Below are 55,353 nucleotides of genomic sequence, written 5' to 3' on the forward strand. Positions count from 1 at the left end.
TACTACAAACCTGCACGACTTTTGGATGTTGCTGGAAACCGGAACTCCCGGAGAAAACCCACGCGGTCACAGGGAGAACGTGCAAACTCCACACAGACAACACCCGCGGTTGTTTTGGTGGCGGTGGACAGGAACAAAGGAGATGCAGGATTGAACCAGCATCTAAATGAATCTGAGAGGTGGGGGAAGGAATGACAGAGGGATTTTAACTCCAACAAATGTGAGGTGTGGCACTTTGATCAGTTAAAGCAGGGCAGGACTGCCACCCTGAGTGGCAGGGCCCTAGGGAGTGTTGTAGAGCAGAGAGCCCACAGGTACACAGTTCCCTGAGAGTGCGTGGAAGCAAATAGGGTGGAGTAGGGTTGGTCAAAGCATGGATTGGAGGAGTTGAGGGCGCTATGTTGCAGCAGTACAAGGCGTCGGTGAGGCTGCCCCTGTACAACATTGGGCAGTTCTAATCACCCAGCTACAGGAGAGATGTCGATAAGGGTGAAGAAAAGCAGCAAGATGAGAGTGTGGCCACGGTGTGTGGGTCGGTGATGATGCCGGCTGCATATCTGAGTCAGCGCCTCCTGTAGATCTCTTTGATGGTGGGGGGGTCAGTACCTGTGATGGACCGGGCAGTGTCAGACTCTCAGACCGAAGGAACTGCAGGAGTTAGCAGCAGTATCTCCCCACCCGCTCCCCGCCCCTTCCCTATGAGACTCTGTGACTCCATCACTCTGTCACTCCGTGACTCTGTGCCTTGTAAGTGTTGCTGGGTGGTTGGGATCCACATCTGCACACAGCTGTCTCCCCCACTCCCCTTCACTGAGCCGATGGGGGGAACTGGAGCTCCACCTCCCCTGTGTGCACAGCTGTACAGTGGTGAGCTCCAGCTGCCCAGAGCTGTCCCACAGCTGGGTCACCTCCGCCTGTCCCATGATCGCTCCTCCATCTCTGCCAATCTGCCGTGACCGGCTGTACACCCCAGACATCATCGAACTGACAGGCCGGCAGTATCCGTGGCTCAGAGACCGAGTCACAGTGTCTGTGCCCCAGTCCAAGCCCCCAGAGTGAGCCCCAGAGTGCAGTGTCTAGAGTCTGAGCCTCAGTGTCCAGTGGCCAGTGAGGACCTGGTCCCCCGGTTCCTGCTCCTGGACGGCCCAGTTTCTCTCCAAGGTCACGTCCTGCCGGATGAGAGAGATCAAACCCTTCCTCTGCTGCCCAATGCTGTCCATCACCTGCTGTTGAGCTGGCCACTGGACAATATCCACCACATTATCGGTCTGAGGGGCAGGAGCCCTGCAGGTCACATCTCCCGCTCCACACTGATGGTCACCAGCAGCCGTGGTGGGTTATGCTCACGTTCACCTCTCCAGCATGGGTCCAACATAGGTCTTATTTCAGTCACATTATGGGTCGGTTCCAGTGTAGATGGGGCATGTTGGTCGGTGTGGGCAGGTTGGGCCGAAGGGCCTGTTTCCATGCTGTACGACTCTATGACTTTGAATTGGATTTTATTGTGAAGTGTACAGATACAGGGAGGTACAGCTATAATGAAGGTCCTGCTCACAGCAGCATCAAAGCACATAGACAGGCAATATGCAGAAACGTCAATTATACATAAATTACCTATATTCTGCGAGGCAGAACGTGTGTGACTTTAATGGCTGGATAATCTTCAGTCCAAGATTCCTAGTCCTGGGAATGTTCTCCCAATGATGCAGGTTTACTCCCAGGCTCTGACCGACTACTAGGATTCGTGTTCAGAGATGTGTTGCATCTGAGTAGGAAGGAACTGCAGATGCTGGTTTACACCAAAGTTAGACACAAAATACTGGAGTAACTCAGCGGGCCAGGCAGCATCTCTGGAGAGAAGCAATGGGTGATGTTTTGGGTCGAGACCCTTGTGCAGACTGGCAGTTTGATCGGTGAGCTGGGTTTGTGGCTTTGATTTTGTGGTGGGTGTGTTGGCTAAAGTACATGTGTAGTTCTGACTGCCGGTCGTGCCAGGGATGTTGTCACTGGCCAGTAGTCACTGCAATCTGTTAACTTACACAAGGAGCATGGTGTTCATGGACTCCAACTACAGTGTCTGTGTCTGTGTCCATGTGCCAGGCATTTATTTAATACACTGAACAGCTCTCCATACTTTGAAAACTAGAATTATTCACATATTCATATCATTGTACAGATTCAACCCATTTTCTGATTTGCGGAGTCTCTTTGATTTTCTCGAATCCACTCATGTCGTTGGCTTTGTGTTCACCTCTGGAGAAAAGTTATCAGCTCTTCACTCAGTTCAATAGAACCTAGTGCTGTTTCAGAGAGTGACGGTCACACAGCACGGAAACAGGCCCTTTAGCCCAACTCGTCCACGCTGACCAACATGCCCAGTCTGCACTAGTCCCATTAGCCTGCGTTTGGCCCATATCCCTCGAAACCTTCCCTATCCATGTACTTGGCCAACTGTCTTTAAAATATTGTTGCAGTCCCTGCCTCAACTACTTCCTCTGGCTGCTTGTTCCATATACCTACCACAATTTGTTGTGGTGGGAGATTGCAACCTTCACGTGGTCCACCCTGTTTCCATGAATGCAATCAACCTGGCGTGCACAAACAGAAGATCAAACAGAACAAGTTGTCCTACAACTTTAGGCTGTGCAGGCCATATGCTAGAAGAAGAACACCACAATTTGTGTGAAAACATTGTCCCCCCCCCCCCAGCTTCCTATTAAATCTTTACCCTCTCACCTTAAACCTATGTTGGGAAGTGTCAGAAGAAGGGTCCTCATCTGAAACGTCGCCTGTCCATTCACTGCTCAGATGCTGCCTGACCGGCTGGTTCAGGCAACATTTCACCTCCAGCCTTTGTCACTCACTCACTCCACCCATCTGCAATCACCCCCTCACCTGTATCCACCTATCACTCACCTGGCTTTGTCCCACCCCCACCTTTTCCAGCTATCTCCCCCCCTACTCCATCAGTATGAAGAAGGGACACGACCCAAAACATCACCTACCCATGTTCTCCAGTGATGCTGCCTGATCTGCTGAGTTACTTCAGCACCCTGTGGTTTAACAAATTGTTTAACACACTTTACCAGCGATGTTGAGATCTTGCTGTTGGCCTCCCTCGTTGGTGAGGAAGGGGGGCCTGGCATGAAGGTTGGGGGGGGGGGAGGGGAAGGTGGGGGTGGGGGGGGGGGGGTGAGGGGGGGGGGGGGGAGGCAGGAGGGCCAGTCGGTGAAGCAGGAGACAAGCCCAATCCAGACTGCTAACTGCTTCATGTGACCCCCCCACTCACAACGAATGTGCCCCGGCCATGCCATGGATATTAATATTGATGCCAGTTATGGGGTCGTCAGATGCAGAGAGTGGCCCAGACAGACAGGCAGGTCCAGCAGGGCTGGTGACCTTCACTGGGAGACACACATTCTCCTGCCTGCACCCGGCCACACGGCACCGACTGGCTCCTCCTGACCACAGCCCGCTCAAGGTCACTGCTCCATCAACACTCACAGCACAGGACAGCTCAGCACCAGGCCCTTCAGCCCACAATCTCCGTGCCAAGCAGCGAGCCAAGACCAACCAGCACGGTGGTGCAGCACCACAGTGCCAGAGATCTGGGTTTGATCCTGACTACGGGTGCTGTCTGTACAGAGTTTGCATGTTCACCCCGTTACCTGTGTGGGTTTTCACCCGACATCTCTGGTTTCCTCCCACATTCCAAAGATGTGCAGGTTTGTAGGTTAATTGGCTTCTGTAAATTGTACCTAGTGTGTGGGATAGCACTAGTGTACGGATGATCAATGGTCATTGCAGACAGGGTGGACCAAAGGGCCTCTTTTCGTGCTGTATCTCTGAAGTAAACTAAATAAAATGTTTACCTGCCTGCATGTGATCCAGATCCCTCCATTCCTTGCATATCCACTTGGCTATCGATAATGTCTATCACACTGCTATCATATCTGCCTCCACCACCACCCTTGGCAGCATGCTCCAGGCCTCTGCCTGTGAAAGGATTTGCCCCACACATCTCCTTTAACTCTGCCCATCCAGCATTTATCTCCCATCCCTGACTGCCCCTTGGGTGGGGGGCCGCCTGCTTGACCCATTGCAAACCCCCTGGGGTGGGGGCCCCCACAATGCTGTCAGGAGGGAGGAGGATATATGGGCGGGAGGGGTGGGGATGGAGGGAGGGAGGGGGGGAGGGGGTGTGGGGAGTGGATGGATGGGGAGGGAGTATATTGGAGGGATTGAGGCAGGGATATGTAGAGGGGTGGAGGGAGGGCAATAGGGAGAGGTGGATTGGACATATTATAGGAGAGGCATGGACAAGGGTCGTGCGTCCCCAGAAATGATGAATGACGGTGGGCTGGTCCCCCCCTGGCAATGGAGGGTGATGTGGCTTCATCAAGCATGGGGCAGGTTAGTTACGGACAATCAGTGTTGCTTTGTTAAAGAGTGTTTATGTCTGACCACATTGAATGCAAGAGGCAGTGAGGTGGATTGGTGAGGGTGGGGATCCTCTTGTGAATGGTGGTGAGTGTGGCGTGTGCCTCTCGTGACCCACGGTATGTTGAGCACACCTGTCATGAACCTGTCGTGTCAACTCATCTTGTGAGTCTTGGTGAGTGTAAGCACATGTGAGCCGTGGTGAGTGTGAGCACACGTGAGCAGTGGTGATTGTGAGCAACATATGAGCCAGGGCAAGTGTGAGCACATGTGAGAGGCAGTGGGTGTGAGCACATGTGGGCCGCGGTGACTGTGAGCACCAGCAGACCACGGTGAGTGTGAGCATGTGTGCTGTGGGTGAGTGTGAGCACACATAGATCATGGTAAGTGTGGACAGATGTAAGGTGTGGTGAGTGTGAGCACACATGAGCTGTGGTGTACGAACACGTACGATCTGCTTTGAGTGTGTGTACGTGTGTGCTGTGGTGAGTGTGAGCAGGTGTGAGCCGTGGTGAGTGTGAGCACATTTGGGCCATGATGAGTGTGAACACACGCAGGCTGTGGTGAATTGGCCCAGTCTCAACAGGTCTCTGCCAGAGCTGGACTGTGTGTCCACTGTGACCTATTGATGTGGGAGAGGAGTGTGACTGAGTGGAATGCAGATGCTGTGTTAATGTCATGAGCGGTGATGGACAGTGGCCCTGGGACAGGCAGCAGCCTCATTGAGATTTCACACCTGACTCTGACTCGCATTACTCTGTATCCCAGCCACAGCCACGACCTGCCAGTGAGTATTTCATCCAAAAACTCCACTCCAATTGTCAGCTTTCCTCTACAATCTGACTTCACAGGCAGTGCGGTGTTAGAGGGCGCTGAGACCCCAGCTCCATCCCAACCTCTGCCACTGTATTTGTGGAGTTTGCACGTTCTCCCCGTGACCCCGTCACCAGTGTGTGGCTGAGGGAAAAATGTGCGGGGAATGTGGGGAGAATATAATGTCTTCTGCCTGATGGGATGACCAGGATGTGAGTGGTCCTTGATGATGTTGGCCGCTTTCCCGAGGCAGCGTGAAGTGTAGATGTAGTCGATGTCTGGTCTGTGTGACGGACTGGGCTCCATCCACAACTCTCTGCAATTTCTTGTGGTCTTGGGCAGAGATGTTCCCAAACCGAGCTGTGATGCATCCCGATACGATGCACCTGTAGACGTTGGGAAGGGTCGTTGGAATTGGCCGAACCTCCTTGGTCTCCTGAGGAAGTAGAGGCGTTGATGTGCTTTCATGGCCGTAGCCTCAACGTGGTTGGCCCTGGACAGATTGTTGGTGATGTTTACACCTGGGAACTTGAAGCTCTCGACCATCTCCACCTTCACCACCATTGATGCTGATGGGGACAAGTTCCCCACCACCCTCCCTGGTCAATAACTAGCTCCTTCCTCTCGCTGACATCGAGGGAGAGATTGTTGTCCTGACACCATGTCACTAAGTTCCTGACTAGATACTACAACATGTATCAGCGGGTCAGGCAGCATTTCTGGAGAACCTCCTGGATGACATTTTGTGTTGGGACCTTTCTTCAAACTAAGAAAACGCCACACGTCCATGTTCTTCAGAGATGCTGCCTGACATGCTGAGTTACTCCAGCACTTTGTAAATTAGCATCTCCAGTACCTTGTTTCTATGTTCATCTGGCCAACATGCATCATATCTGGACACTTGCCCCCCTCCCTTGCCCTCACCCCCCCCCCCCCCTGCTCATTCCCCTGCCCTGCCCCCCCCCCCCCCCCCCCCCCCCCCCCCCCCCCCCCCCCCCCCCCCCGGTATTGTATGCTGGTGAGATATGTGTCCAATCTCGACCAGCTGACGCGATTGCCTGCAGCCCGCGTGTCTGAACTGTAAGGTGATAAACACTGATGAAAACCAGTCCCCAAACACCAGAGCAACTATCCTCAACGACGTGTCCTTCTCGGCAGCACTTCACGATCCGGGAGTGGGGCCAGGGCGGTGGGGACTGGGGGCAGGGGGGGGGGGGGGGGGGGGGGGGAGAGAACGGGGGAGTCTCCGGTAGCATATTGAAACTAAGACACACCCCAAGTCACCACCAGATGGAGGCATCGAGCTGCAAATCTGAGTGTTCCTAATAATGTACAGCGGTCAGGGTCAGTGTGTGTGTGACCTGTCCCCCAGTGGGGGTCAGTGTGTGTGTGACCTGTCCCCCAGTGGGGGTCAGTGTGTGTGTGACCCGTCCCCCAGTGGGGGTCAGTGTGTGTGTGACCCGTCCCCCAGTGGGGGTCAGTGTGTGTGTGACCTGTCCCCCAGTGGGGGTCAGTGTGTGTGTGACCTGTCCCCCAGTGGTGGTCAGTGTGTTTATTGTTAGGGACACACATACTGACCTGTACTTGTTGTACACCATTGGAAACTCTGACATGTTTGCAGCCCGCTGGCGGTGACTCAGGATGCGTCTTAGATTCAATTTGTAATTTCATTCCGAGCAAACTTTTCTCTTGAAGGATTTCACACGTGCAACTGTACAGTGAAATTCATTTTGAATATATTACACATGCGGGCGCCATTATTCAGTCCAAAATCCGGTCGTCCCATACGCTCGATGTACTGGAGCAGTTCACCAGGACTGCGTTGGCTGGAGAGGCTGGGACTGTATTCCCAGGGGGATGAGGGGGTGATCTGACAGAGATGTCTAAAATCATGAGGGGAATAGATAGGCTGAATGCACAGAGTCTTTCGCCGTCCTGGATTATGGGAATCAAGAACCAGAGGACATAGGTTTAAGGTGAAGGGGGACATTTAATAGACAATAGACAATAGGTGCAGGAGTAGGCCATTCGGCCCTTCGAGCCAGCACCGCCATTCAAGGTGATCATGGCTGATCATCCCCAATCAGTAGCCCGTTCCTGCATTCTCCCCGTATCCCCTGACTCGCTATTTTTAAGAGCCCTATCTAACTCTCTCTTGAAAGCATCCTGAGATCCAGCCTCCACCGCCCTCTGAGGCAGAGGATTCCACAGACTCACCAGTCTCTGTGACAAAAAAGTGTTTCCTCGTCTCCGTTCTCATTGGCTTACTCCTTATTCTTAAACTGTGGCCCCTGGTTCAGGGCTCCCTCAACATCGGGAACATGTTTCCTGCCTCTAGCGTGTCCAAACCCTTAACAATCTTATATGTTTCAATGAGATCCCCTCTCATCCTTCTAAACTCCAGAGTGTACAAGCCCAGCTGCTCCATTCTCTCAGCATATGACAGTCCCGCCATCCCGGGAATTAACCTTGTAAACCTACGTTGCACTCCCTCAATAGCAAGAATATCCTTTCTCAAATTAGGGGACCAAAACTGCACACAATCCTCCAGATGTGGTCTCACTAGGGCTCTGTACAACTGCAGAAGGACCTCTTTGTTCCTATGTTCGACTCCTCTTGTTATAAAGGCCAACGTGCCATTCGCTTTCTTCACTGCCTGCTGTACCCGCATGCTTATTTTCATAGACTGATGAACAAGGACCACCCCCCGATCCCGTTGTACTTCCCCTTTCCCCAACTTGACGCCATTTAGATAGTAATCTGCCTTCCTGTTTTTGCTACCAAAGTGGATAACCTCACATTTATCCGCATTAAACTTCATCTGCCATGCATCTGCCCACTTCCCCAACATGTCCAAGTCACTCTGCATTCTCATAGCATCCTCCTCACAGTTCACACTGCCACCCAGCTTTGTGTCATCTGCAAATTTGCTAATGTTACTTTGCATCCCTTCATCCAAATCATTGATGTAAATTGTAACTTGAGCGCCCTGGAGAGGAAGAGACTACAAAAAGTAGTAAACACTGCCCAGTCCATCATCGGCTCTGACCTTCCTTCCATCGAGGGGATTTATCGAAGTCGCTGCCTCAAGAAGGCTGGCAGTATCATCAAAGACCCACACCATCCTGGCCACACACTCATCTCCCTGCTACCTTCAGGTAGAAGGTACAGGAGCCTGAAGACTGCAACAACCAGGTTCAGGAATAGCTACTTCCCCACAGCCATCAGGCTATTAAACCTGGCTCGGACAAAACTCTGAACATTATTAGCCCATTATTTGTTATTTGCACTTTATCAGTTTATTTATTCATGTGTTTTGTAGTCAATGCCTATTATGTTCTGTGTGCTGAAGCAAAGCAAGAATTTCATTGTCCTATCAGGTACACATCAATAAACTTGAACTTGAACTCGAACTAGCTGCGGTCCCAGCACCGAGCCTTGCGGTACCCCACTCGTCACTGCTTGCCATTCTGAAAGGGACCCATTCATCCCTACCCTTTGTTTGCTGTCTACCAACTAATGTTCTATCCATGTCAACACTCTACCCCCAATACCATGTGCCGTAATTTTGCCCACTAATCTCCTATGTGGGAATTTATCGAATGCTTTCTGAAAGTCCAGGTACACTACATCCACTGGCTCTCCCTTGTCCATTTTCCTAGTTATATCTTCAAAAAATTCCAGAAGATTATTCAAGTATGATTTCCCCTTCGTAAATCTATGCTGACCCGGACCGATCCTGTTACTGCTATCCAAATGTGCGGATATTCTTCTTTTATAATTGACTCCAGCATCTTCCCCACCACCGATGTCAGGCTAACTGGTCTATAATTCCCTGTTTTAGCTCTCCCGCCTTTCTTAAAAAGTGGGATAACATTAGCTACCCTCCAATTCACAGGAGCTGATCCTATAGAACATTGGAAAATGATCACCAATGCATCCACGATTTCTAGAGTCACTTCCTTAAGTACCCTGGGATGCAGACCATCAGGCCCTGAGGATTTATCAGCCTTCAGTCCCATCAGTCTACCCAACATTTCCTGCCCAATGTGGATTTCCTTCAGTTCCTCCGTCACCCCAGATCCTCTGGCCACTACTAGATCAGGAAGATTGTTTGTGTCTTCCTTAGTGAAGACAGATCCAAAGTATCTGTTCAACTCATCTGTCAAATGGTATGTTAGCATTAATAGCAAAAGGATTTGAGTATAAGAGCAGGGAGGTTCTACTGCAGTTGTACAGGGTCTTGGTGAGACCACACCTGGAGTATTGCGTACAGTTTTGGTCTCCTAATCTGAGGAAAGACATTCTTGCCATAGAGGGAGCACAGAGAAGGTTCACCAGACTGATTCCTGGGATGGCAGGACTTTCATATGAAGAAAGACTGGATAGACTTGGCTTGTACACGCTAGAATTTAGAAGATTGAGGGGGGATCTTATAGAAACTTACAAAATTCTTAAGGGGTTGGACAGGCTAGATGCAGGAAGATTATTCCCGATGTTGGGGAAGTCCAGAACTAGGGGTCACAGTTTAAGGATTAGAGGGAAGTCTTTTAGGACCGAGATGAGAAAATCATATTTTACACAGAGAGTGGTGACTCTGTGTAACATACGGTGGATGAGGTGCAAGTGAAAGTCTGCCTCACCTGAAAAAACTGTTGGGGTCCTTGGATGGAGTCGAGGGGGGAGGTAAAGGGACAGGTGTTCTGTGGTTGCAGGGGAAAGTACCTGGGGAGGGGGTGGTTTGGACGGGAAGGGACGAGTTGACCAGGGAGTTGCGGAGTGTACGGTTTCTGCGAAAAGCAGAAAGAAGTGGAGATAGTAAGATGTGGCCAGCAGTGGGATCCCGTTGGAGGTGGCAACAGTGTTGGAGGATTATATGTTGTATGCGACGACTGATGGGGTGGAAGGTGAGGACAAGGGGAACTCTGTCCTTGTTATGAATGGGGAGAGGGGGAGCAAGAGCGGAGCTGCGGGATATTGAGGAGACCCTAGTGAGAGCCTCATCTATATTGGAAGAGGGGACAGAAAGGTCAGACTGGGAATGGGAGGGGGAGTTAGTGTTCTTCCCAGTAGGAACAGTACAGCACAGGAATAGGCCCTTCGGCCCAACCGTGTTTCTGTGCCGAACATGATGCCAACCATCGTATCTCTCTGTCCGTGATCCATATCCCTGCACATCCACGTCCTTCCAACGCCAACATCTTATCTGAGCCCAATGGTGGGCGCAGATTTAAAATGAGAAGGAGAGAGTTAAAGGAAAGCAGAGGGTGGGGTTTTAACACAGGACTGTCCCGGTAAGACAATAAAGAAACAAATACACGTCATGTTCAAAACTTTATTGCATCGTGTAAGCTAGAGCGAGTTTGTTCTGTTCCATTAATGACCGCGGACAGTGAAATGGGAGCGAACGCCCTCCGGCCCCGCGGTCCGTCACTGCCTCACGCCGCTTCCCTCCCCACCCCGACCCCGCCAGTCACCGCGGGACGGTCCTCCCTTCCCTTCACTTCTCCACTCCCCCTCCCCAGGATCTTTGGCACGTTGAACGATTCCAAGCACCGTGTCCGCGCCTTACGCAGACGCACCGCCAAACACTGTAGGTTCTCCGACCGGGGGGGGGGGGGGGGGGGGGGGGGGGGGGGCGAGGACTGGAAGGAGGGAGGCGAGTGCAGTGAGTAAAGAGAAGAAGAACGGAGGTGAAGGAGAGGGAGATGAGGAGCGGAAGGGGGGGTGGAGTGGGTAAAAGGGGAGGGGGGGGGGGGGAGAGGGGAGGGGTAAAGGTGAGGGGAGGGACGGAACGGGAGGGGGAAGGTGAGGGTGGGGTAGGAGAGGTAAGGGGGGGCAGAGGGGAACTCCCCCAGGGTCGGTCAGCAGTGACGACCCCCCCCCCCCCCCCCCCCCCGGAGGCCAACGGCGGCCGGCTCTACACCGACCCCTGTGCTGGGGGGTGAGGGGTCGCGACCCGACTAGAGGAGGTCGGCGGCCAGACTAACGCAGGACAGGAGGTGCTGTCCGCCCTCGGCGGGACTGGGAAGACCCGGTGGCACATTGCAAGCGAGCGACGATCTCCCAGTCCCGCGAATACTTATTCCCCACGACAATATGGTCATAAAAATCTAGCACTAAGTCCGTCCCTCACGGCTCCTGCACCCTTCATCCACCCCCCCCCCCCCCCCCATCACACAGTGATCTGTAACCCTGTAATACCCTCGACAGTTGACCCATCAGACACCCCCCACCCTCCCTGCACATAACGCCCCCCCCCCCCCCCCCCCCCCCCCCCCTGACCGGGGCCTCGGGGACCAGACGCCGCTTCTTTCCCCACAGACGCTGCCCGACCCGCCGAGTGTTTCCAAAATTGGGTCGTGTTCGCTTTGCTGATTGTGGCCTCAGAGCTGTGGCGGGGGAGGGGGGGTCACAAGGTAATAAATGATAGGAGCAGAATTAGGCCATTCGGCCCATCACGTCTACTCCACTATTCAATCATGGCTGATCTATATCTCCCTCCTAACCCCATTCCCCTGCCTTCTCCCTATAACCTCTGACCCCCGGCCCACGGGGTGGGGAAGTGGGGATGGCCCCAGCTGGCGATGCGGATATAAAACCTCCTGGGTTGAGTGGATGGGAGTCGGTCAGACGGCCAGGGTCCGGGCTGGCCCGGGTCAGACCCAGAGGAACTGCAGGGACGAGCAGCGGCCGAGGGGGCGACAATCTGGGCACCCAGAGATGGTCGGGATAAGCGACCGGTCAGTGGTGATGGTCGCACCGAGTCCTCGCCCCCCCCCCCCCCCCGGGTCTGTCCCATCCCCCCACCAACACATTGCCCCGTTCCCGCCCACTCCCCCTAAACCTGCTGCCCCTGCGGCCGCTCCTCATGGGCCCGTCTGGCCCTGGTGACAACCCGCGGGCATCGAGTCAGTGGCGCTAACGCTGGCAGGAGGGGCTGGTGGTGGCAGCGGCTCCAGCGGGGACGGGGGGACGGTAGCAATGGGCCGGCACTGGGCAGAGCAACCACTGCCGGGGGCACCTGGTCAGCGCTGATTCACAAAGCAAACATGACTACAACCAGTCTGTACAGAACACCGTGAGCGGCGCAGGGCAGTGCGATGGTGGCGGCGGCTGAAGTGGGGAGGGGCGGGTAGGGAGGGGAGGGGAGTGGGTGTCCGGGCTCCCACCTCCCTCGGTCAGATGGTCGTCTCCTTCTGCTTGCCCTGGGCCGCGCCGTCGGCAGCCAGGTACTTGAGGGAGGTCTCCATGGTCAGGTACTGTAGATGGTGGGCGCCCCACACCGGCGTTGTCAGATGCTGCCAGCGCTGTGGGCACAGGGGGGGGGGGGGGCCCTCAGACACCCACATCACTGACCCCCAACCCCCCCCACACCCCGGCACTGACCCCCCCCCCCCCCACTGACCCCAACCCCCACTGGAACCAACCCCCCTGACCGCACCCCCCCACCCACTGACCCCCAACCCCCCTCCACTGACCCCCAACCCCCCCCCCCCATGACCCCAACCCCCACTGACCCTGACCCCCAACCCCCCACTGACCCCCACTGACCCCCAACCCCCCCCACCACTGACCCCCAATCCTTCACTGACCTCCAACTGACCCCCAACCCCCCTGACCCCAACCCCCACTGACCCCCAACCCCCCCCCACCCCCCACCCCCATTGACCCCCACTGACCCCCAACCCCCCACACCACTGACCCCCCACTGATCCCAACCCCCCACTGACCCCCCCCAACCCCCCACTGACCCCAACCCCCAGACCCCCACCCCCCCCCCTGATCCCCCACTGACCGCCCCATTGACCTTTCAGAGACCCCCCCATTGCTCCTCATTGACCCCCAACCCCCACACTGACCCCCGTCACCCCCCGACCGCCCCGAGACTCTCCATTGGCAATGGGTCACTGGCTGTGGGGGGCGATTAGGGGTGGGGACGGGCTGGGCTGAGTCTCCCCCGGTGAACTCACCTCTCGTAGGGAGCCGTGGCAGCACAGCATCTTGACGACGACGGTGGCGGGGATACAGACCATGGAGGACAGGGCCAGGGCCCAGCCGAGTGCCTCAGCCCACCACGGGTACACATAGGTCTTGTTGTAGTTCAGCGGCTTGTAGTTCACTATGTGGAACAGGAAGATGCCCTGTGGGGGTAGGAGCGGAGTCACACACCGCGCCACATGCCGCACACGCTCCCGCTCCCCACTGTGTACGTTCACCGCGCCCCTAACACACCCTGCACTCACACTCCCTCAACAAGCCCACGCCCACGCCCACCAACATGTCCCAATTACACTAGTCCCACCTGCCTTCGTTTGGCCCATGTCCCTCTAAACCTTTCCTATCCATGTACCTGTCCACGCGTCTTTAAAATATTGTCACTGCCTCTACTACCTCCTCTGGCAGCTCGTTCCAGAAATCCACCACCCTCTGTGAAAAAAGTTGCCACTCAAGTCCCCATTAAACCATTCCTCTCCCTCCTTTAACCCATGTCCTCTAGTTCTTGATTCCCCTACCCTGGGTAAAAACACTCTGTGCATCCCCCTGGTGCTGTTACCCCTCTGACCCTCCCTCTGTGCGTGTGTCGGGGGAAGGCAGACACTCACCACACAGACACTGGGAGTGATGAACAGCCAGCACCACTTGATCCAGGGCAGCGGGCGGTAGCCAATCATCCAGGCGATGTCACTGACGAACCGGTCAGCTCCTGCACAGGGAGAGGCCCGTCAGTCGCTCCGATACAACCCGTTACAACACACTACACCCGGCCACACCATGTTATACCGTTCCACCATGTTACCGTTACACTCTGCTGCACCACGTTATTCCCCGTTACACCCCACCATACCATATCATACCCTGTTTTGTCCCACTTAGGAAACCTGAACGGAAACCTCTGGAGACTTTGTGCCCCACCCAACGCAACCACCTGCAACCTCCGGGAATCGCACGGAAACCTTGGGTGGGGCGCAAAGTCTCCAGAGGTTTCCGTTCAGGTTTCCTAAGTGGGACAGGGGCATTATATTTACATCCTGTGAAGTCTCCATAGGAATGCCGTGACCACACAGGCATGCGATCAAAGGCGTTATTGGAAGGTCTGTGACCAGCAGGGTTCCGCAGGGATCTATGCTGGGAACATCGCTGGCTGCGATACATATATTTATATATAAATCACAGGATATAAATATAGGTGGTATGAATACTAAGGTTACAGATGGCTCCAAGTTGTGGACTGTGAGGAAGGCTGTCATAGTGGGAAGTGTTGCACTTTGGGAGGTCAAAATGAAATGGGAAAATATACAATTAATGGCAAGACTCTTAACAGCTTTACAGAGTCCATAACTCCCTGAAAGCAGCAACAAAAGTAGATGGTGGTAAAGAAGGCGTATGGTTTGCTTGCCTTCATTGGTCGGGGGCAATGATAGGATTGATTATAGGAGCCAGGAAGTCACGGTTCAGCAATGGAGGACTTTGGGAAGACCACATTTGGAATATTGTGTGCAGTTCTGCTCTTCCCCCATGTGTGGAGACTTTGGAGAGAGCGCAGAGGCGGTTCACCAGAATGATGGGCACCAGAATGACGTGTGGATTTGAGGTATTAGCCCCAGGGAGAGGTTGGACAGATTTGGATTGTTGTGTCTGGAGTGATGGTGGCTGAGGAGGGACATGATATAAATATATAAAATCATGAGATGCATAGATAGGGTAGACAGTCAGAACCTTTTCCCAGGGTGGAAATGTCAAAAACTAGAGGGCATAGGATAAAGGTGAGAGGGACAAAATGTAAATGAGATGAGGGGCAAGTTGTTTTTTTACACAGAGTGGTGGGGGCCTGGATGGAGCTGCCAGGGTTGGTGGTGGAGGCAGATACGATAGTGGTGTTCAAGAGGCTTTTGGATAGGCACATGGATATGCAGGGGGTGGAGGGATGTGGATCACGTGCAGGTAGAGGAGATAGTTTGGTGCGGCGATGGTTGGTGAGGGTGGGCTAAAGGGTGTGATGCTGGGCTATTTCCCATTCCAGGTAGCGCGGGGCTGGGCTGCAGACTCACCGTAAACCCAGGCGACGACGACACACTCCCAGAAGGCCTGCCACAGCAGCGTGATGCCGCTGGCAGAGTAGTAGTCAAACAGCTGGAAGATGTACATGCCTCCCTGCCACACAGACAACACACGTCAGCAGGCCTGCCCACAGGCCACTCCCGCCTCCCCCTCCCACTGCCCTATGCCCCTCCCTTTTCCCCTAGCTTCCTCCCTCCTATTCTACCCCCTCCCCCCTCCCTTCTCTCTGTACACCTCCCACATTTTCCCTCTTCCCTCTCTCCTCCTATCCCCTCCCATTCCTCCCTCCCCTCCTCTGCCCCTCTCTTCTGTCCATCACTCCTCCCCCTCCCCTCTATTCCCCCTCCCTCTCCCTCACTCACGTTGGTCACCATGGACAGATCGATGATGAAGCAGACCAGACAGCAGATGGCCACCACCACCTCCCTCCGCACACCTCCCACCATCGAGTTCGGGATCAGGTCCACGCTCCCCGTGATCAACCCCTCCACGCCCCCAAACTGCCAGATGTGAGACAGATTACTGCATCTACCCTCCCACAGACCACCCTCCCACAGTACCCCCCTCCCACACTGTCCCTCCCCACAATACCCCCTCCCACAGTACCCACTCCCACAGTGCCCCCTCCCCACAGTACCCACTCCCACAGTGCCCCCTCCCACAGACCACCCTCCCCGCAATACCCCCCTCCCACAGTACCCCCTCCCCGCAATACCCCCTCCCACAGTGCCTCCTCCCACAGTTCCCCCTCCCACAGTGCCCCCTCCCACAGTACCCCCTCCCAGAGCCCCCTCCCCCACTGCCCCCTCCCACAGACCACCCTCCCCGCAATACCCCTCCCACAGTGCCCCCTCCCACACTGTCCCTCCCACAGTGCCCCCTCCCACACTGTCCCACCCACAGTACCCCCCCCCAGTGCCCCTCCTACTGTACCCCACTCCCACAGACCACCCCTCCCTCAATACCCCTTCCCACAGACCACCCCTACCACAGGACTGCCTTTTCACAGTGTGAGGGGGGGGGGGATTGGGGGGGGGAGAGAGAGAGTAGTGTTGAGGGTTGGAGTTAAGGAGGGGGGGGAAAAAGGGAAGTGAGGGGTGAGCGGGGGTGGATGGGGGTGACCCACCTGACTATCCAGTCCGAGCACGAGCAGCATGAAGAAGAAGAGTGCGGCCCAGAGGGGGGCGATAGGCATCAGGGTGACGGCCTTGGGGTACGCGATGAAGGCCAAGCCCGGCCCTGCAGCGGCAGAGAAATCACCTCAGTCTGGGGGCCACATCCCCTCATGCCCATTCCCCCCCCCCCCCCTGCCCCACTCCCCCTCCTCCTGCCCCATCCTTCCCACTCCTCCCCCCCATCCTGCCCCACTCCTCCCCCCATCCTGCCCACTCCTCCCCCCCTCCTGAATATTTTATATAAAAGTCACACAGCACAGAAACAGGTCTGTCAGCCAGTTTGCCCATGCGGACCAACATGCCCCATCTACACTAGACCCACCTGCCCGCATTTGGCCGTATCCCTCTAAACCTAACCTATCCATGTACCTGTCCAAATGTCTTCTAAACGAGCTGCCTCAACTACCTCCTCTGGCAGGTCGTTCCAGACACCCAACACCCTCTGTGTGGAAAGGTGCCCCTCAGGTTCCTTCCCCTCCTCACCTTAAACCTGTCCTCCAGTTCTTGATTCCCCTGCCCTGGTGGAAAAAGACCACTTTCCTTCTTCCTCCTCTTTGCTCGTTAGTCAGTCACAAACGGGGGAAACAGGCCATTCGGCCCATCAGGTCCATGCTGACCATTTACATTCTATCCACTTCATTCTCCGCTGGTTCCCATCAACTCCTCCTGATTCTACCTGTCACCCACAGGAGAGTTTCACTGGGGTGTTACTTGGGATGGAGGACTGTGGCTATAAGGAGATTCAATAGACTGGGATTATTCTGATTGGAACTTCAGAGGCTGAGGGGAGAACATAGAGTTTTATAAAACCATGAGGGTCATTCATAGGATAGTTAGTCAGAGTAAGACACAAAATGCTGGAGTAACTCAGTGGGACAGGCAGCAACTCTGGGGAGAAGGAATGGCTGACGTTTCGGGCAAAGACCCTTCTTCAGACTGCCTGCAGTCTGAAGAAGGGTCTCAATCCTAATCGTAACCCATTCCTTCTCTCCAGAGATGCTGCCTGTCCCACTGAGTTACTCCAGCTTTTTATGTCTATCTTTGGTTTAAACCAGCATCTGCAGTTCCTTCCTACATAGTTAGTCAGAGTCTTTTTTCCCCATGGCAAGTTTGTCCAGATCTAGAGATTTAAATTAAAACTAGAACGTTTCGGATCAGGTCCCAGCTTCAGAGTCTGAGGAAAGGTCCAAATCCGATACGTCACTCATCCATGTTCTCCAGAGATTCTGCTTGTGTCCGCTGAGTTACTCCAGCACTCAATGTGTTTCCTTGGTAAAGCAGCACCTGCAGTTGCTTGTGTCTACACTGAGGTCTCACCGGACTCTGCCACCTTTGAGATGTCCACTCCTTGCTCGGACGCCATGAAGCCCAGGACGGAGAACACAACGAACCCCGAGAAGAAGCTGGTGGTGCTGTTAATCAGAGCCAAGAGGTAGGCATCTCTGCAAAGGAAGCAGGCAGGCACAGGCCAGTCAGGGTGGGCTCCCACTGCTCAGCTCACCACACTTGTAATCAGTCTCCAATCTCAACAATACTTAGCCCAGGAGCTCCTCCTGAAACACAACCATCCGCTCTTCCAGAGTGGGCCACAAGTCAAGAGCCAGAGGTGAGGCATTACGGTCTTATGGGAGGCAGACTCCGAGCACAGCGGAGCTTGGCACACAGAGATGCTCGACAGTCAACGACACAGGAAGCGTAGGGTACACACAAGAGCAAGTTAATAGCAGGCAAATCTCCAGACCTATCGACCGGTAATGCTAGAGCAGTGAAGAGAGAGAGAGAGAGAGAGAGAGAGAGAGAGAGAGAGAGAGAGAGAGAGAGAGCGAGAGAGAGAGAGAGAGAGAGAGAGGGTGGTGCAGGGAGCGGCAGAGGGAGGCTTTGACCGACAGAGCTGGACGCAGCGGCTGCTGGGCTGACCGGTGGCAGCAAGGACCGAGGCAGAGGTTCCCCACCCAGACTCACCTTCTGCACCCACCCAAACCTCCTGATGTGACTCTCTACAGCACACAAACCTCACTGGCACATACCTGTAACTACCTGCTGACACAAGTCCGTCTAATGTAACTTCCTACTGGTGCAAAACCATGTTACACGCAACTCCTTACCTGTGCCAGCCCTCGTTGCGCACAATTCCATACCTGTGTAAACCCATGTTACATGTAGCAGCCTCCTGTTGTAATCCCATGTAACTATCTACAGGTGCAGCCCCTGTTGCACGCAAATCCCCAACATGTTACATATAACCCCCTCCATGTGCAAACACATATTACATTTAACTCTCACCAGTTGCAAACCCATGTTACATGTAACTCCCTACTGCTGCAAACCCATGTTATATGAAACTCCCTACTGGTACACTCCCGGTTACATGTAACTCCCTACTGCTACACTCCCGGTTACGTGTAACTCCCTACTGCTACACTCCCGGTTACGTGTAACTCCCTGCGAACACGGTCCGATTGCCTGGTGCCAGGTTATTACAACTCACTTCATTCCAGACTGTGACTGGACCCCAGGTCCACTGGAAGCAGAGGTGGGGGGAGGGGAACAGAAGACAGTTCATATTAGAGATAACCGTGGTCCAAGCCGCTCAATTCTCTGTAAGAACTGGGTCTGTACACTCAGACCCTGGCAATAAATCTTGGCTCCAGTTCTGAAAAAATGTGAGCAGTTAACAGAAAAAGTGTAAATGAACTGTGTGGTCAGTGTGTTGGCGTCAGGTCTGTTGGCCCGAGTGAAACATCATCAATGTAGGACAGAGAATGAGGTCTGATTCCCTGCCCAAAACGGGTGGTCAGAGCTCCGAGCGGGCCCACTCCAGAGAGGGTGGGGTGAGGTGACACGGAATGGGATCCGTGTCCCATCGAGGGGTGATGTCCTTCCGGTAGTGGGGGGTGGAAGAGCAGGGTGATACCCCAGTTTGGGAAGGGTGCAGGGGTCTGGCCAATGGGCAGCACAACTCCTGGGCTGGGGGTGGCACAGAGCAGCACTGGGACATCTTTGGCCCCGCTTTTGTGGTGAGGGTGAAGTTAAGACCTTGGAATGCAGACTCCAGGTGTGGTGGCACAGCGATGTGCCCAGTGGCTCGATTGGACAGTCATCTCAGTGACCCCATTGGACAGTTGGCTCGGTATATGTTTGGACAGTTATTAGTCCAGAGATTCATTCCAGAGGTGCCAGAAGACACATCTGGAGCAGCTGAGAAGGGACGTCAGGCATCTATCTGCACATCGTTGGGGACCGCAAAAAAGGCAAAATTGATCTCAGCGGCAATGTCCACCCATGTCCAGTGGCCGGCCGCCCAGTGTCCCAGTGCCTCTGGCCTGGTCCCAGAGGAAGGCGGAGCAGGAAGTAATACCAGGAGCCGGGTCATGGCTCGGACTGGCTTATGGGGAGCTCAGTAACGAAGGATGGGGTGTGGCATTCCAGTGGCCATCAGCTCCAGGTTTCTAAAGGAAGATAGTAACGATCTGGTTAGACGTTGAGCATGTTGTAGGGTGGAGATATCAGGATGTACGTCCAGTCTCAGTGACCTGGAGAGGCCTCTGAGGAACCAGAACATGCCTTTGGCCAACCACAGGTGGAGAAACAAACCGGTAAGGATTCAGCATTCCCATCATCATCCAATCCCTGAACTGGAGAGCTCCTTGGCGAGAGGATGGCTCTGGGCTCCATCGCTGGGATGAAGAAGAGTCTCGGGAAACACCTCGGTGAAGTAGCGCCAACAACCCTCTTCCATCGACAGAGTCAAGAGCCAAGGAAGGTTGAAGCTGGTGGCTCGTGTGGGGAGAGGAGTACTGCTGGACCTCCGGGGACACTGATGGGAGGGGAGGAATGGGGTTAGGAACGCAGCTGGGAAGATATGTGGGAGGGAGTGATGTGGAGTGGTGGTGAGGATGGGGAGGGGTGGAGAACGGTTGAAAGAATGGTATAGTGGCTGAGGGTGAGGAGATGATTAGGGAAGTGGATGAGAGGAGGACAGGTCACAGCTGGGGGAGGTGGTAGTGGTGGTCTATATAGGTTTAGTTTTAGAGACACAGCATGGAAGTAGGCCCTTTGGTCACCCGTCCACACTAGTTCTATGGCATCCCACTTACCCTACACAATCGGGACAATTTTTCAAAGGCCAATTATCCTACACACCCGCATGTCTTTGGGAAGTGGGAGGAAACCGGAGCACCCGGAGAAAATCCATGCAGTCGCAGGGTGAACGTGCAAACTCCACACAGATAACACCCGAGGAGAGGACCGAACCAGGGTGTTTAGTGCTGTGAGGCAGTTGCGTCACTGAGCCTGCATGGAAACAGGCCGTTCGGCCCACCAAGTCCATGTTGCCCATCGATCACCGTGTTGAGTGGGGTGACAGTTACTGGTGGGGGTGTGGGCAGGGTTAGGGTGGGTGCAAGGGGTTTTGGACATTGGGGTGGTTGTGTGGGGGTTTCTGGGGCTGTATGGTGAGGTTAGTGGTGTGGGGGTGGGGTCATGGGGGGAGTGGGCGGGGCCATCAATGGGGAATTCCAGCTGTGATATTCCAGCTGTTACCCATTCCAATAGTTGACATTTCCAGCTGTGCCCACCCAGTGCCAGGAGCTCCAGCTGTGGCCCACACTGCGCCAGTGGTACACTGGCAGCTCCAGTTGTGACTCTGCCTCCCAGTGATGGGCAGTTCCAGATGTACCCAACCCGTGCCAGTGGTAGCCTGGCAGCTCCAGCTGTGGCACACTCTGATCCAGTGGTTGGCAGTTCCAGATGTGACCCACCCTGTGCCCTTGCCTGGCAAGTCCAGATGTTTCCATCTGCCAGCGCTTGGCAACTCTAGATGTGCCCACCCATTGCCAGAGGTTGGCATCTACAGATGTGCCCTCCCAGTGGCAGTCATAGCCTGGCTTGTCCAGTTGTGCTCTGGGTAGGGTCCCAACCCACACCACCCAGTGAATGGCCGGGGACGGTACTCTGGCCAGATGTTCTCCCTGCCCCTCACCCGTGGAGCGGGGAGAGGGGCAGGACAGTGATGACCCAGGGGTGGGGAGGGTGAGAGTGTACACCAGGGTAGGGGCCCCCGGACCCTTCCTCCAACACGACCCCTTCCTCTGTCACAGCCCCAGTCTGGTGGATTGGAGAAAAATATCAGGCAAAGTTTTGAACAAAGTGGCGGCCCTTTGTGGCTAGGTTACCTGTAGCAGTTGTTGTGAAAACGATTGTAGCTGCCTAGTGCTGTAAGTGCTCCTAATCCAATCGCATATGAGAAAAAGATCTGGGTTCCTGCATCAATCCAAACCTTCAAGAGAAACCAAGTAAAATAAAACATTCTATAAAGGCAACAGCGGAATGCTCAGATGTGGCTCCTATCCTTGGGCACAAAGTCCGACAACTACACTAAATGCCCCAGTCACCCGGTTACGTTAAGCCCTGCTCCCCTCGCCCCCCTCGAGCTCCGGACCCTGGAATCCATCATGAGGAAGCTGGACAACAGCTCGAAGAGACAAACACCGTTTTACAGCAAAACCCCAGGGTGAGCAGAGGGTGCGAGAGAGCAACTACACAGAGCGGGAGGGAGGAGGGAGGAGGGAGGAGGAGGGGGGGGGGGGGGGTGGGGGGGGGGCCGCCACAGGCTTACCTGCGCTTCACCCAGTTTGGACCAGTCTGGTTTCAGATAGTAAATGATGCCGTCCAGAGCTCCGGGCAGCGACGACACACCGTGGGCAAGGAGGATGACCAGCACCAAGTAGGGGAACAATGCAGTGAAGTAGACCACCTGGGAACACAGGGGAGACACAGAGAGAGGGAGAGTGAGGAGGGAGCTGGTCACATTCTCATCCACCTACAAAGAAGGGGGGGGAGAGGAGGGAATGAGGGTGGGAGGGAAGGAAGGAAGGGGGGGAGGGAGAGAGGGAGTATTGGAAGGGAGTGAGAGAGGGAAGTGGGGGAGTGGAATGAGGGAATAAAGGAGAGAGTGAGGGCCTTCTACAAGCCTACTCCCCCCACCCCCAGGTAAGCATGTCCCCCGGCATGCCCACCCCTCTCTGTCCATGCCCCAACCATTTGTTCCTGGACTGGAGGCATTCCTATTGACCTCGTGCTCCTGACAATGGGGTAACCGTGATCTTTTCAATAATTAAACCAAGGTGTCCGAGAAGATTCGCGAGGCATATCCGCGAGGATTCTCTCTCACGTCTCCAGAGGCGCTACAGGAAGTATTCTGACGGGATGTATCTCAGGCCGGTGTGGTCACTGCTCTGTTCTTGTCCACCTGAACCCGCAGGGAGTGGTGGACACAGCCCAACCCATCGCAGGTTCGACACTTCCTTCCATCCGGTTCATCTTCACTGTGCGTGGCACCAGGAAGGCTGGAAGTTCCGTCAAGGACGCCAGGCATCCTGGACATTCCCTTTTCCTTCTTCTACCGTCTGGGAGAAGACACAGGAGCTTGAAAGCCCAAACGTCCAGCTCAGAAACAGGCCCTTCAGCCCAACTTGGCCATGCCGACCAAAATGTCCCATCTGCACCAGTCCCACCTGCCTGCTTTTGGTCCATATCCCTCCTATCCATGTACCCGTCCAAATGTATTTTAAATGTTGTGTTAGTACCTGCCTCAACTACATCCTCTGGCAGCTCGTTCCATGCACCCACCACCCTCTGTGTGAAAAAAAAAATTGCCCCTCAGGTTCCTATTAAATCTTTCCCCTCTGACCTTAAACCCATGTCCTCTGATTCGTGATACCTCTACTTTGGGTAAATGACTCACCCTATCTATTCCCTTCATGATTTTATCCACCTCAATAAGATCAGCCCCCAGCCTCCTGCGCTCCAAGGAATAAAGTCCCAGGCCTTTTTTCAGAGATTACACAGACACTGATTAGTCTACACAACAAGCATGTGCACGAGACCACATAATTCATTCAATGTTAGCACTGCCACTCATTCAGGTAATAGTTCACAATGACAGTGGTACGTGGGAGAGTACACTGAGTGATTCTGCCACCTATGCTTGTGTGTGTGTGGGATATTGAATAACACAGAGTGTAACCCTGGCAGGAAGCTGTGTACTGTGGACACGCAGGCATGCGCTGTCTCATACCTTCCCCGTTGACTTCACGCCCTTCCAGATGCAGAAGTAGACGATGACCCAGGTGGCAAGGACACAAAGCAGCATCTGCCAGTGGATGGTGCCCAGCTGGTCGATCCCATCCGAGATCCTCAGCACCCTCCTCCTACACACAGGAACGTCGGCGTTAGACCACCCCCTCCGCACCCCGTGCGCGGCCAGGACACGGTGTGTGGCATCAGACCCACCGGGGGATTCGACGGTGCGGGGAGAGAGCGAAGGGGCGGTGTAGAGGGAGCTTCACTCTGTGTCTGACCCTGGGGTGTGTGATGGGATAGTGTGGGGAGGAGCAGACATAGTCTCTGTGGGATGGGGGCTACGGGTGTGGGGGGAATGGGCCAGGGGTCTGTGGAATGGGGGGGGTACAGGTGGGGAGGGGGGGAGGGGGTGGGGGAGGGGCCATGGGGTGGGGGTTGGGGAGGCGTGGGGGGAGGGGGGGTTTGGGTGTGGGGGAGGGGGTACGGGTGTGGGGGGGGGGGGGGTTGGGGTGTGGGGGTAGAGGGGGGGCTACGGGGTGTGGGGGGGGGGTTTGGGGTGTGGGGGATGGGGCTCTACGGGGGGGGGAGGGGGGGTTTGGGTGTGGGGGGTACGGGTGTGGGGGGGAGGGGGAGGGTCTGGGGGGCTACTGGGTGTGGGGGTGTGGGGGTACGGGTGTGTGGGGGAGGGGGGTACTGGGGTGTGGGGGTGGGGGGGGGGGGTACGGGGTGTGGGGGGAGGGGGTACGGGTGTGGGGGAGGGGGTACGGGTGTGGGGGTACGGGGGTGGGGGGGGCTACGGGTGTGGGGGGGGGGGGTACGGGTGTGGGGGAGGGGGTACGGGTGTGGGGGAGTGGGGGGGGGGGTGGGGGGGGGGTGTGGGGGGGGGGGGTACGGGTGTAGGGGGGGGTGTGTGTGGGGGAGGGGGCGGGTGTGGGGGAGGGGGGGGGGTGGGGGGGGGGAACGAGCCACGGGTGTCTGTGGGACGCGGGGGCGAGTAGAGGTGTGGGGGAGGGGGGATATGGGTGTGGGGGGGGGGGGGGGTGGGGGGAGGGGGAATGGGTGGGGGGACTCACTCCCAGAACTCGGAGGGGGGGGGGGGATGGGCGGCGACCGTTTGTTTGCCAGCTCGTGGCAGCCGGCGCTGAAGTTGCCGGCGGTCCTGTTGTAGCATTGACTGTGCCGGAAGTCCTCGGTACATTCCGGAGTGTTCCAGGAGTTGCCGCAGGTGGCCCAGGGCAGGTTGTTGGTGAAGGAGTGGACGAGATAGTAGAGGCCCCAGGCAAGCACCATGATGTAGTAAGTGTTGCAGAAGAAGACAATCACCATGGAGGCAAAGCCAAGACCTGGGGAGGCAGAGAGTTGTGGACGCAGCCCAGACCATCACACAAACCAACATTCCCTTCCATCCACTCCATCTACACTTTATGCTGCCTCGGCAAGACCACCAGCTTAATCTAGTGCCTGTTTCACCCGGACACCTCCTCCTCCCCTCTTCCATCAAGCAAGAGGTACAGAAGTGTGAAAACACACACCTCCAGATTCAGGGGAAGTTTCTTCCCAGCTATTATCAGGCAACTGAACCATCCTATCACCAACGGGAGAGTCCCGACCTCCCATCTACCTCATTGGAGACCCTCGGGCTATCTTTAATCGGACCATGTTATCTTTATCTTGCACCAAACATTATTCCCTTTATCCTGTATCTGTACACGGTGGACGGATGGATTGTAATTGTATCATCTTTTCACTGACTGGATAGCCTGCAATAAAAAAAGCTTTTCACTGTCCCCCAATATACCTGACAATAATAACAATAAAAAAATAAAATAAGATGAGAGTCACACAGCACGGAAACAGCCAACATGCGCCATATAATTCAGTCTCACCTGCCCACATTTGGCCCGTATCCTTCTAACCTTTCCTATCCCTGTACCTGTCCAAGTGTCTTTTAAATGTTCTTATTGTCCCAGCCTCAACTAACTCCTCTGGCTGCTCGTTGCCCCTCAGGTTCCTAATAAATCATTCACCTCTCACCTTAAACCTGTGTCTTCTGGTTCTTGATTCCCCAACCCTGGGTAAAAGACTGGATTCACCCTATCTAATCCCCTCATACACCTCTATAAGAACACCTCTCAGCCTCCTATTATGCGTTATTTCTTTAAACGCTACCCAGGTGATAAGGGAGATATCCTTCTGCCCACCAGTCCCTTTAGACACCTGTTTAAGGTGAAAATGGAGTGGGCACAAGGTGCATGTCACAATATGACACATGACAGCCCACACATTAACACACGGTGCCATTCACACGCCACCACGCAGTGTAGAGTGTAACGCCACTCATCCATACTCCCACCGATACACCCTCCCCCACCCCCAGGGGCTCCTGTGTGTCAGGCAAGTGAGCTACTCACCTTTGAAGAGAGGTGCAATGTTCCAGGCACCGACTCCGCCTTGCTTCATGAACTGTCCCAGTGCGATCTCCAGGAAAAAGACTGGTATCCCTCCCACCAACACAATCAGCAGGTATGGGATGAGGAAGACTCCTGGCAGAGAGGGAGGGCAAGCAGAGACAGGCGTGAGTGCAGGATCAGTGAGCATGTGGGTCAGAGAGCACAGGGTCAGTGAGCACAGGGTCAGTGAGCACGGGGTCAGTGAGCACGGGGTCAGAGAGCACAGGGTCAGAGGGCACAGGGTTTAGACACATCCCATCCCCCGCACCCTATAATACATGGTATTTAAGAGGCTTTTGGGCACATGGATATAGAGGGATTGGAGGGATGTGGATCACGATCAGACAGAGGACATTAGTGTAACTGGGCATCATGTTTGACATGGACATTGTGGGCTGAAGGGCCTGTTCCTGTGCTGCTCTATGGTCTTATCATTAAGGGGCATTTAGACTCCCTCTTCCCCCCCTCTCGGGCAAAAGGTACTGAAATGTGAAAACACACACCTCCAGATCCAGGGACAATGTATTCGCAGCTGTAACCAGGCAACTGAACCATTCTACCACAACTGGAGAATGGTCCTGACCTCCCGTCTACATCGCTGGAGACCCTCGGATTATCTTTGATCGGATTTTCCTGGACTTTACCTTGTACAAAATGTTATTTCTTTATCATGTATCTACCTATACACTGTGAATGGTTTGATTGTAATCATGTAATCTTTCCGTTGACTGGTTAGCACGCACGCAACAAAGGCGTTTCACTGTACCTCGGTATATGTGACAATAAACTGAAACTGTGGAATTTGTTTAATTTGACATCATGGTCAACATGGAGGAGAGGAGGGGGAGGCGCTTGGACAGGTGCTGGCAGGGTGGGGGGGGGGGTGGCTGGCTGCGACCGGGCTGGGGACCGGGGAGGGGGAGGGGTGGAGCCGTTCACAGACGGGCTGGGGCCGGGGTCTGACACACCCGCCCATTGCGAGGCGCTCCCGTGGGAACGCTGCTGCCGCCGCCCCACTCCATTCAAAGCCGCCTCTAATCCAATTATAGCTGGCGGGGAGAGGGGGGCAGCGACCCGCACCAGGACTGGTCCCAGAGCAGCCGAGACGGGGCCTGGGCGTGATCGCTGCCTGGGGTGGAGGTCAACTTGAGGTGGTGGATGGGGGGAACAGAGAGCTCCGCACCGGGGAATCCCCCGTCACATGGGGGGCATTTACAAAGGGGAGAGTGGGAGAAACAGCAAGCGAGAGGGGGTGTGGGCTTAGTTCCCGCCGATGAGGCCACACACCAGTATCCAGGCAACAACGCAACAGGAATCTCATTCCCGGCCGGCTAGACTTGAACCCTCACCTCAAGCACGTTTAATATTCCTGCTCATTGTCTGCATGTAAAACTAAACCCACAGCCCCACTCCCTCCCCACACCCCTGTATGTCCCCACACTATTCCCACACCCCTGTATGTCCCCACAGCCCCACTCTCTCCCCACACCCCTGTATGTCGCCCCCACTCTCTCCCCACACCCCTGTATGTCCCCACACTAATCCCACAGCCCCACTCTCTCCCCACCCCACCCCTGTGTGTCCCCACACCACCCCACAGCCCCACCCTCCATATATGTAGATAGATTATGGATTTATGCAAAAGCTCCAGGGTTTTTACTTCCTCGTTATTAACTGGGACTTGTTTAATGCCAAGAGGCTTAGACCAGGCACAATTTGTTAGGTGTACCCAAAGGGTTTCCCGAAATGACGTGGACAGTCCGATTTAAGGAGGGACCAGTAGGTCCTTGTCTAGGGAAGCAAGCCTGGCTTACAGGGAGTTTTCAGATAGTTATGAATAAGGATAGGTCTGTGTTTCTGTAGTTTATTTGGGGAAAGGCAGATTACAACATTAGTCAGAGCTCGGGAGAGTAAATTGGGAGCTGATGTCAGTGACATGTGGGGAAAAGACACAAAGTGCTGGAGTAACTCAGCGGGTGAGGCATCTCTGGAGAACATGGACAGGTGACGTTTCGGACCAGGCCCGCAAGGATGCTGTAATACTCCCGACGGTCCGGTCAAATTCAGCTCCAACTCCATCTACGAGTTTGCAGTGGACTGGATCACAAACAATGACGAGATGGAGTACAGGAGACAGAATTAAATATAGAAGTTGCAAATATAGGTCATGTTGCAGTTGTATAAGAGGTGTTGAGGACACATTTAGAGTATTGTGTTCAGTTCTGGTCACCATGTTATAGGAAAGATATTGTCAAGCTTGAAAGGGTTCAGAGAAGATTTTCGAGGATGTTGCCGGGACTCGAGGGACTGAGTTTAGGGAGACGTTGAGCAGGCTACGATTTTATACCTTGCCGTGCAGGAGGATTAGGGGTAATCTTACAGAGGTGTACCAAATCATGAGAGGAATAGATTGGGTACACACAGTCTTTTGCCCAGAGTAGGGGGATCAAGAACAAGATAACATAGGTTTAAGGTGAGGTGAGGAGAACGATTTAATGGGAACCTGAGAGGTTGCTTATTTACACAAAGGTTGGTGTGTGTGTGGAACGTGCTGCCAGAGGAGGTAGTTATGGCAGTTACTATTGCAACATTTAAGAAACATTTAGACAGCTACATGGATAGGACAGGTTTAGAGGGATTTGGGTCAAATGCAGGCAGGTGGGACTAGTGTAGATGGGGCATGTTGGTTGGTGTGGGCAGTTTGGTCCGAAGGACATGTTTCCATGCTGTGTGACTCTATGTAAGAACTTAGTGACATGGTGTCAGGACAACAATCTCTCCCTCGATGTCAGTGAGGGGAAGGAACTAGTTATTGACCAGGGAAGGTGGTGGGGAACTTGTCCCCATCAGCATCAATGGTGGTGAAGTGGAGATGGTCGAGAGCTTCAAGTTCCCAGGTGTAAACATCACCAACAATCTGTCCAGGACCAACGACATTGAGGCTACGGACATGAAACCACATCAACACTTCCAATCTACCTCATTGTGGCACTTACACTTTTTTCTTTTATCTGCAAGTTCTCAGTAGCTATAACAGCTCTGCAGATTTTGATTGTGATCATGTATGGTATAATTTGACTGGATAGCATGCAAAGTATCTCACTGTATCTCGGTACATATGACAACAATAAGCCAATAGCATAGAGGCAACTCACACACACTCTCGAGGGTAATTAGTGATGCAATCAATTCTCACCAGCGGAAACCACCGCGAGTTGTGGATGTAGCCCAGTCCATCACACAGACCAGACTCCCCACCATCGACTCCATCTACACTTCACGCTGCCTCGGGAAAGCAGCCAACATCATCAAAGTCTTGTCTCACCCCTGCCATACCCTCTTCTCCCCGCTCCTGTCTGACAGATGGTTCAGAAGCTTGAAGGTGTACACCACCAGACTCAGTAACAGCTTCTTCCCCTCTGTTATCAACCTTCTGAACAGACCCTCCATAAGCTAGGGCACTGTTCGATTCACCTCTACCCCATTGCAGACATTGGACTTTGTCTTTAGAACTGGTGCATGACAATGCGACAGGGCGGCACGGGGGCGCAGCAGTAAAATTGCTGCCCTGCAGCGAATGCAGCACCAGAGACCCGGGTTCGATCCTGACTACGGGTGCTGTCTCAATGGAGTTTGTACATTCTCCCTGTGACCTGCGTGCGTTTTCCTCGGTTTCCTCCCACATTCCAAACACGTCCAAGTGTGTAGGTTAATTGGCTTGGTAAATGTAAAAATTATCCCTAGTGGGTGTAGGATATATAGGGATCGCTGGTCGGCGCGGACCCAGTGCGCCAAAGGGCCTGTTTCTGCGCTGTATCGCAAAACCAAACTAAACAAATGCCGAGAACTGTATTCTGCAATCTGTATCTTCCACATTGCTCTGCCCATTGTACTTGAGTTTGAATACTGTTGTATTTATGTGCAGCATTATCTGATCTATCTGGGTAGCTTGCAAAACAAAGCTTTACACTGTACCTCGGTACTCGTGACAATAATAAATCTGAACATAAAAAATGCTGGTCCTGGCGGTGATGTCCAGAATTAAGCGAGAGGTACCTGGCTCCAGGTGAGGGAAGACTCAACTGATGCCACAGCAGAAGGATGAGGCAGGAATGTCCAGCCAGCTTCTGACGGTACTGACCACGACTGACCACGGGGGCCAAGGCACAAGGTAAGGGTTTCACTGACCGATATTTGAGTGGCGCATTTTAATATCAAATCCTCTGCTGCCATTTGATTTTTAATTTAGTAAAGCTGCAAATAATCGTCTCAGAGGATTTATCTCCTGTTGTAATCCAGCAGAATCGCTGATGATAAAGCCTCGGCCGGTGGAGATTCAGGTGAGGATCACGGTGACCCATGACCCACATCCCTGCACCTAAACCTGGTCCAGGTCATCCGAGAGTGGAGTCACCCCCACTGACCCCCCACCCCCACCCCGCACTGGCAGCACTACTGAGGGAGGGGCCGTACTGGGGACAGAGGTCACACCATCTCTGGAGCTGGGAGATTTAATGGGGAATACTGGGAGACGGAGACTGTGTGAGTGATGGGTACTGACCTCCTGGTTGTGACCTACACCCTCTCCATGTGACTTGACATAAAGTTAAATGCAGCACAGAAACAGGCCCTTCGGCCCAAATCCCCAATGCCAACTAAGATGCCCACATCCACGTTAGTCCCACCTGCCCACTTTTGGCCATATTCTTCTCAATGTTTCCTATCCATGTATTTGTCTAAGTGTCTTTTAAATGTTGATACTGTACCTGCCTCAACTAACTGTTCTAGCAGCTTGTTCCATATACCCTCTGTGTGAAAAAGTTGCCCCCCCCCAGGTTTCTATACGACACTGGTCGTGTGATGGGGCTGTGTAGAGGATGGGGGATGAGTGGGGAATTGTGAGAGAGAAAGAGAGAGGTAGGGAGTCAGAGAGAGAGAGAGAGAGAGACACACACAGAGACAGACAGAGAGACAGACAGAGAGATAGAAAGAGAGAGAGGCAGAGAGTGAGAGAGAAACAGGGAAAGGGAAAAGGTGAGAGAAACATGAGAGAGACGGACAGAGGAGAGAAACAGAGAGAGAGAGAGAGAAAGAGAGGGAAGCAGAGGAGAGAGAGGGGGCCAGGCAGTGAGTGTGTGTCAGTGAAGGGCAGCTGCAAGGAGACCAGTGAAGCGTGTGAGGTATTTATTACCATCACGAGCTGCGGGTGGCAGGGCTGCGTTACTGCAGTGCATGCGATGAATGTGGTGCAGTGTGGGAGGTCGGTCGCAGTCGGAGTCTCACCCCTTCCTGTACTGCTGCATCCAGCCTGCTCTGTGTTTGGGTGTCTGACACACAGCGGCCACTGGATGCCTGGACCAGGCAGGGTCTGGGGGCGAGGGTCAGGGGTCAGGGGTCGGCCCATGCTCTGAACACTCGCAGGCACCTTAGCTCAGAAGCGAGTCAGGATTTCTGCTCACGTCCCACTGCAGGCAAACTGCTGCCGTGCAAACTGCATCACTGCCTGCGTTGCTGCAGCTGCAGTGGTGCGTGTGAGCTGGTGTGGGAGAGCACGCCGGTGCGAATGTACATACATGACTACTCAAACGTCCCGGTCTCACTGCGTGTGAGAGTGCACACGTGTGTGTGAGAGAGAGTGTGTGTGAGAGAGAGTGGATGAGTGTGGGTGAGAGTGTGTGAGTGTGTGAGTGAGAGGTGGCTGTGTGCGTGTGTGTGTGTGCGTGCGTGTGTGTGCGTGTGTGTGTGTGCGTGCGTGAGTGTGTGTGAGTGTGAGAGAGCGTGTGTATGTGACAGAGAGAGCCTATGTTTAAGCATGTGTAAGAGAGTATGCATGTGGAAGAGAGAGCGAGGGAGAATGTGTGTGTGTGAGTGCGTGTGTGAGTATGGTTCCCTACTATTACAGCTAACAATTTATTGTATTATTGATTACTATATATTTATCTGTGTGTTATTGTGCTAACAGGCCTGTTATACTACAGCAAGTAAGAATTTCATTGTCCCATTGCCGATACAGATGACAATTAAACACTCTCGACTCTTGCCTCTCCTCCTCACTCACCCCATGATCACGTATCCCAGCTCCAACCCACAGCACAGGAAGGAGAGCTTCCAAGCCCCTGCCAACACCAATTAAAATTCACTGTGCCACAAAAATAAATCCAAACATCTTCTCCACTCCACCTGTACATTCCCAGTAACTCCCGGGTGTGTAGAGGGAGTGTCACTCTGTGCCTGACCTCTGTTCTGAGAGTGTGACAAGGGATAGTCACAGAGCTTGGCAAACAATGCAAGTTTTATTTGCCTGCATTTGGCCAAATCCCTCTAATATATATTCATTTATCTGTTCAAATGTTGTTTAAAAGTCAGAATTGTCTCCACTCCTACAGCTTCCCCAGGCAGCTCGTTCCAGGTATGGACTACCCTCCGAGTGAAAAAGTTGCCCCTGAGGTCCCTCTTAAATCTCTCCCCACTCACTTTAATCATGTGCCAAAATCATCAAAGACTTGTCCCACCCCGGTCATTCCTTCTTCTCACCGCTCCCGTCCGGCAGAAGGTACAGAAGCTTGAAAACTCGCACCACCAGCCTCAGGAACAGCTTCTTCCCCTCTATTATCAAGCTTTTGAATGGTCTTTCCGTAAACTAGGGTGCTGTCCGAATCACCTCGACCCCATTGCGGACATTGGACTTTGTCTCTGAAACTGGTGAGCAACAATGCTGAGAACTATATTCTGCACTCTGTATGTTTCTCTTTGCTCTACCTGTTGTACGTGAGTTTCACTTGATAGTATTTATGTCTAGTAATATCTGACCTGTTTGGACAGCATACAAAACAAAGTGTATCACTATACCTCGATACAAGTGACAATAATAAACATGAGCCTGCCCTCCAGTTTCACGAGCCTCTCCCCTGGGGGATGGAGAGAGGCTCTGTGTGAGTGGGAGGGTCGTGGGCCTGATGTGGGGGTGGCAGTGAGTGATGGTGGATGGTGCAGCTGCCCCCCGCAGTGGTGGGGAAGGGAGGAGGAGTGACTGAGACGCAGAGGTCTGGGAGGATTAGCTTCCTCTGGGATTACCGAGAGCAATGCGTCACAGCTGACGGCAGTCACGAGGGCTGGGTCTGACGCAGGCAGCTGTGAGCTGAATTAATGCAGAGCCGCGGACTGCCTGCTCCCCCCCACCCCATCTACCCCCCACCCCCCCCTACCCCCCACCCCCACCCCACTAACCTCCCACCCCACCCCATCAACCCCTCCCCCCACCCCATCTAACCCCCCACCCCCACCCCACTAACCCCCCACCCCCACCCCACCCCACTAACCCATAACCCCAACCCCCACCCCCACCCCATCTACCCCTAACCTCCCACCCCCACCCCATCTACCCCCACCCCCACCCCACTAACCCATCACCCCCCCCCCCCCCCCAAGCCCTCCCGACAGGGGCCAGGGGCTCTGCATCAGGACCCCTACACAGTCATCCCCACTACATCGTCCCTCACACTAACCCGTCCCCGTGCCCGGTACAGATACATGCTCTCCCTGGCAGGCAGTAACCAGGCATCCCCCTCAACACCCAGAGCCCGGCAAGGATGCCTGTCAGCCCATCGAGTCCATCCTCGAATGCTCCCCCCCAACTTCCCAATTACAATCTCCCTCCAGATCCTCAATGACCCCCCCCCCCCCCCCCCCCCCACCCTGACCATGTGGTCAGACCCCCACCACTCACTTGTCACACGGCCCACACAGAAACAGGTCCTCCATGCCAACCAAGGTACCCAGCTGAGCATCTCCCATCTGAATCAGCAGCTTGTAAATGCGGAAACAAGGAACTGCAGATGCTGGTTTACACAAAAGACACAAAGTGCTGGAGTAACCCAGTGGGTCAGACAGCATCTCTGGAGAACATGGGCAGGTCATGTTTCGGGTCGGGATGGATCAGTCTCAAGAAGGTTCCTGACCCGAAGTGCCACCTATCCATGTTCTCCAAAGATGCCGCCTGATCCACTGAGTTACTCCGGCATTTTGTGTGCTTTAAAATGTTGTTATTGTCCCTACAAAACTACCTCCATTGGCAGCTCGGTCCATGTTTGGTTAGGTTTAGTTTATTGTCACGTGTACCAAGGTAGTGAAAACCTTTTTGTTGCTTGCTATCCACTCAGACTATACATGATTACAATCAAGCCATCCACAGTGTACAGATACAGGATAAAGGGAACAATGTTTAGTGCAAGATAAAGTCCAGCTCCAAGGAATAAAGTCCAAAGCTGCCCAACCTCTTATGTTATGTACAATGTGTCTGTGTATGTGTCTGTGTGTGTGTGTCTGTGTGTGTCTGTGTGTGTGTGTGTGTGTGTGTGTGTCTGTGTGTGTGTGTCTGTGTGTGTGTCTGTGTGTGTGTGTGTGTGTGTCTGTGTGTGTGTGTCTGTGTGTGTGTCTGTGTGTGTGTGTGTGTGTGTGTGTCTGTGTGTGTGTCTGTGTCTGTGTGTGTATGTGTCTGTGTCTGTGTGTGTGTGTGGCTGTGTGTGTGTCTGTCTTTTGTGTGTGTGTGTGTGTTTGTGTGTGTGTGTGTTTGTGTGTGTGTCTCTCTGTGTATGTCTGTGTCTGTGTGTGTGTGTGTCAGTGTGTGTGTGTGTGTGTGTGTGTGTGTCAGTGTGTGTCTGTGTGTGTCTGTATGTGTCTGTGTGTGTGTGTCTGTGTGTATGTGTCTGTGTGTGTGTGTGTGTGTGTGTGTGTGTGTCTGTGTGTGTGTGTCAGTGTGTGTGTCTGTGTGTGTGTGTCAATGTGTGTGTGTGTCTGTGTGTGTGTGTGTGTCTGAGCCGGTGATGCGGCAGCAGGCCTGGATCTCACCGTACAAGAACTTATGACAATAAACCTGACTATAACTTCAGCCCCTCGAGTCCTGGCAATATCCTGATGAAACTCTTCTTCACTCTGTCCAGCACCTTCCCTGGAGCAGTCGAAGGCTTCATAGGAACTCGAGGGGCAACTGATTTTTACACTGAGGATGGTGGGTGTATGGAACGAGCTGCCAGAGGAGGTAGGTGAGGCAGGTACAGTAACATTTAAAAGACATTTGGACAGGTGCATACATAGGGACGGTTCAGAGCGTTGTGCGGGCAGCTTAGACTGGGCGTTGTGGTTGGCGTGGACGGGTTGGGCCTGATCCTGTGCTGTGTGACTCTAAGTAAATCCCAACACAGAAACAGGGCAGGGTCCTGTCTAAGTCAATAGCAAAGTTCATTGTTAGCACACAGGCTGAGGAGGAAACGTTTCACACAGGGTGGAATGCAGGAGACATAAAGGCATAGCTTTAATGTGAGATGGACAGTTTAAAGGAGACGTGTGGGGCAAGTTCAGCCCAAGTTTCTGTTTCAAACATGATGCCGTCAAACTCATCTCCTTTGCCTGCATGTGATCCTTATCCCTCCATTCCCTGCACATCCATTAAACCTCTCAAATACACCACCATCCCATCTGCCTCCACCACCACTCGACAGTGTGTTGCAGGCCCCCACCACCATCTGTGTAAAATAACTGCACATCTCCTTTAAACTATGCTCCTCACTTTAATGCAATGGCCTCTCGTCTGACATTTCCACCCTGGGAGAAAGGTTGTGACTGTCTACCTTGTGTATGCTCAGAGCAGGTGACAGCTGTGGCAGGAGGTTGTATCTCTGAAGTGGGCAAGGTATGGCTGAGTCAGAAGCCCATTGTGTGCCTGTGCCAGAGGCTGGTGATGTCAATGACTACTAGTAAAGCTGCTGCCTCAGCACCAGAGGCCCCAGGTTCCATCCTGACCTCCGGTGGTGTCTGTGTGGAGTTTCCCTGTGATCCTGTGGGGTTATTCCGTGTGCTCCATTTTAATTGGCCCCTCTAAGATGCCCCTAGTGTGTAGGGAGTGGGTGTGAAAGTGGGATAATATTGAACAAGAGTGAACGGGTGGTCAGTTGTCGGTGTAGACTCGATGGGCTGAAGGGCCTGTTTCTGTGCCGTGTCTTTAAACTAACTCTGGGACCAGGAGCCTGCACGCGGAGCTGTCTCACTGCAGAACTATGTGCCGTGGAGGCCAGGCTGATGTGGATCTGTGGGAGGTGAGAGTTGTGCTGACGAGGCAGTACAGATAATGGCTGCCTGTGTCCTCCCGCGTGGCTCCACCTCGATTCACCAGCGACTGTGGCTCCAAGTGTCTGCTCACATCCTCTAATAGAACACTACAACAGGCCCTTCGGCCCACAATGTCAGTGCTGAACATGATGCCAGGTTAAACTAATCCCCTCAACCTGCACCTGATTCATTTCCCTAGCGTCTATACACTGTAAATGGCTCGATTGTAATCATGTATTGTCTTTCTGTTGACTGGATAGCACGCAACAAAAGCTTTTCAGTGCCCCTTGGTACACATGACAATAAACTAACCTGAAACAGAATTGAAACTGATCCATATCCTTGCGGGGGAGGGATGTTATTTATTATTGTCGCCTGCTCCAAGACCTTTATCTGTGTAATTTCTATGTAAACATAGTGTACATGAGTACAGGGGGAGCTGAAGAAGGCCCCCCCCGCCTCCGCCACTCCACCCCCCAAGAGGGTGGTTGGTCAGGACGCAGTGCCTGAGGGGGTGATGTAGGCTGAGACTCACAGCATCTCAGTAGCTGAACCGGACTTGAATCACGGAGGTAAAACTCAATGGGATTAGTGCAGATGTAGGGACAAAGAACTGCAGATGCTCGTTAATACACAAAAGGACACAGTGCTGGAGTAACTCAGCGGGTCGGAAAACATCTCTGGAGAACGTGGACAGGTGTCGTTCTGGGTTGAGTCTGAAGAAGGGTCTTGACCCGAAATGTCGCCTGTCTATGTTCTCCAGGATTAGTGCAGATGGCCGGTACAGGCACCGTGGACCAAGGGGCTGGCTCTATGCATGCCTGTGTCTCTATAACACTAGGAGAGAGGCCAGCATTTTGTGAGCAGTGTGGGAGCGTTGGGATGTGGTTGCAGAGAGCACGGTTCCAGCGGCCATCAAAACACGGCAAGGTTGCACGTCCACATGCCTCGTGAACATCGCTAAAGGACAAAGGAGGCCAGTTTGTGTGCACGCTGCTTACTCCCACTGCTCACTAACAAGGGCTCTCTGCAGCCTCACTCTGTTCAATTATTCATTCCACTCGACAGCAGGAGGCAGGGAGTGACGTCAGGCTACACGTAACACTGTCATTGGAGGATTCTGCTCTGAACAAGATGCCACTTTAGTCATCCCCTCTGCCTGTCCGCGGCCCGTATCTCCCCTTCTCCTGCGGGTCACAGGGACTCTCTCTCTCTCTCTCCCTGCATACCTTCATGCTTCACATAGATCCATACAATATCCTCGCATTCTCCTTTATCTTACTTGGTTTCCCCTAACCCATCAGACTATTTAACTTTACAACCTCCAATCTCAGAACTCCACAGACTATTATTGTACTATGATTGTTTGTTTATTTTTTATGTGTGCGGGTGTGTGTGTGTAAATCGAATATAGATACAAAATTCTGGAGTAACTCAGCAAGACAGGCAGCATCTCTGGAGTGAAGTGATGTGTGTGTGTGTGTGTGTGTGTGTGTGTGTGTGTGTGTGTGTGTGTGTGTGTGTGTGTGTGTGTGTGTGTGTGTGTGTGTGTGTGTGTGCGGGTGTGTGTGTGTGTGTGTGTGTGTGTGTGTGTGTGTGTGTGTGTGTGTGTGTGTGTGTGTGTGTGTGTGTGTGTGTGTGTGTGTGTGTGTGTGTGTGTGTGTGCGGGTGTGTGTGTGTGTGTGTGTGTGTGTGTGTGTGTGGGTGTGTGTGGGTGTGTGTGTGTGGGGGTGTGTGTGTGTGGGTGTGTGTGGGTGTGTGTGTGTGTGTGCGGGTGTGTGTGTGTGTGTGTGTGTGTGTGTGTGTGTGTGTGTGTGTGTGTGTGTGTGTGTGTGTGTGTGTGTGTGTGTGTGTGTATGTGTGTGTGTGTGTGCGGGTGTGTGTGCGTGTGTGTGTGTGTGTGTGTGTGGGTGTGTGTGGGTGTGCGGGTGTGTGTGTGTGTGTGTGTGTGTGTGTGTGTGTGTGTGTGTGTGTGTGTGTGTGTGTGTGTGTGTGTGTGTGTGTGTGTGTGTGTGTGGGTGTGTGTGTGTGTGAGTGTGTGTGTGTGTGTGTGTGTGAGGTGGGGTGTGTGTGTGTGTGTGCGGGTGTGTGTGTGTGTGTGTGTGGGTGCGGGTGTGTGTGTGTGTGCGGGTGTGTGTGTGTGTGTGTGTGCGGGTGTGTGTGTGTGTGTGTGTGTGTGTGTGTGTGTGTGTGTGTGTGTGTGTGTGTGTGTGTGGGTGTGTGTGTGTGTGTGTGTGTGTGTGTGTGTGTGTGTGTGTGTGTGTGTGTGTGTGTGTGTGTGTGTGTGTGTGTGCGCGCGAGTATATACATACACTAAACTTTTTTCTCATTTATTATATTGTTTCCAGTGTCCTATGTTTAAATATTCTGCTGTGCTGCTGCAAGTAAGAATTTCATTGTTCTACCTGGGACATATGGCAATAAAACACTCTTGATTCTTACTTCAGAGACAGGGATCCCTAAACCTACCATCTTTGTCCTTCACCCTCAGCTGTTCATTTGGGGGTGAGGGGAGTCATATGGCAGGGAAACAGGCCCTTTAGCACATCTTGTCCATGCCGACCAAATTACCACTCTGGGCTCGCCCCATGTGCCTGCATTTGGTCCATATCCCTCTAAACCCTCCCTATCCATGTATCTGTCCAAATGTCTATTAAAGGCTATAATTGCACCCACTTCTATGGCTTCCTCTGGCAGCTCGTTCCCCTGACGTCCCTCTTAAACCTCTCCCTTCTCACCCTAATCCTGTGCCCTCTAGTTTTAGAATCCTCTACCCTGTGGGGAAAAGTGTGAGTGTTTACTTTATCCGGGCCCCTTGTACACCTCAATAAGACCACCCACCAGCCCCCTACACTCCAGAGAACAAAGTCCCAGCCTATCCAACCCCTCCCTGTAACTCAAGCTCTAATGGTCCAGACAAGGGCACTGGGATTGGTGGGTGAGCCAGCAGCCAGGAGCTTTCCATGTTGTTGACTAATTTACCAAACAATTGCCATCTTCCCTCCCTCTGCAATTTTAGACTCAGTTCTGTAAGAGGGTCCCGGCCCAAAATGCCACCTGTCCATGTTCTCCAGAGATGCTGCATGTCGTGCTGAATTAATCCAGCACTTTGGGCCTATTTTGTAAACCAACACCTGTATCTACACTCTGCGCATTCACCCCATCTATTCCCATCATGATTATGTACACCTCTATATGATCACCCTCAGCCTCCTGCGCTCCTAGGAATAACGCCCTAGCCTGCCCAACCTCTCCCTGTAGCTCAGGCCCTTGAGTCATAGCAATGTGCTCGTAAAAATCCTTCCCCTCTCTTTGCAGCTGACTGACATCTTTGCTGTAGCAAGGTGACCAGAACTGAGCACAATATTCCAGGTAAGGCCTCATCAAATCACCGGACTGCAGTGAGGTGTAGTCAGAGCCGGCTGCAGGCTGTGCCAGGACGGTACTCACCACCTCCGTTCTTGTAACACAGGTAGGGAAACCTCCAAATGTTGCCCAATCCCACGGCAAAGCCGACACAGGACATGATGAAGTCCATCTGGCGCGTCCAGGTCTCCCGCTCCACCCCCGGGTATTTGATGCAACCATTGGTGACGAGGGGGGTGAGCACCGACTTGTCCTCAGGGCCGGACTCCGGGTCCACCACCAACTCGACCGGTTCCGGTTCTGGGGCAGCGGTACATCCGTACCCACCTGTAAAACACATCCGCTCACTGACCGGCACGACAGGTCGACCCGAGCCCCTCCGGAACATTCCACCCAACCTACGGGCACGGCACACCAACTCGAGCCTCTCCGGAACATTCCACCCAATCTACAGGCACAGCAGGTGGACCTGATGCCCTCTAGGGAGTGTTACAGAGCAGAGTGATCTAGTACAGGTACATGGTTCCTTGAAAGTCATGTCACAGGTAGCTAGTGTTTAAGAAAGAACTGCAGATGCTGGAAAAATCAAAGGTGGACAAAAATGCTGGAGAAACTCAGTGGGTGAGACAGCATCTATGGAGCAAAGGACTCGGTGATGTTTCGGGTCGAGACCCTTCTTCAGACCGAGTCTGAAGAAGGGTCTCGATCCGAAACGTCACCTATTCCTTTGCTCCATAGATGCTGCCTCACCTGCTGTGTTTCTCCAGCATTTCTGTCTACCTTCACAGGTAGATAGGGTGGTCAAGAATCAGCACAGCATAGAATTATAGAAGTTGGTATGTTATATTACAGCTGTACAGGACAGTGGTGAGGCCACAGTTGGAGTATTGTGTTCAGTTTCGGTCACCCTGTTATAGGAAGGATGTTGTTAATCTGGAAAAGGTGCAGGGAGATGTTCGAGGATGTTGCCAGGACTCGAGGGCTTGAGTTACAGGGAGAGGTTGGGCAGACTAGGACTTTATTCCTTGGAATGAAGGAGGCTGAGGGGTGATCTTATAGAGCTGTGTAAGATCTTGAGGGGAATAGTTAGGCTGAATGCACAGAGTCTTTTACTCAGGGGAGGGGAATCAAGGACACAGGTTCAAGGTGAGAGGGGAAAGATTTAATATGAATCTGAGGGTGGTGGGTATTTTGCCAGAGAAAGTTGTAGAAGTGGATACAATTATGATTTTTAAAAGATATTAGGACAGATATATGGCTAGGATGAGTTTAGAGGGATGTGGGCCCATTGTGTCAACTTGGTGGGCATTGACAAGGTGGGCCAAAGGGCCTGATTCCATGCTGTACAGCTCTGTGACTACGGGAGAGGGAACATGATCATGGAGAAGGGATTGGGGTGGAACCAATGGGCGACTCTGGTAGAGAGTTAGCACAGACGTGATGGGTTGAATGGCCTGCTTCTGTGCTGTAATTGTTCTCTGAGGAAATGAAATGAAGGAGGGATAAGTGAGCCTACATCAGAGAATTGTCCCCAGCACCGGGCGTCCATTACATTCACATCCCTGTCTATTGAGTGTCAATACTCCTGGGACTCCCTCAAAGGGCAGAAGGAGCATTCAGGTGGGATAGAAACATAGAAAATAGATGGAGGTGTAGGCCATTCGGCCCTTAGAGCCAGCACAGGATGAGGGAGGACCTCATAGAAACTTACTGAATAGTGAAAGGCCTAGATAGATTGGATATGGAGAGGATATTTCCACTAGTGGGAGAGTCTAGGACCAGAGGGCACAGCCTCTAATGAAAAGGCCGTACCATTAGAAAAGAGATGAGGAGGAATTTCTTTAGCCAGAAGGTTGTGAATCTGTGGAATTCATTGCCACAGACGGGGAGGCCAAGTCATTGGGTATTTTTAAAACAGAGATTGATGGATTATTGATGGGTAAGAGTGGCAAAGGTTACAGGGAGAAGGCAGGAGAATGGTGATGAGAGGGAAAGGTAGATCAGCCATGAATGAATAGCAGGGTAGACTAGATGGGCTGAATAGTGTAATTCTGACATGGACTTTAGAGTTTAGAGATACAGCGTGGAATCAGGCCCTTCGGCCCATCGAGTCTACAACTACCAGCGATCCCCATGCACTAGGACAATTCTACACACTTGGGACAATTTGCAATTTTTACCAAAGCCAATTAACCTATAAACCTGCATATATTCCAAGTGTAGAAGGAAACGGTGGCACCCAGAGAAAACCCACGCAGTCACAGGGAGAACGTGCAAACTCCCACACCATGCACCTGACCGCCCGCCCACCCACCGCGACATGCAACCCCGGCCCACCTGTACAGGAGTCCGCAGGTTCCACTATGGGCACAGTCGCCTCAGAGCTGACGGAACTGGGCTGGAAGCAACTTGTCCTCGATCCTGAGGGACTGCCTAGGAGGAAGAAGAAGATAGAGTATAGTGAACGATCTCAAGGAGATGCAGGGAGTACAGTGAAATGGGCAGGCAGGTGGCAGATGGTGTTCAATAGGACGATGTGCAAGGACCTGCTGGTATGAATATTGCTGTGCCCGCAGGTCTGGTGTCCAGTCCCGGGCACCAGACCTCAGGAGAGATGGTCATACAGCAGGGAAACAGCCCTTTGGCCAAACTCAACCACGACTATCTAAGCTCGACCCATATGCCCGGGTTTAGCTCATACCCCTCTAAGCCTTTCCCATCTATGCACCACTCCAAATATCTTTTAAATATTATTGTACCTGCCTTAACTACCTCCTCTGGCAGCTCATTCCATACACACACCACCCTCTGTGTGAAAGTTACCTCTCAGGTTCCTATTATTTCTATCCCCTCTCACCTTAAACCTATATGCCCTGGTTCTTGATTCTCCTACTCTGCATTCACCCTATCTATTCCCCTCATGATTAAGAGCACCTGCGCTCCAAAGAATAAAGCCCTAGCCTGCCCAATCTCTCCCTGTAGCTCAGATTTACTGAAATAATTCCTGCTTTGGTTCTGTGGCCAGTCTGGAGAAACTGGGGGCTGTTCATGTTGTCCTTCAAATATTTCATTTTGATAATTTTAATTTTGAGATACAAAGCGGAAACTGTCCCTTCAGCCCATCGAGTCCATGCCGACCACCACTACACTAGCACTATTCGACATACAAAGGACAATTTACAATCTTTACCAAAGTCAATTAACCTACAAACCTGTACGTCTTTGGAGTGTGGGAGGGAACCTGAGCACCCGGAGAAAAGCCACACAGTCACGGGGAGAACGTACAAACTCACAGACAGCATCCATAGTCAGGACCAAACCCGGGTCTCTGGTGCTGTAAGGCAGCAACTCTACTGCTGCACCACTGTGCACCGCCCCTAAATATCTCTCGTGACTGTATATAAAATTATGAGTGGTATGGATAGGGTAGACTGAATCTTTTTACCAGGGTGGGAAAATCTAATTATAGAGGGCATAACTTTCAGTGAGAGGGGCAAAGTTTCAAAGAGATGCATTATGCATTTTTGTTTACATAGCCTGGGGTGGTGGTGGAGGAAGATACAATTGTGGCTTTTGGATAGGCACACGGATAAGCTGGGAATGGACAGTTAAGGGTTCTGAGAAGGGAAATAAGTGATGTTCTTGGGATCATGTTCGGCACAGACCTTGCGGACCGAAGGGTCTGTTCTTGTGCTGTACTGTTCTATGTTCCATGAGAGTTCAGAAAGCAGTATCCATTTCAGGATCTGAAGAAGGGTCTCGACCCAAAACGTCACCTATCCATGTTCTCCAGAGATGCTGCCTGACCCGCTGAGTTACTCCAGCACTTTGTGTCCTTTTGTGTATCAACCAGCTTCTGCAGTTCCTTGCTTCTTCATCCATTGCAATGGACTGGTAGGTGTGAATGGATTAGAGGCGGCGGTGAGAAGATCTGGTGGATTTATTTAAAAACTGTGACTGCTGTGGAGATAATGGATGTAGAGCAACCTGTCCCACTACTGGTCGGGAGGAGACGTGGGAAGAGAGTGAGGGGTGTTGGCTACTGAACCCAAGGTGAGACACAGCGAGGTGGTAGGCTGGGGAACAGCAGGGTAGGTGAGGAGAGGTGGAGGGGTCGGGCAAGACCTGCGGGAGGGAGCTGCCTGTGTTTCTCAATGGAAAGGATCTGTGGGAAGAGGGGGAGGGGAGATAATCTTGCACATTGGCCCCATCCCTCAATTCTGACTGCATGTATCTGTGCAAGTCTGTGAGAGTGCAAACGTGTGTGCAAGTCATGAAGTTAAACAGCATTTCAGTCCAACATGTCCATGCCCTCCATGTTGTTTGACTAAGCTAGCCCCATTTACTTGTGTTGTGCCCATATCCCTCTAAACCTTCCCCCTCCATTTCCCCACCTGCCCAGATGCCTTTAAATGTCACATTGGTAGGGGCACCAAGATTTGGATCCAAATGACAAATGAGCACAGATCTCTCCCTTTCCTTCCTCCTGCCCCTCTCCTCCATGTCCCTCCTACCCTCCTGCACCAATGTGGAATTCCCTGCCACAGAAGGCAGTGGAGGCCAATTCACTGGAAGTATTCAATAGAGAGTTGGATGTGGCTCTTAGGGCAAACGGAATCAAGGCATATGGGGGAAAAAAGCAGGAACGGGGTACTGATTCTGGATGATCAGCCATGATCATATTGAATGGCGGTGCTGGCTCGAAGGGCCGAATGGCCTACTCCTGCACCTATTTTCTCTGTTTCTAGGTTTCTAAGACCTCCCTCCTCAGTCAGTCCTTAAACCATTCACAATTTAGGGCACATTTGTTGAATATCTCATGAACCTTTCCTGAAGGAACATCCACGGACAGCACGGAAACTGGCCATTCGGCACAGCTCAACCATGCCGACCCAGATGACACATCCAAGCTAGTCCCATTTGCCAGTATTTGACCCATAGCCCTTCAAACTTTTCTTATCCATGTACCTATCTAAATAGTTCAAACATGGAATCAGGCACTTCGGCCCATGCTGACCATCGATCACCCGTTCACACTAGTTCTATGTTGTCCCACTTTCTCATCCACTCCCTACACACTAGGGGCAATTTACAGAGGGCCGATTAACCTACAAACCCGCACATCTCTGGGATGGGGGTTGAAATTGAAACACCCGGACGAGACCCACGGGGTCACAGGGAGAACGTGCAAACTCCACACAGACAGCACCTGAGGTCAGGATCAAGCCCGGGTCTCTGGCGCTGTGAGGCAGCTGCTCTACCAGCTACACACCCCTGGGGTCAGACACAGAGTGAAGCTCCCTCTACACCGTCCCATCACCCACAAGTGTTGCCTCGCCAACCACTGGTACAGCTAAAACAAGATGGCCCAACTCAATGCCCCGACCCATAAAGGTAACCCCCACCAAACACCTTCTTCATTACCTTGTCTACAGGTATTGGGGATGGGTGGTGGGAGGAAGGGAAAGGGGGTATGGTATTGGGATGAGAGAGTGGAGAGAGGAAGGGAGGGAGGGGGAGCGAGGGAGGGAGGGAGAGGGAGAGGATGTGACAAGGGGGTGGTGTTGGGGAGAAAGAGGGGAGACCAGGTGAGAGAGAGAAAGCGAGGGGGGAGGGGAGGAGGAAGGGGGGGGTGGATGGAGTGAGATTGGGAGGAGAGGTGGGGGGAGAGGGGCGACAAGGGGGGGGGTGGAGAGAGAGGGGGTAGATGGCGTGAGAGAGAGAGGTCACAGTAATGGCGGGGAGGAGGGGAGGGGGGGGGGGGGGGGGGGGCAGACGGCGGTGCGGCGAGGGGTCGGGGGGGGAGATCGCGGAATCAACGCCGGCCGGGGGCTGTCAGACCGAGCGGGGCACCGAGCGTAGAGGCGCCGGGACCGGAGCGGACCCAGCCGGCGCAGCACAGAGCCTAGAGCCGGCGCCGCGCTCCCTCGATCTCCCTCCCCCCACCCCCTACCTCCCCGCTCCCTCCATCCCCTTTTCCTCTCCCCCGATCTACCCCCCCCCCCCCCCTCATCATCTTCCCCTCTCCCTCTCCGCATGTGCCGCGCTTCCCTGCTCCCATAACCAGGACGCGGCGGCGGCGGAGAGAGGGGGGGGGGGGGTAGAGGAGGGAGCGGGGGAGGGAGAGAGATGTGAGGGAGAGGGTGTGTGGGAGGGGAGACCTACCCGGGGCGACAGGCATTGGGAATGAGGAGGGTGAGGGTGAGGGGGATGAGGGAGGGAGGGGGGGGGTGGTCGTGAATGGGGGGGGTCGGGGATGAGGGGGGGTGGTCGTGGATGGGGGGGGGGGGGGGGGGGGGATCGGGGGGGGGGGGGATCGGGGAGGGGGGGGGTGGATGGGGGGTCGGGGGATGGGGGGGGGGTCGTGGATGGGGGGGGGGTCGGGGTGGAGGGGGGGGGGGGTCGGGGGGGAAGGGTCGGGGTCGGGGGGGGGGGGGGGAGGATCGGGGGGGCGGGGGATCGGGGATCAGGGGGGGGGGTCGATGGATGGGGGGGGGTCGGGGATGGGGGGGAGGGTGGTCGGGATGGGGGGGGGGGGGGGGGTGTCGGGGTGACCTACCCGGGGGCGGAGGGGACGCGGAGCGCATGGTGCGATGGCGGCGCGGTCTCGGCGGCTTCAGAAACAGTCGACGAAACACTTGAAGGTTAGGCGGAAGAATCTCATGGACGCGGGGCGCCGGGAGCGGGGCAGCGGCAGCGGCAGCGGCGGCAGCAGAGCCGAGCGCGAGTGTCGAGTGAAGGCCGCCTCCCCATCAGACGCCCGCTCCCGGCGGCGAACGGCTTATCTGTGGCCGCCCGGCCGGCCCGGCCCGCCCACCGCCGCACATTGGTCCCCGCCTTGTCCGGGGGAGGGGGAGAGGGGAGGAGCGGGCATGGGGGGGGGGGGGGGGGGGGGCGGGATACCCTGGGCAGGGCAGTGAGGGGAGATGGGGAGGGACAGAGGGAGGGGGCGGGGGACCGGTGGCGGAGCCCGAGGGGTGGGGTTAGCAGTTTCGGGTCCAGGGACCGGGCGGGGCGGGCGGGCGGGCACAGAGAGGGGTCTCCGGGCGAGCTCTGCCCACAGCCTCGCCCGCCCATGGTGGGGTAACGGGAAAATTCAGAACAGCCTGAGGGGCAACGGCCTCACACAGAGTGTGTGGGAAGGAACTGGTTTAAACCGAAGATAGGCACAAAAAGCTGGAGTAACTCAGCGGGACAGGCAGCATCTCTGGAACCTATTATTTTTCTCTGGAGATGCTGTCTGACCCGCTGAGTTACTCCAGCTTTTTGTGTCTATCTAGGGTTTAGAGGGATATGAGCCAAATGCAGGAAAATGGGACTAACCCAGTTTGGTCGGCATGGACAAGGGACCTCATGGGCAACGTTTTCACTCAGAGGGTAGTTTGTATCTGGAATGAGTCGCCAGAGAAGTGGATACAATTACGACTTTTAAAAGTCATTTGGACAGATACATGGATAGGAAGGTGTTTCGAGAGATATGGGACGAATGTGGGCAAATGAGACCTGCCCAGAGTGCCAACGTGGTTGGCAGGGACAAGATGGGCCGAAGATCCTGTTTCCGTGCTGTTAAGGCTCTGTGGCCCCGAACACTTCTCCTATGTCACCACGTAGCTGCGAGACCTTTGGGAAACGATCCAAGGATGTGCTGAAAGCGTCCCCCAGTCTGATGAAGGGTCTCGGCCCGAAACGTCACCCATTCCTGTTCTCCAGAGATGCTGCCTGTCCCGCTGAGTTACTCCAGCATCTTCAGTCTCAGGATCCTCGCTGGATCCCGGGGGCCTCAACTTACGACCACTCACCATTCGGGATGAGACCCAGGACCCGAGGCAGCGTTGGGATTTCATTCAAGATGCACGATCGAGTTCACCACTATTCAATGTTCCACGCATGTCTCTGTCCCACCCCGTAACTGACCCACTCATGTCTGCGCCCCTCTGTGGCTGGGTCTGGTGATCCACATTCATCGTGAGGTACCTCAGAACTCCCACAGTCTCTGTGGAAGCCACTCATTCCCAGCTCTGATGGCGTGCCACACAAGGAGAGGGAGTGGTGGCTCAACTAACCGCTACACCAGAGATGGCACACACCGCGGTGCAGTGTATGACAGCACAATGACTGCTTACATCAATCACCCCAACACCCAGGAATGAAGGAGACTACAGGGAGTGGTGGACACTGCCCGGTCCATCACAGGTACTGACCGCCCCACCATCGAAGGGATCTACAGGAGGCGCTGCCTCAAAATGGAAACCCATCATCGTCATCATCACAGGCCCGCACCACACTGGCCTCTACTCATCACAAGGTACAGGAGCCTGAAAACCGTGACCTCCAAGTTCAGGAACTAGCTTCTTCCCAGCAACCATCAGTCTCTTGCACACTGCACAACACTAACCTCAGCAACTGTGATCTTCTGTGGACTGGGCCTTTGGTTGCACTACAGACTTTTGTACTATTATGGTCACTTAGTAGTATACAGTCATAGTCATATAATACTATATGATTCAGGCCCTTTGGCCCAACTTGCTCATGCCGACCAAGATGCCCCATCTACACTAGTCTCACCTGCCTGCATTTGGCTCATATCCCCCTAAACCTTTCCTATCCGCATACCTGTCCAAATGTATTTTACAACCTGGTGCCGTCGCAACAACCTGGAGCTCAATCCTCTTAAGACAGTGGAATTGATTGTAGACTTTAGGAGAGCGCCCCCTCCCCTCACCCCATTCACCATCAATAAAACCACAGTCACATCTGTGGAGTATTTTAAGTTTCTGGGAACCATCATCTCCAAGGACCTTAAGTGGGGGGCTACCATCGACTCCACAGTCAAAAAGGCACAACAGAGGATGTACTTCCTGCGGCAGCTGAGGAAACACAATCTGTCACAGGCAATGTTGGTCCAATTCTACAAGGCCATCGTAGAGTCTGCTCTCACCTTCTCCATCATGGTCTGGTTTGGCTCAGCCACCAAGCGCGACATCCGGAGGCTGCATCGAATCCTCCGATCAGCTGAGAAGGTTATTGGCTGCAACCTTCCCTCCATTGATGAACTGTACACTGCAAGGGCCAGGAAGCGAGCGGGTAAGATCATCTCTGACCCCTCTCACCCTGGCCACAAACTCTTTGAATCACTTTCCTCTGGAAGGCGACTCTGGACTGTTTAAGCTGCCAAAGCCAGACATAAGAACAGTTTTTTTCCACGAGTAGTACTGTCATGTTGTCACTTGCGGGGGGAGCAACAAGGCAAATTCCTTGTATGTGAATACTTGGCCGATATTATTCATAAACGTATTCATCACGGTTATTCATTGATTGTATTGTTGGTTATATATTTATCTGTGTGTTATGGGCCTGTTAAGGTGCTGCAAGTAAGACCTTCGTTAGAACGGATCAATTAGCCGCGTCTCTCCTTGCTGAAGCTGACTGACCCGCTGATTGTTCCCAGTATTTTGTGCTTAATTTCAGTTTCCAGTGACTGCAGTGTTTGGTATCTGAGTTCTCCTGTCCTGACTCGCACGTGTTGTAACCCGCCTCAGTACATCAACAATTCTACACATCTCCAGAAGGGTCTAGACCCCCAAACATCACCTATCCATGCTCTCCGGCCCACTGAGTTACTCCAGCACTTTGCGCCTCTTTAAAAAAAAAAATATAAACCAGCATCAACAGTTCCTTGCATCAACAGTTCCAAATATACTTGTTTGTCAGGGAACGGTGGCAGGGTCCCGTGAGAGCCCTGGGCCGAGCGTCGCTGGAATAAGGCAGAGCAGCTGGTTGTTGTTCTTGTGGGAAGCGACATAGACACGGGCACGGAGAGGAGAACCTCACACAGGAGTCAGGCAGGAACCGAGACCGTACCGAGCAGCTGTAAGCGGGCAGGAAAGCAGGATTGCCAACTCATTAAGACAGTGAGGTTCCACAGGATGCCACTGGTGTATCGGCCAAAGGGTGCACGGGGGAGTGTGGGCACGAACAGTGGCCCTGGGGAGGGTATGTGGAACACTGGCGCTCCGGCCTGTTGCAGGGCAGAGAGCTGGGGGGGGGGGGGGGGGGGGGGGGGGGGGTGAGGAAGGGGAACGGGGGCTGAGGAAGAGGAACAGCCCCCCTCCCTGGCGGTGACCGTGAGCCCAAGGGTAGGGGCAGACCACAGCGTGGCCAGAGGGGCAAATGTCCCCCCGAGACCAGGTCCACGTGAGAGCAGGGGGGTGGGGGTGCCGAACCCGAGACTCCATGGGGAAGACACTGCATCCCGATGCTTCACAAAGCAACTACACAAAGTGCTGGAGTAACTCAGCGGATCGGGCAGCAACTGTGAAGAACACGGAGAGGTGACGTCTCTGGTCCGGGACCATTCTTCAGATCTTGAACGATGCCTTCAGGTAGGTTCCAGCCGTGGCGAGTGTGCAGCGCGACGTGTCATCACGTCTGACACCCCCGTCAGTGCAGGGAACACGGGAGTGGATCCACCAGTCTCACGCGTGTCCCAGTGCTGATGTAACCCACCAATCCATGCTCCCCAGTGCCCATGTCACCCGCCACGTCCAGCGACCGTGTCCCCTTCTGTGGACCAGAGTGGAGCTGAAACCGCACTCACTGGCGTGGCAATTAACGGGCAATGAGAGAAATATGTTTCCGTCTGAAATCAGCGGAACGACTAGCGGTGACTCAGCAGGGAAATGAAAGATAATACAGGAAATAGGACAGGCTCACAATACGACAAAGACAGTATTAATCGCACTATTGCAGAATTACCTAAAAAGCGGATCAAACATTGATAACGAAAGGGGATGGAGGAAGGAAAGGAAGCTGGCAGACACTGACAAGACCGTGAATTGAGAGGCAAAGCTTCCAGTGGGCCGTGTGCAGGCTGGGGCAACAGAGGTCAGATCCAGGAATAAGGGGATGGTCGGCCAGTCAAGCAGACACTGCTGATTTCCACGCTGCACAACGCCTCGGGCAGAAATGTTGGGAACTGGGTCTCCTGTCAATCAAGATATTAGCATTGGTAAACAGAAAGGCAGCGTTGGAGAAATTACTGCAAGGTGATAATCTTGCAGCATCCTGTGAGTGGTGTGGGTCGGCAGTGTGTTTGTGGGGAAAAGAGAGGGGGGGGGAGGGGAGAGGGGGGGGGGGGGGGGGGGTGGGGGGGGGGGGGGGAGAGAAGGGGGGGAGAGAAGAGGCGGGGGAAAGAGGGCAGGATGAGGGAAGAAGGGAGGAGGAAAGAGGGGGTGAGGAGGAGAGGGGAGTCTCCACTTGGTCAGTACAGGCAACCACGTATTGACAAGTTTAAGTACAGCGAGGGTCTGGAGTTCATAGCTGCCGTGACCACCTTAATGTTTGGGACAAAGACCCATCATTTATTTATTAGCCTCTGTACTCCAGAATTTAAGAATTGTAATAGAAAAAAAAGTCACATGTGGTTAAAGTGCACATTGTCAGATTTTAATAAAGGCCATTTTTATCCATTTTGGTTTCACCATGTAGAAATTACAGCAGTGTTTATACATAGTGTCCCCATTTCAGGGCACCATTATGTTTGGGACACAGCAATGTCATGTAAATGAATGTAGTAATGTTTAGTATTTTGTTGCATATCCTTTGCATGCAATGACTGCTTGAAGTCTGTGATTCATGGACATCACCAGTTGCTGGGTGTCTTCTCTGGTGATGCTCTGCCAGGCCTGTATTGCAGCCATCTTTAGTTTATGCTTCTTTGGGGGGGCTAGTTCCCTTCAGTTTTCTCTTCAGCATATAAAAGGCATGCTCAATTGGGTTCAGATCGGGTGATTGATTTGGTCACTCAATAATTGTCCATTTTTTAGCTTTGAAAAACTAATTTGTTGCTTTAGCAGAATGTTTGGGATCATTGTCTTGCTGTAGAATGAACCGCCGGCCAATGAGTTTTGAGGCATTTGTTTGAACTTGAGCAGATAGGATGTGTCTATACACTTCAGAATTCATTATGCTACTACCATCAGCCCAGTTGTATCATCAATGACAATAAGTGAGCCAGTACCTTCAGCAGCCATACATGCCCAGGCCGTAACACCCCCACCACCGTGTTTCACAGATGAGGTGGTATTCTTTGGATCTTGGGCTGTTCCTTCCCTCCTCCATACTTGGCTCTTGCCATCACTCTGATATAAGTTAATCTTCGTCTCATCTGTCCACGAGACTTTTTTCCAGAACTGCGGTTGCTCTTTTAAGTACTTCTTGGCAAACTGTAACTGGGCCATCCTATGTTTGCAGCTAACCAGTGGTTTGCATCTTGCAGTGTAGCCTCTGGATTTCTGTTCATGAAGAGTTCTCCGGACAGTGATCATTGACAAATCCACACCTAACCTCCACAGAGAGAGTTCTTCTGCCATCAGCTGTGGAGGCCTTCCTTGGCCTGCCAGTTCCAAACTGTTGTTCTGATGTTCCAAACGTTGATTTTGGTAAGCCCAAGGTTTGGCTGATGTATCTAATAGTTTTAATCTTGTTTCTCAGTCTCATAATATTCTGCTTATTTGACTTTCATTGGGACAAGTTTGGTTTTCATGTTGATAAACTGCAATAAAGGTTTCTAAAGGTGATGGAAAGATTGGAGGAACCGTGACTAGATGCTGAGAGCTCCCTGTTATGCAACACTCTCCATGCCATTTAGGTAAGTCCTGCCCCGGTCAAACACATCAAACTGCAACCACACACGCTTGGCATTTTGAAGCCTTGGTCCCAATATAGATGGTGCCCTGAAATGGGGGGGCCCAGTATAAACATCAGTTGTAATTAGATACATGCTTGTGAAACCAAAATGTATAAATATCAGGCTTTCTGCGAATGTCTTACGTGCAATGTTCACTTTACCCACGTGATTTTTTTCCATTACAAATCTCAAATTGTGGAGTAGAGAGGCAAATAAATAAATGATGGGTCTTTGTCCCAAACATTATGGAGGGCACTGTATCTGAACTCAAGTTGACCTTCCCTCTGGTTTGGAATCTCGCGCTGATACACAGACATCCGGAGAGAATGAGTTCAAAACGCAGTTTTCAAATTTGAGTTCCTGTTTCTAAAATTGTTGTTCTCAGTAAAAGAGACCGCCGAGCTGTGAATAGGTGCACGTAAGACAGCCCGTCGCAGACTGCCTGAGTATCCCGCATACAATGTGGGCAAGCAGTCAGCTACCTCTGATGTAACTGGGCGAGGCATGGTCCTATCTATATCAGGTGGACCAAGGAATGGCAAATGCCAAGCGTGTGTGGTTGCAGTTTGATGTGTTTGACCAGGGCAGGACTTACACAGTAAATGGCAGAGCCCTGGAGAGTGTTGCAGAACAGGGAGATCTGTGGGTACAGGTGCACGGTGCCTGAACGTGGTGAGCCAAACTTGTCCCAATGAAAAGGTATTTGGCAATTAAGCAGAAATTAGAGACTGAGTACAAAACTATTAGATACATCAGCACAAGTCGTTCGGCTTACCAAAATGGAGCACTGTTTGGAAGTTCAGATCGAACAGCTCAGGATGGAACTGGCAGGCCAAGGGAGACCTCCACAGCTGATGGCAGAAGAACTCTCTCTGTGGGGGGTTAGGTGTGGATTTGTCTTTGGAGTGTAGGAGGCTGAGGGGCGAACTTATTGAGGTGCACAAGATCATGAGGGGCACGGATAAAAGTCCCAGCATAGAGGATTCTAAAACTAGAGGGCACAGGCTTAATGTGAGAGGGGAGAGATTTAAGAGGGACCTCGCTTTCACTCAGAGGGTAGCCTGTATCTGGAACAAGTTGCCAGAGGAAACTATGGAAGCGGGTATCATTGCGACTTTTAAAAGGCATTTGGACAGATATATGGGTAGGAAAGGTTTAGAGGGACATGGGCCAAATGGGACTAGCCCCGTGGGGCAATTTGGTCGGCATGGGCAAGGTGGGCCGAAGGGTCTGTTTCCGTGCAGCACGGCTCTGACTGTGTAACACGCGGTAGTAAGGACAGTCAGTCCACACACCACGCGTTAATTAACCAGCTGCGGCCTGTGTATATTTCCACTTTAATACCCTTGGGAAGAGCGGGATGGCAGGAAAAACGTAGAGGTTGCCATGGAGACGGGAAGGCGAGTACACAAAGCTCCCAGGATTCAGCCTCTTCATCCAGAGGAGCCTTTAAATCGAAGCAGCACCCAGGAGGGCAACGGGGCTGCGAGGTTATTTATTAGCAGCGCTGACTCACAGCCATCCATGCAAGACGCACAGGGCTTCCTGTACAAGAGCTGGTGTGACAGGCTGGCTCTGATGTATGAGGGGTACACAGAGGCAGCAGCGGGGCGGAGAGTTATAGGAGCAGAGCGGGAGGCAACACGCCATCCATGGCTGAACATCCCACCCAGTCACACCTCTCCCACGCCGCAGAGTCTGACACTTAACAACATTAATGCACGCAGCCTGCCCCAGGGAAGGGGGGAACCTGAAACCTAGCACCAGCGGGCACAGGTTGAAGGTGAGCAGGGCGGAATTTAATAGGAACCCGAGGGGCAACATTTTTTTTACACACAAGTTGTTGGGTTTATGGAATGAGCTGCCAGAGGATGTAGCTGAGGCAGGTACTACAACAGCATTTAAAATACATTTGGACAGGTACATGGTTAGGAAAGGGTTTTGCCAAACGTGGGCAAATGGAACGAGTGTAGATGGGGCATGGTGGCTGGCATGAACAAAGTGGGCAGAAGGGCCTGTTTCTGTGCTGTGTGACTCTGCCACACCTGGGGATGTTGGGACCGGTCTTTCAACAGAGAAGGTTTAGGGGATATTCAACTAATTTTGCCCCCCTGAGGCAGGTGGGTGGGAGGGAACTTGTAGCGGCATACATCTGTTAGAAGATGGTTGTGGTGGGAGGATGTTATACTGGCTGGAAGTCTGTGACCAGGGGAGTTCTACGGTGATCTGTGCCAGTTGTAACATGTAAAAATAACTTGGTTATAAATGTAGATGGGTTGGTTAGTAATTTTGAAAATCGAGCAAGTGTGATGTGCATTTTGAGGTTGAATGTTCTTAAGTCCCCTTCGGCATGGCTGACCCTGGTGTCTCCAGGGTGCTACCCTTCACGGAGGACGCCTGTGCGTGACTGTTTCACGTGGGGAGACTGCCCCCACACGGACCGTAACAGATCTGGGTCAGGATCCAGTGGCATGGAGTTGAAGACGGCCAGAGACCCTTTTCTGCTGCAGCCTTCATCCGCCTTCCCAACCGTTGTGACACTCCACTAAGGTCAGCCATCGTCCTCTGCCTGTTCCACCGTTGAGGTCTTGGTTGGATTGCTCTTTGTCAGAGACCTCCCCCTCGACCGTACAGCCATGGGTGGCCCTACCAGGAGCATAGCTCCAGACGGCATCGCTCTCAGGATCTCAGGTCCACACAAGCTTCTCCACCACGACAAGGTGACAATCCACGAAGATTTATTGTTGAATGTAGGTTGAATATCAGGTGAGAGTATATAGTTAATGCAAGACCCATTGGAGAGGGTGCAGAGGTGGATTATCAGGACGCTGCTTGGGTTGGAGGGTATTAGCTATAAGGAGAGTTTGGACAAACTTGGGTTGTTTTCTCTGGAGCATTGGAGTTTCAGGCGAGAGTTGATAGAGATATCTAAAAATTATGAGAGGCATAGCCAGGGTTGACTGTCAGAACCTCACCCCCGGGTGGAAATGTCAAAGAATGGAGGGCATAGCGGTAAGAGGAGGGGGAAAGTTTAAAGAAGATGTGGGGGCAAGTTATTTTACACAGAGGGTGGTGGGGCCTGGAACTCCGGGGTGGTGGTGGAGGCAGGTACGATAGTAGTGTTTAAAAGGCTTTTCCACAGGCACATGGATATGCAGGGTTTGTGCACTCA

The 55,353-nt window shown here is 53.2% G+C and overlaps 1 protein-coding gene across 1 annotated transcript; it reads right to left on the reverse strand.

Annotated features, from left to right (window-relative positions):
• Positions 1-11,138: 11,138 nt before the first annotated feature.
• Positions 11,139-46,320, reverse strand: LOC129704644 (sodium- and chloride-dependent creatine transporter 1-like). Its single transcript, XM_055647906.1, is given in 16 exon segments — positions 11,139-12,563; positions 13,227-13,397; positions 13,860-13,960; positions 15,306-15,408; positions 15,678-15,815; positions 16,442-16,554; positions 17,808-17,932; positions 21,665-21,768; positions 22,108-22,245; positions 23,569-23,701; positions 24,647-24,657; positions 24,660-24,916; positions 25,985-26,116; positions 39,578-39,820; positions 41,831-41,926; positions 46,053-46,320. Coding segments are annotated over 16 exon segments (2,022 nt in total). The 5' UTR covers positions 46,081-46,320; the 3' UTR covers positions 11,139-12,434.
• Between the last annotated feature and the right edge of the window lie 9,033 nt (positions 46,321-55,353).

The sequence above is a fragment of the Leucoraja erinacea genome, chromosome 16 (genome assembly GCF_028641065.1).
Source record: "Leucoraja erinacea ecotype New England chromosome 16, Leri_hhj_1, whole genome shotgun sequence".
Classification (NCBI taxonomy): domain Eukaryota; kingdom Metazoa; phylum Chordata; class Chondrichthyes; order Rajiformes; family Rajidae; genus Leucoraja; species Leucoraja erinaceus.